This window comes from Microtus pennsylvanicus, chromosome 9, assembly GCF_037038515.1.
Source record: "Microtus pennsylvanicus isolate mMicPen1 chromosome 9, mMicPen1.hap1, whole genome shotgun sequence".
Classification (NCBI taxonomy): domain Eukaryota; kingdom Metazoa; phylum Chordata; class Mammalia; order Rodentia; family Cricetidae; genus Microtus; species Microtus pennsylvanicus.
In genome coordinates, this window is record NC_134587.1 from 39,229,640 (window position 1) to 39,299,195 (window position 69,556).

At 51.1% G+C, this 69,556-nt stretch overlaps 2 protein-coding genes and 2 pseudogenes across 5 annotated transcripts; 2 read left to right on the forward strand and 2 right to left on the reverse strand.

Moving 5' to 3' along the window:
- Positions 1-6,132: 6,132 nt before the first annotated feature.
- Positions 6,133-11,692, forward strand: Entpd8 (ectonucleoside triphosphate diphosphohydrolase 8). 2 transcript variants are annotated; one of them, XM_075985361.1, is made up of 10 exons: positions 6,133-6,412; positions 7,740-7,880; positions 7,968-8,085; positions 8,826-8,976; positions 9,103-9,262; positions 9,376-9,612; positions 9,704-9,964; positions 10,128-10,238; positions 10,660-10,794; positions 10,896-11,692. In XM_075985361.1, the coding sequence occupies exons 2-10, from the start codon at positions 7,755-7,757 to the stop codon at positions 11,085-11,087; spliced, it is 1,491 nt and encodes a 496-aa protein (XP_075841476.1). In that variant the 5' UTR covers positions 6,133-6,412; positions 7,740-7,754; the 3' UTR covers positions 11,088-11,692. The 2 variants fall into 2 exon arrangements, with proteins under 2 accessions (XP_075841476.1, XP_075841477.1); XM_075985362.1 differs by lacking the exon at positions 9,376-9,612 and having other exon boundaries at positions 9,103-9,212; positions 9,807-9,964.
- Noxa1 (NADPH oxidase activator 1) lies at positions 11,647-20,920 on the reverse strand. Of its 3 annotated transcripts, XM_075985363.1 has the most exons (14): positions 20,906-20,920; positions 20,458-20,811; positions 18,208-18,290; positions 18,004-18,112; positions 16,726-16,860; positions 16,410-16,517; positions 15,276-15,329; positions 14,819-14,899; positions 13,172-13,217; positions 12,944-13,032; positions 12,626-12,780; positions 12,222-12,333; positions 12,008-12,122; positions 11,647-11,890 (listed from the first exon to the last, which is right to left on the reverse strand). In XM_075985363.1, exons 2-14 carry the CDS (start codon positions 20,632-20,634, stop codon positions 11,760-11,762), a joined length of 1,395 nt encoding a protein of 464 aa, XP_075841478.1. In that variant the 5' UTR covers positions 20,635-20,811; positions 20,906-20,920; the 3' UTR covers positions 11,647-11,759. The 3 variants fall into 3 exon arrangements, with proteins under 3 accessions (XP_075841478.1, XP_075841480.1, XP_075841479.1); XM_075985365.1 differs by lacking the exons at positions 16,410-16,517; positions 20,906-20,920 and having other exon boundaries at positions 20,458-20,838; XM_075985364.1 differs by lacking the exons at positions 14,819-14,899; positions 20,906-20,920 and having other exon boundaries at positions 20,458-20,838.
- Positions 20,921-42,882: 21,962 nt separating this feature from the next.
- LOC142856770 (large ribosomal subunit protein eL28 pseudogene) lies at positions 42,883-43,959 on the forward strand (annotated as a pseudogene).
- Positions 43,960-61,290: 17,331 nt separating this feature from the next.
- The window catches only part of LOC142856969 (uncharacterized), an 8,813-nt pseudogene continuing 547 nt past the window's right edge, over positions 61,291-69,556 (reverse strand).

The following is a 69,556-nucleotide window of genomic DNA, read 5'->3' on the forward strand; positions in this document are numbered from 1 at the left end:
CACCACCTGGCTTCCTCCTCTTCTTTTTTTTTTTCCAACATAATTTTTTGTTGATTCTTTGGGAATTTCACATCTTGCACCTCAGCCACATTCATTTCCCAGTCCCTCTGTATCCATTCGTTACCTTGTAGTGTCCCCTACTAAAGGAAAACTTAAGAAGAAATAATAAAAAAATAAGAATATTAATTACAAAACCAAATTAAAACCCCACTTCAATCCTCCACCTTCCCACCTCCCCATTGCCTCCTCATTCATCTTGGTGGCACTGGGAACTGTGGTCATTCCTCCTCCTTCTCAGACAGGATCTCACCAGATAGAGTTAGGTGTGTAGATCGGGTCTGCCTCTGTGCCTCCCCAGTGCTGGGACTACAGAAAGGCAAGAACCACCCTGCCTGGCCCCTGCTTCTATGGCTTGACGTACGATACGTGATTAGCTGCCCCCGGTCCTGCTACCATGGCTTCTCCAACATGCACTGTCAGTCCAAAGAAGCCAGGATCAAGACTGTACAGGATCCTCTAGGCCGACTCTTAAAGTAAGGGTTGTGACAAGTACATGTAGGTAGGCCTGTGAACAAGATGGTCAACATCTCAGTCCCAAGGAAAATGCAATTAAAATCCACACCGATGCCTTATGTCGGCTTGGCCAGAAGGAAAATCTGACAGGAGTTTTGAAAACTGGGTCTCCTGGGATGAGTAACTTCATACCAGATTAAACAGATTTTTTTTTTGCCAAGCATGCCAGTATCCCTTTCCTGGGTGTTATTATTATTATTGTTATTATTATTATTACTATTGAGACAGGATCTCTCTATGTAGCCCATAGCGATCTGGGACTCAGAGATCTGCCTGCTTCTGCCTCCCGAGTGCTGGGACTAAAGGTGTGTGCCAACACGCCCAGTGTAGTAATAGGGAGCGGCGGCGGGGCTGTGTCCCCAACACCCCAGCTGCCTGCTCGGCTAGCTTATGCCCCGAAATAATTACACAGACACTGTATTCATTTAATCACTGCTTGGCTCATTTCTACCTGGCCTCTTCTAGACTAACTCTCGCACCTGGACTAGCCCATTTCTTATCATCTGTGTAGCACCGGTCTTACCGGGAAGATTCTAGCCTCTGTCCATCCTGGGTCGGAGCTTCATAGCGTGCATCTTCCCTGGAGCGGGGAGCATGGCGTCTCTCTCTGAGGCATCTGCTCCCGAGAGGAGAGCTGTCGAGTCTGACCTCACTTCCTCTTCCTCCCAGCGTTTTGTTCTGTTTACTCCTCCCACCTATCTTCTAACCAATGAAATGGGCCAAGGCAGTTCCTTTATTAGCCAATGACCTTCCTCCATCAGCCCAGCTTTGGGTGCCCTTGAATAAATGAAGCTGAAGCTTGAGAATCTTTCTGCAAGAATGTTGACGGCAGCTTCAGTCAATCAGAAAAGTAGAGACCTCCATCCTCTTCCATGGGACAGCAAACTGAACTTCCTCTTCACAGGGATCACAATGGGAGCACAAAGAAAGGGACCTTGTGCAGCAAACATGAAACAAACTGGTGGGGGAGGGCAGCGTGGGAGACCCTGGCAAAGGTGGTCACAGACTCTATACAACGTTTTTTTGTTTTTGTTTTTGTTTGTTTGTTTTTCGAGACAGGGTTTCCTGTAGTTTTAGAGCCTGTCATAGAACTAGCTCTTGTAGACCAGGCTGGCCTTGAACTCCCAGAGATCCGCCTGCCTCTGCCTCCCAAGTGCTGGGATTAAAGGTGTGCGCTACCATGGCCCGGCAATCTGTACCTTTTTAAGTTTCATTTTTACTCTATGTCTCTGTGTAGTTTGTGTTTGTATTTGTGTGTATAATGTGTGGGTATGCTTCAGTCAGAAATAGATACCAGATATCTCTTCCTCTAATGCTTTCTATCCTGTGTCTGTCTGTCTATCTATGATGGCTAGTTTTATGTCAACTTGATACAAGCTAGAGTCATTTTGGAAGAAGGAACCTCAATTGAGAAAACACCCTATTGGGGGATATTTTTGTTTGTTTCGGTCACACTGTACGACTTCAAGACTGTGTTAACAAAATTAACCTTGGATCAGGGGCAGAGCCAACAACTAGTTGACAAGAGTTAGCCATAGAGAGTATGGAGGACCTGGGAAGATGGGTAGAGAGACACACAGTAAGGACTAGGGAGGTACTCAGAGATTCTCAGGCCTTTTTTGTTTGGGACAGATGAAGAGATGCTGTCTTGCTGGGTCTCTGGCCAAAAAGGAACTTCTGCTGGTTGCTTCTTGACTTCTCTGATTTAGCAGGTTTTCACCCCAACACTTGACTCCCGAGTCTATTGGTAAATGAAAAAACTTAGATCAAAAGAAGAATGTCTCCACTAGATCGGCCTAGGACAAGCCTGTCCTTCACTTTTGTGATTGGTGATTGATGAGGGAGGGATCAATCTGTGGGCAGCACCACCCCTGGGTGGCGTGGGAGGCAGGTTGAGTAGGCCATGAGGAGCAAGCTAGTAGGCAGCACTCCTCCATGGCTTTGCAGCAGGTTTTAGTCCTGCGTGAGCTCCTGCCCTGACTTCCTTTGACGACAGACAGTAGGAAGCATAAGTGAAATCGACTCTTTTCTCCCCAGATTGCTTTTGGTCATGGTATTTTATCACAGCAATAGAAGCCCTCACTAAGCAGCCAGGTGGTGGTGGTGCACACCTTTAATCCCAGCACTTGGGAAGCAAGTGGATCCCTGTGAGTTCAAGGCCAGCCTTGTCTGCAGAGTGAGTTCCAGGACAGGCTCCAAAGCTACAGAGAAACCCTGTCTCTGAAAAAAATACAACAAGAAGGCCCTCACTAAGAGAGAAAGTAGTACTAGGAGTGAGGTATTGACAGACTTGATCATGTGTTTTTGTGAGGTTTGTGGTAGCATTTGCACTTTGGGGCGGAAAAGCTGATGCATGCTCAGGGCTCATAGTGTAGTGCTCAGGTTGTGGAGATCCCAAGAAGGCTACCAGAGACACAGACTCACCAAAATGCAGAAGCAAGGTTTAATCCTGTAGTGCAAATCGTGACTCGTCTTGCACACCAACGCAGTGGGGACCAGAGGAAGTGCCCCACCCTTCTTAGTCAGGGTTTTAAAGGCAAAAAATTACAAATCTATTGTTATGGGCATAAGGGGTACCGGTGACTCTCTGGTTGGCTCCAGTCAGGGGACACTGCTGGTATTCACCTTCAGCAGCTGGGCTGTAGTCTAGGGACCTTCCCGCTCTGCTGACAGCACCTTCAGCAGCTGGACTCCAGTCTAGGGAACGTCCCCTGAGACCTTATCAGGGTCATTCATGTGACATTTTGAATTAAGAGCCATTAAAGTTCTGGGAGATGGTGGCCTTTAATCCCAGCAAGTCAGGAGGCAGAGGCAGCAGATCTCTGTGAGTTCAAGGCCAGCTTGGTCGACAGAGTGAGTTTCACCTTAGCCGTGGCTACACAGAGAAACCTTTAAAAAAAATCAATGAAACAAACAAAAAATAAAACAAACAAAACCCTAAGAAAACAGCAGAGACCAACACCAGTGAGGTGGTATCTTAGGGAAGTGTTTCCTCAGGGTCAGCACACAGAAGTTGTGGTAGAGAGGTGGCTAGGGCTGAACCTCCTGCTGGCAGCCAAATTTAGTAACTGCAGAGCCACACAGGTGGAACTGACTTTGAAGGCAGGAAGGGGTCGGAGAGCCGCTGAGGCTTGGTGCTGAGTTTCAGGGCTGAAGTTCTGAGAGGCGCCAGAGGAGGTCACTGGTGAAGGTGTGTCCTCAGTGGCAGTCAAAGCCCCAGGACTGAAGAGACGGGGAGCAGCTGAGGCTTGTCACTATGCGGTAGTCAGAGTCCCAGACGCGAGCCTAGCAGAGGCTACTGATGAAGATGCAGCCCAGCTGCAGAGACCTCAGTGTTTTTGGAGATGCTGGGACCACGGTGACTGCCGAGGCCAGCAGTAGCCATGCACTGGGGCTGATCTGAGCCCAGCAGACAGGCTGGGTATGTTGCCGAGGGCAGGCCTGAAAACAAAGCTGGAAGCCAGATCCTGCAGAGGCTGGAGAGAGAGACCTTACGTCCTGGGCGGCAAGCACTGAAATGGGTCTCTCTGTGTAGCCCTGACTGTCCTTGAACTCGCTCTTTAGATCACACTGGCCTCGAACTCACTTAGATCTGCCTGTCTCTGCCTCTTGAGTACTGGAATTAAAGGCACACACCACCACCACCATCTGGCTAATCACTTTTTAAACTGCTGAATTTTGGTTTTGATTTCATTTGACTATGACTGTGCCCTAACTTTTCTCTCTTCAAGTAAGCAAGTATGTAGTTATTTTTTATTTTACAAGACTTCATATATTTTAGGGAGACTGCACATTTTAGGGACTGGTTATTTTAAAGAGGCTGGGACTTTAAAAGAGACTTTATATTTTTAAAGAGACTATGTGGCCGAATATTTGTGTACACTGTGAAGATGTGTCTTTGCCAAGGCACCTTGTGATTGGTTTAATAAAGAGCTGGCTGGCCAATAGCTGGGCAGAAAGAGGTTAAGGGGACGCGGAGAAGAAAGATGGAGTTGCCATTCTGATGTGGAGGAAGCAGGAGGGTAGCATAGAGATGAGGTAACCGACCTCATGGAGAACATAGATTTAAAAGTACGGGTTACTTAAAATTCTGAAAACTGGTTAGGAACAAACCTAAGCTAATGTCAAGGTTTTATAATAAATCTCCGTGTTGTCATTTGTGAACTGGTGGACCAAAGAAAATCCGACCACAAGACTGAATTTTTAAAGACTGTGGGACTTTTAAAAGTTGCAGTGTTTTATACTGTGATATTATTAATATAAAATATTGGGATGAAAAAGAAAGGAAGGTATTTAACAGTTATGTGTATCTCAAGATTGCAAGGCCAATTGTCCTGGCTAGTTTTTATGTCGATTTGACACAAGTTAGAGTCATTTTGGGAGAGGGAACCTCAACTCAGAAAGTGTCCCTAACAGATTGGCCTGTGGGAAAGCCCCTAGAGCATTTTCTTGATTAATGATTGATATGGGAGGGCCCAGCTCACTGAGGGCAGTGTTGCCCCTGGGCTGGTGATCCTGGGTTGTATAAGAAGGCAGGCTGAGCAAGCCTGGAAGAGCAAGCCAGAAAGCAGCGTTTCTCCATGGCCTCTGCATCAGGTTCCTGTTCTGCTTGAGTCCTCCCCTGACTCCCCCAGTGCTGAGCTACTCTTCCCTGGAAGTGTAAGCAAAATAAACCCTTTCCTCCCCAAGCTGCTTTTGGTCACAGCATTTTATCACAGCAATGGAAGTCCTAACTAGGACACCATCTATCTAGCTATCTGTCTGTCTGTCTACCTGTCTATCTATCTATCTATCTATCTATCTATCTATCTATCTATCTATCTATCTATCTATCTATCTACCTGTCTATCTATCTATCTATCTACCTATCTATCTATCTATCTATCTATCTACCCCCCCATTTATCTAAGACCGGGTCTCTCACTGAACCTGAAGCTAACTCATTAATTCAGCTAAACTGGTTAGCCCCTACTCCAATTTAATTCTCTAAACTGGAGATTCCCCTGCTTCTGCCCCGACCCCATCCACGGATGTGTGCCACCACACCTGGCTTTTATCTGTGTGCTGTGCCTCTGAACGCAGGTCCGCACGCTTCTACAGCAAGCCCTTTACCGACTGAGTCATCTCCCCAGCTCCAATTGGTTCTCATTATTTTTGAGACAAAGGCTCATGTTGCCCAAGCTGGCTTTGAACTCAGAGGATGACCATAAACTTCTGATCCTCCTGCCTCCTGAGGACTAGGATTGTCACCAGGCACACATGTGGCTTCGTGTGTTCTGGGGCTCAAACACAGGGCTTTGTGTCTGCTAGGTAAATAATTGGATCGACTGAGCTATATCCAGGCCCTGTACCTTATGTTTTTAAAAACTCAACAGATCTAAAGGAGAAGGGCTTCATCTGGCCCTCTTACCTTTGCAGATTTGTAGCACGCAGCCTCCAGTCCAGGATGCTCCGTCACCTGTTCCCTGACACTGCTCTGGCCTGGCCCAAGTGAGCAGGCAGAGGGCAAGGTCCACGGTAATGGGGCGGGGGGGGGGGTCCCCAGTCCTACCTTCTCCGTCATTCCCGGGACAGTTCCAAAGTTCACCCCGAGCACTAGGAGCACTGCCCTTCCTCCTCTCCAGGAGCAAAACGAAAGCTTGGAATTAATGATACAGACCAGAAAACTGTAGCGGGCAGACCCTGAGCAGCAGACAGAAAGCGGGCCAGCCCCTCCCACCACAGCCCCAGGCTCAAGTGGGCGGAGACAGGGTGTGGAGGGCAACAGGTGTGCAGGTCACTTGCACCCAGGAACACAACTTCCTCCAGAGCTACCCTTGAAGGTTGGCTTCCAGCTCAGGTGAGGGACCCAAGGGGCTGTCCTGGTCTGTGGGCTGGCTTGGTAGGAGAGGGGACTGCCCATCCTGGGCGAGGGGAACCTATCTCATCCTCCTTTTATGACTACCTAGCCTCAGGGGCTACATTCCCTGAGGTGGGGTCTGTGTCTTCTTGGTTCCTCCCTGTGCCCCATTTATCTCTGGACTTGGGTGCTGTTTGGGTCTTTTGTCCGTTCTTTCCACAATCTCCCTTCTTTCAGATGGGTCTGTGCTTCACTTAGCCTGTTCCCAGGGGTCCTCTGTCTGTCACTCACAAAACACCGGGAATGTCTTCATTCTTGGGAGATATGCCACGGGATACGAAGTCACGGACTTTCAAACTGCTGGAGGCTCAGGGAACACTCTGGCTTTGACCAGTCCAGTGAGCAACAGCATCCCTTGTGAGACTTGCCATGAAACAGGGTTGACCTTTCTTCACATTGGTGGGTTGGAGTGGGTAAGGGCTCCAAGGGAGATGAGGGTGTAGCTCTCTGGGGTACCAAGGATAATAACATTCCTTGGTCGGCTGCCCAGGTTCATCTGGGGTCAGCTAAACTCTCTCAGATCCCCATCAGAGAAACCCAAGTTTAGGATTTCCAGAAGAAGCAGATGTCTTTGTTAAGAGCACAGACTGCTAGCTGGCCTTGTGAAGGGGCCACATCTGGTCCTTGGACTCCAAGTGGCATGGGTCTGGCCTTGAGGCTTCCAGAGAGAAGACCCTGGCATGAAGGCCTGAGTTCAGTTCAGAACTGGGGCTTCTCATGGGGAGTCAAGAGAGCAGGGGCCCAGAAGGAGAGGGAAGGCAAGGCTTATTTAGGGGGTTCACCTGGCCCTCCATTAGCTCTTGATAGTGGCATCAGAAATGACTGTCCCGGGGGGCTGGAGAGATGGGTCAGCGGTTAAGAGCACTGACTATTCTTCCAGAGGACCCAGGTTCAATTCCCAGCACCTACATGGCAGTTCACATAACTCCAGTTCCAGGGAATCTGATACCCTCACACCAATGTAGATAAAATAAATTTAAAAAAAAAAGAAGAAGAAATGACTGTCCCGGCTCCACCAGGCTGTGTACTAGCCCTCAGGCTCTGTGACAATATTGGGCCTGCCCAGCTGGACTCTGGACACTGCTCTTGGCCTTTTTTTAACTGTGACTGTCCTGGCTACTAATCTGGCCAAGGGAGGCTGTCTGAATCTCAGATTTGACAACATCTAAGGAAAGTTGGGACGTGTTAAGACCCTGCCTCTAGAAGGCTGGGGCTGGGACAGCAGGTAGAGTCTGAGTGTCCACTGCTACCCACCTGACCCTTGCAGCTTGCCCCTCCTGCCATGAGACTCTCCCAGAAGGAACGGGTCTTCGTAGCCCTCTTGGGGATCGCAGCAGCCTCGGGCCTCACCATGCTCCTGCTCATCCTGGTGAAGGCCACCAACGTCTTCCTGCCTGCAGACACCAAGGTTTGGCTCAGGGACCTGCTGAGAGGGTTGGGCTGGGTGACCAGGATGTTGGCCTCCACACCTGTCTGATCCCAGTGTTGTTCTTAGTTTGGAATTGTGTTTGACGCCGGCTCCTCCCACACATCCCTGTTTGTGTACCAGTGGCCAGCAAACAAGGAGAAGGACACTGGAGTGGTCAGTCAGACCCTGGCTTGCCAGATAGAAGGTCAGTGGGTAGTCCCATAGTAGGTCATTGCTTGGACTCCCGGGCAACGACAGGAGGATCACTTGACGGTGGAAGCTACGTTTCTAGTCCTCAGGAAGGCACCTCAACCGAGCGGTGAAGTGAGAAGCAGGGTCACTCGGTTGGGCTGTGTCCGATGGGAATACACACACGGATCTCTCAGACACTGTGCCTCTCCCAGGTCCTGCGGCTCTGGTGTCCTGGGGCATCCCTTTTAGGTTCCACGCCCACATTGATGACAGAAGCCACCAAGTGCTGGGTCCTGAGTTCATTTCCTGGGCTTCCTCTCAGTTCTAGAGTCAAACGACTGAGGCCTGGGGGTGGCAGAGCCATACTCTAGAAGCCCCGAAGTGGGAGAAACTCAGGGTTTCCCACCTTTCCCTGTAGGGACAGTAGTCATGAGACTTGGAGCCCACTATACAAACACACTAGCCTTATCTGTAGGTTTCCTTTGTTGTTATTTGAGACAGAGTCTTGCTGTGTAGCCCAGACTGACTTTGAACCCTCTATCCCCCTGCCTCAGCCTCCTGAGTCTTACGATGATAGACAAGCACCATCCAGCCCCATTCAAAAATCCTTAACTAAGCCTGAGAACCCTTCCTTCTTCCATAAAAGGTCACATTCACGGGTCCCAAGCACTAGGTTGTGATGACGTCCTTGGAGGCCACCCCTGAGTCCCAACCTTCAGATCTGGAGCCTTTTCCTAGGGTACTGTGTTTCAGGACCTGGGATCTCTTCCTACGCCTCTGACCCAACACAGGCTGGGGAAAGCCTGAAGAGCTGCCTGGAGGAGGCGCTGGCACTGATCCCACAGACCCAGCATCAAGAGACACCCACATTCTTGGGGGCCACAGCAGGAATGAGGCTGCTCAGGTGAGGTAGTACCAGGTTACATCTGTTAGGGTCACTCCTGAAAGCCAGGCTTGAATACCCTGGGGTGAGATGCAGTGGAGGGAGGTTGGGGTGAGGCTTTCCTCCAGCATGGTCCCCTCTACCCAGCCAGAAGAACAGCTCTCAGGCAAGAGACATCCTAGCTGCAGTCTCCCTGACACTAAGCAAGTCTCCTGTGGATTTTTGGGGTGCCGAGATCCTGGCTGGGCAGGATGAAGGTGCCTTTGGTTGGATCACTATCAACTATGTCCTGGGGATGCTCCTCAAGGTGCAGGGGCAGCCCAAGGGGGAGGGGTGGGTCTGAGAGACCAGTGCCTGCAGCTGGCTGCCGGCAGCTGGCACCAGCGGCTGCCCACAGCTAAGCGTCTCTTCTGTGGTCAGTATTCCTCTGGACAGTGGATTCTGCCTGAAGACAGGATGCTGGTTGGTGCTCTGGACCTGGGTGGAGCCTCCACACAGATCAGCTTCGTGCCTCAGGGCCCCATCCTGAACCAGAGCAGCCAGGTTACCTTCCGTCTGTACGGGGCCAACTACAGCGTCTATACTCACAGCTACCTCTGTTTTGGGCGGGACCAGGTCCTGATAAGGCTCCTGGCTGAGCTGGCACAGGTTAGACTGGTATTTAAAGGGTGGAGAAGTGGGATGGCATGGGGGTAGAGTCGGGGAGTGTACCAGAGCCTAGAGTTCATGGCGTTTCCTCTCTCGGCAGAACAGCTCAGCATCCCGGGTCCAACACCCATGCTACCATAGCGGCTACCAGGCCACATTGTCACTGACCCCGGTGTATGAGTCGCCCTGTGTCCATACTACAGATTCCCTGAACTTCACTCAGAACCTCACAGTTGAAGGGACAGGCAACCCCAGGGACTGTGTGGCAGCCCTCCGAAATCTCTTCAATTCCTCCAGCTGTAAGGACCAAGATTGTGCTTTCAATGGAGTCTACCAGCCTCCTGTATATGGCCAGTTCTATGTAAGCGTGTTCCCCTCCCTCCCAGCCCTGGCTTCCTTCTGGGGCCCCAGGTATCCTTCTAAGGTGCCCCGGCTGGCTCTTAGGGATTCTGAAACTGGGGAAATACTTGACTGAAGTGTCCTGGGCCTCCCTCAGGCTGATACGGCCTTCTCTACACCCCCAGGCCTTTTCCAACTTCTACTATACTTTCCACTTCCTGAACCTCACCTCTAGGCAGCCGCTGAACATTGTCAATGACACTGTCTGGAAGTTCTGTCAGACACCCTGGAAACTGGTAGGTGACCTGACCCTGGATGCGGCCCTAGCACCCTCTCCATACCGCACCGTGGTCAAGCAGGGCCTCTGGGGTCTTACTGGTTTTTCCTGGACAGAGATTCATGGCAAAGCCATGTTTAGGTACCAGGATTGGGGAGGAAAATGCCGTGGTAGGGTGAGTGGCTTGTTTTGGGTAGAAACAAGTCCAGAGCCCTGATGAGATCAGCTTCTGGTTGTCATGAGGTTGGCCACCCCACCCAGTCCTAGCTGGAGGATGGTCTCCATGGGGACTTAGAGAAGGACTTTTTTAAAAAAAACATTTAACACTTTCCTGCTGTCTGGAGACTGTTTGGATGTATGGTGGTCCCACTATCGCTGGGGAGGGGAAAATCCTAGGAAGTATTGGAAACTCACTTTTACATCTGCTTTTGGAACTCAAGGTGGAAGCCAGCTACCCTGGGCAGGAGCGCTGGCTACGGGACTACTGTGCCTCAGGCCTGTACATCCTCGTATTGCTGCTGGAGGGCTACAAATTCAGCGAGGAGACCTGGCCCAACATCCAGTTCCAGAAGCAGGTGACTGGCACCCAGAGCCTCAGCATGTCTGGTTCGGGGTGAGAAGAGGATGGGGCCCAGGGCAGACACCCAGCAGCCCTGAGCAGCCGTGTGTCTCGCAGGCAGGTGGCATGGACATTGGCTGGACACTGGGCTACATGCTGAACCTCACGGGCATGATTCCAGCAGAGGCACCCACCCAGTGGCGGGCGCAGAGCTACAGCATCTGGATGGCAGGAGTGGTGTTTGCAGTGCTGACCCTCGTGGCCGTTCTAGGAGCAGTTGCCGTTCAGCTCTTCTGGACCCAGGACTAGGGGAAACCAAGCGGAAATAGATCACAGGCTGTTCCGCATCTAAAGCAGGAACAGCGTTAGGATTCAGCAGCAACGGCACAAAAGTCTGTGTTGTCTACCTTGTGAGCCACCATCCACCGTCCTCAGGAAAGAAAGCCTTTAGCACACAGGACCCACGGCGCACATCCTGGATGCCTGCCCTCATGAACCCCTGACCTTTAAGGGCTCTAGTCCTTCAAGCAGACCAAGTGGGCCAATTCCTGATAGTATTGACTCCCCCCTGCCCTCAGGCACTGGCTATGGGGTCTGTAGTCTTCCAAGGGATGGAAACAGGAGGCTCTGGGAAGGGGCAGCTGTGGGACGGGACAGGGATACCTCCCAAGGCTGTGGCTAGCCCAGCAGGACTAGGGCTACCTCTGAAGGCATGGCCAGCCCAGCAGAAACCCCTGCTTCCTCGCTATAATCAAAGTAGACCAGACAGTCAGAATCTAGGTCTGTGGGCCAGCCCAGCTTCCCTCTGCCAAGAACTTTTGGTTGGATCCTCTTTATCATCAACCCCAGAAGATAGACCACACAGGGATGAGGGGGAAAGTTTGATCATCTTTATCATCAACCCTGGAAGGCAGACCACACAGGGATGAGGGGGAAAGTTTTTTGTTTGTTTAAATTAAAACTGATCTTGTCACAATGTTGCTAGTGCCGGTCTCCTGGCTTGGGTCCTGGAACAGCTCCGGCTTCCACACAGGCACCAGCTGGGACCACAAAGCACTTGGGGAAAATGCCGATGCAGCCGTCTCGGTGTCCCTCCAACCATGCTTCGTCCACTGTGGAGACATGCCGGATGCTGTGTCTGCTTACAGCCAAACCCCAACCCTATAGAATAGAGCCCCCACCAGGCCTGGACAAGCCAGCAGCTTTGGGGAAGGCCGGTCTTGTTCTACCTTCACACAGAACATCCACTGTGTCCCCCTGGCGGAAGTCCAAATCCTCAGGCCTTCGGGCTGTGTAACTGTGCCGAGCCACTACCTGGTAGAGCACTGGTCGGCCCCAGGCCCCCTGTGGCAGAAGGATGGGCTGCAGGGGTGGCACAAGAGAGGGGCTTTCCCCTCCACCTGCTGGGGCTGGTGGGCATCACGGCCTCTTCCCCTGCCTCACCCGGCACTGGAGATGCAACCCTCGTGAGCCCACGGCCACATTCCTCCATGCACTCTGCAGTGAGTCCTCCGTGGAGATTGGGGTCCAGAACTTCTCTCGTGGGGCCTGGTAACTACGAAGGGGGTCCTGAGTGTGCGCTACAGTATGTAGGGGAGTTCCTGTGTCTCCCCGGAAAGGAAGTTAACCTCGGGGTTACTTCCAGTGACTGCCTAGGATCTTAGGCATAGAGCTAAGAAGGCCTTAGCTTTGGTCCCTTCCTGGGCCAGAAAACTGACCAGTTCAGAACAGAACAACAGCAGCAAAAACCCCCTTTGTCAGCTCTGGACAGCTCACTTCCTTGTAGCTGGGATCCACCCTTTTCTCCTGCAGCCTAGGGTCTCCTTCCCCTCAGTTTTCTGACTCACCTGAGCTGCCCCCTCTGGGCCTGGTGAAGGAGGGCTTGAGCCAGCAGTGTTCGAAGGCTGGACAGGTCAGTGCCTCTTGGGGCCTTCAGGGGCACAGTAAGGTGGCACTGCACAGTGACAGTCACCAGGGATTCAGGGTCCTCAGTAGCTGCTCCCTGAGGACAGAAACAGGGTTGCATAGCCTTTGAAGGCAGGGTGGTCCTTGTACCCAAGGGGTCAGAGTAGGGACCGGGCTACAAGGAGGAAAATAGAATCTGAGCAAGGGCTGCCCTTGCTTCAAGTAGCTGGTGAGGAGGGACTGGAGAGGATAGCTCTTACCCCAGCTTCTGAGGAGTCTTCAGGGGGGCCTGGGTCAGGCCCTCCGGATGCCAGCAAGCTGTAGCATTGAACACGGCTCATGTGACCACCTTTCCACAAAGAAGATACTTTGAAGTGATGAATGACTGGCAGGCAGCTGTCCTCTGCCCCAAACTTTAAGGGACAAGTGCCCATGTCCCAGCTCTGCTGAGGTGGCCCCCCCTCCCCTATTGCTCGGGATCCTCTTACCCATAGACGCAGAAGACTGATGGGCAACTTGCTCCATCCGGGACCCCTGCAAAAGAAGACAGGGTAGCAGGACCTCAACAGAAGGGGCAGCTCAGGTGAGTCAGAAAGCTGTAGGGGAGGGGACCCTAGGCTGCAGGAGAAAAGGGTGGATCTGAGCCACAAGGAAGTGAGCGTTGTCCTGAGCTGAGAAAGGGCTTTTTGTTGCTGCTGTTCTGTTCTGTTCTGAACTGGCCCTCACACACCCCACCTGCAGCTGTCTTGACACTGTTTAGTTGGTTTTGTTACATCTCACATTATACAGAACTGTTTTTGTATAAATTGCCTAAAATTTATTTTTGCACGATCTGAATGCCTGCCAGTGTTTTTTATTGTTTAGCTTGCCAACTTTCCTTCAGGTGGGAGGGAATTTAATCAACATGAGGAGCCTGTCTACAGATGTGCCCAGGTTGGGGTGTAGGGCTACCACCTTCCACTTAAAAGCATGTTTAACTGGATGTTGAGAGCCTACTTTGTATGTCAAGAAGTCACACAAGCATCTTAAGGCTAAGCGTAAAGTACAGTCCAGGCCAAACGTTTTGCCAAGTTTCAGTAAAGAGGTCACCTTTTCCTCAAAGTTCTACAATTCACACTTCAGTCCTCAGGAGGGTTTTGCTCCAAGCACGGGTTCTTGTTTTTTATTTACATAGATCTAATTCTGCCATGAGTCAAGGAGAATAAATATATCCACAGCCTCCCCCCCCCCCTTTGAAGTGTTCAGTTCTCACTGATGCTGGTAACCTGGCTACTTTCTAGTTATCAGCTCTGCACCCATAAGAGCCACTTTGTGGTGGCTTTTCCTAGACTTCCCCTGACGTGGCTTTACCTCTGTTGGATATTATAAACACTTGCACCCCCCCCAGAAGAGTGTGGTCCTGGGTTTGGGACCTAAAGTACAGGGGTTCTTGAGGTGATGGGTCTAGACTCAAGGGAGAAACTCCTTGGGCTTTATCCTGGCACCGCCAGCGGTTAAAGATGTGGTCTGGGAGCTTGGCCAGCAGTTGGCAGGAAGTTTGGAAGTAAATGCATGGTGGTCCCAAACTCTAGGCACATCTGGGGACAGGGTTGGGTCTCCATAGGTCTATAGAGTCCACAAACAGGTTGCCAGTGGGGGCGGGGAGTCAGCCTGCTCCCCAGGCCTTCTACTGATCCCCGACTCCAGTTTGGTGGCTTCTCCATGGACCTTGAGAAACCCAGGACAGACTCTAAGGAGGTGCCCAGCCTCGGGGATCCCGAGTTGGCGCAGAGGTGGAAACCTCTAGCCTCTGTTGGGCACTCATTGACATGGCCTGTGAACTAGGTTTAAAAGGAGACTATGGTAAAGCAACGTTTGGCCCTTGTGAGGTTTACAGCCCAGGGCAGGAGCTCGGAGATGCAGGTTTAAGGACCTGGGGATTTTGAGCACAGCTGTAAAGGACATTGAACTGCTGGACTGGGATGAACTGAATACTGGAGAGAAAAGAGGTGGAGGTGACTAAACCACTCACCAGGCTCTTAGGGCTGCACTAGGGCAGCAAGGGTTTCTGCCTAACCACTCCTCACCCAGGCACAAGGGGCTCTGACGACTTACAATGGCCAGGAAGGAGGTTGGCATTGTTTGGGCCTTCTGACCTGTCCTGCCCCAGGCTGTCTTGTGATCACTGTATGTCCAACAGAGGCTCCATCCTTCTGTTGACAATCCCCGTCAGGTCCCTGTGGTGGGTTTGAGTATGTACCAGTGAATTGGCCCTGCTAGCCCATCCCCTGGTGTCAGGCCACGATGGCTGACTGAGCATATCCCTAGCCTGGCTGTCAAGGAGCTGCCTGCCCTCCCAGAAGATTATGCTTGCTCTGGCTCATGACAGAAGAATGAACCGAAGTGACCAGCCATCCCTGCCAGGTCAGAGCAGGAAGATTGGGAATGTGGTGGATGCCAGCCCTTTGAAGGCCATAGAAGGAGGGGGCCCTCATTCTCAAGGCTTTCCCAGCAGCGACTCATGCCCTGGACCCAGCCTGCCTAAGCTTTGTTCCTTATCAGCCCACAGTTCTACAAACCAGGCAGAGATCTGCTCAACGCCTACCCACCTACCTTCTGAGGCCAGCCGTCTGAGGTGCGGTTGTCAGGGATAACAGAAGTCACCACCTGGTGGGGACAGGAATACAACTGGGTTAGGGCCCCATTGAGGCTGCTCCTCCAGGCCCCCAATTCCTGATCCCTCTGTAGCTGTAATCTGCAGGGTGTGGGCTGCCTACACCTAGCTCAAGACTGCTGGACCACTACAGCTTAAAAAAAAAAAAAGCCTGGCAGTGGTGATGGCGCACGCCTTTAACCCCAACACTCGGGAGTTCGAGGCCAGCCTGGTCTACAACAGCGAGTTCCAGGACAGGCTCTAAAGCTACAGAGAAACCCTGTCTTGAAAAACAAAACAAAACAAAACCAAAAAAAAAAAAAAGATGACCAAGAGAAACCTGTACTAATAATAGCAACTTAACTTTAGTACAACTTTTTAAATATTCTTGTTTCTTGTAACAGCCATCTAAGTGAACTCTGATGGATACACAGGTAGTGTCCTTTCCACCTGTACTCAGTCCACCTCAGGCGACAAGCACAGGCAGTGTACACCTCAGGCAGCTGCACATAGTCACACCGTGTTGGCCCAGCACAAGGACTGCTGAAATAACCATAGGCCAGCCCAGGGGTCATCCATGCAATACCAAGTTGGCCTCTCTTTGTGACATCCAAGTGACTAGTCTTTTGAGTTCCTCTCTTATATTTGAAGGTGGGATATTCCCCCATAGCCTGTGATTTAGGGGGCCTGATATGGTCCAGACGGGCCACCACATCCCTTGCAGATATGTGTACCAGAGATGCAGAAACAGAAATACATGAAGATGCACAGACAGACGCTGGGAGCATCTGGGAGAAGAATACGGGGTGGGGAGGGGCACCAATAGGGATTCCCATCAAAAGGCCTGAGCCCTCTCCTTTAAAACTGACTTACTTCTGGTAAGTTCTGCCTCCGGGGCTACAGCCTCATGTATGAACACCCAACCCCAACCCTAGGAGCCATGTGCCCACTCTCTTACCTGTCTGACTTTCAAGGGGCCTGACCTACACCCCATAAACACATTGTGGGAGCCACCACACCGTGAGTTTGACATGGGCTACAACTGCCATTTTGGCAGCTGGGTACCCAAGCTGGAAATCACCCTAGTGCTTTACCTTAGCCTTGCCGAGGAAATCCATGGGCTCCAGATGCTGTAGGTATTGCCTGGGAGGCTGGAAGACCTCACCCTTGGGGACTTGCTGCAGCTGCAGGGGTACCTGTTTCTGGGATGGAGCATGCAAACCTGGATGGCCACGGCTGCAATAACTGAGCCTCGAAGCAGAGGGGATGCTTGGGCTATCATCATGTGACTCACTACAAGAAGTATGGGGCACCCCAGCTCCCTCTCTCCATGTCCTATAAGTCTGTCTTTAGGGCATAAGCTATAGAACCTGGCTCCAAACCAGTGTGACTGTCACCTGCCCTTCTTACCCGTACTTGGTCCAGGGCAGTGTCCAGGATATCTTGGGCGCCCTCTGGCCATTTGGAGATTGCCTCCTCTAGAGTATCGGCAGCCTTGGTCCAGAGCCCTGCTTGGCACTGTGCTGATGCCGTGTTGTACAGGACCTAGGAACAGGGCAGCCGTGATAGCAGGGGCCAGGCTCCCCAGATGGTCTTCATCTGAACTCCCCAGTCATAGTAGCTGAAGGTTCTTCTGTGAGTTCAGCTGCCATAGGCGCTATGGGTAGGGACCAGGCCACCTGCTGCCTGGCTGGCTCGGTTGTAAGATGCAAGTGTTCATTCCCGGTATCCGTTGAGTCCTCGGAGGGCCATGTTTTGCTTTGAGCTTTTCTGCTTGAAACAGCAGAAGTAACTCTATCTTTTAAAGTGTCCCCTTGTGCTGGGGAGGGGTGGTAGCTGGAGAGATTGCTCAGGGGTGAGGGTACTCACTGCTCTTCCAGAGGACTTAGGTTAGACTCCCAGCTCTCACATGGTGGCTCACAAAGTATTCCCTTGGCTAACACCCTCCTAATTCTATACTCTGCCACCCCCCATTAACTGCTCTCTGTGCCCCGAAACCTAGAGTGTGTCTAAGGGTTCCCCTTGACTGTCCAGGGACATTCAGAACCCCACATTCAGAACACTCTCATGGGCAGGATGAACTGAGTTAAGGCTATTCTACAGACCCAGTGACATGTGAACTCACGATGCTGAGAGCCCATCCTCCCTTCACCAGCTTTGCTATGCGGAGAGAAACCCACCCACTCTCCCTAGGTCCTCTGTTCCTACTCTTTCCTCTGGTGCAGCTGCAGGTACTGCTGAGCCGTTCCCCTTCCCCCAAACTGGTCTGTCACCTTGTCATGATCTTCAATTCTGTCCCGCTTTTCCCCCACATGAGCCCATTCTGGCTGGCTCCCAAGTGCAAGAGTAGCCGGCTTCCACTATGGCCACTCCGGCCTCCTTGGGCAATCAAGGAGCTGGGGGATTTTAGGGCTCCAAAAGTCTTTGGCTAGACAGGGCACCTCATTCCACATGGCTGACGATGACAGTAGCACCAACATAAAGGTGACAGCCCCTTACCCTAGGACTCCAGCCAGGACTTCAGACTACAAGATAGGATGCCTAGTGCAACCCAGGACCATGGCAGAACCTTAGAACTCCCATGAACCCTATACTCCCCCCACGCAGAACCCCAGGACCACAGAGCACCTCCAAGGCCTGGCAACACTACTTGGTGTCCAACCCTGCACACATGGAATGCCCACTCACCTCCCAGGCATGCAGTTTGAAGTACAGACCCAGTTGAGTGTAGTCAATGGCAGCATTGCCTCTCAGCTGTGCCAGGGCCAGCTGGAAGTCAGACACAGCCTCCTGGAACCTGTGAGCAGCAGGGGCCTCTCAGTAACTACAAGGGAGGAGCTGAGCCTGTGAATCAGCCAATGAGGAACAGGGGACCCTGCTGCATGCACTCACCTCTCCAGCTGGAAATTGGCCACTCCCCGCTGGAAGAAGCCAACAGCCATGCAGGGGTCCTTGGACATTGCTTGGTCAAATGCCTGGGGACAAAAATGCTTGTGGAACAGAACGTTCAGTGACCCAAGAACCCAGTCCCACAAATGCATGTGGAAATGTATTAACGGACAAGAGCTGCTTGCAGTAGGTGCCTGCCAAGCTGGAGCCCGCACAAATGTGTCGCTGCATAGACTTCTCGGCTGCACCAAGCACCTCAGAAGATCATGTATCTCTATGGTACAGAAACCCATTCTGTCTACAGTGAGCGCAGAGCTAAAAGAACATGCTCCAAAATGTCAGTAACAGTTGTCTCTGGGAGACAGAACTGTGTAAGACTTTTGGCATTTTAAAATCTCTTTTCAGGGGCTGGAGAGGGCTGCTCTTCCAGAGGTCTTGAGTTCAATTCCCAGCAATCATACGGTGGCTCACAACCATCTGTAATCTGATGCCCTCTTCCGGTGTGCAGACAGACATGCAGACAGAGCACTCACATCCATAAAATAAATAAATCTTTGAACATCTCTTTTGGTAGTTCACACAAAATGGTACACTAGATATAGATTAGAATCAGAATCGCAAAGTCTTCTGTATACAGGCAGCACAGATCCTTAAACCAGACACGGAAATGTCTGTCCCCAGCAGGGAAAGCAGCCATCAGCTAAACCTGGTGTAGCTTCCTGATACCAAAACTGGTCAGGTGGACTGACTGTTGAATTCCATCTGACTTGAAGTTTTCCCACGCCACAATCGACCTGGAAACGGGGTGGCTGCTTGTAGCTGCATCCACCATTGCAGGTGTCACACTGACAGGGTGAACTGCAGTCACATCAGAGCTGCACCCTTCGTTTCCTTATTGCTGCTGCACCACCTGCTTCTTAGAGTTTCCGGGTCTAACCGATATGCCTAGGCTTATACACATTAGTTCTGTTGACTTAAGGCAGTGCCCATTCTTCTAGGGCAGAGCATTCCAAAGCCCTCTCTAGCTACAGTGTGAGGAGGTGAGCACTGGAAGGCTATGACTCACTGTTGAACACCTGGTAGCAGATCCTTACATTCCCTCTCCTGAACAATAACCTTTTCTTTGTTCTATTTTTGTTGTTGCTGTTCGTTTTTGTTGCTGTTGTTACTGTTTGTTTTTGTTTCTTGAGCCTGGGTTTCCCTGTGTAGCTTTGGAGCCTGTCCTGAATCTTGCTTTATAGACCAGGCTGGCCTCGAACTCAAGGGATCTGCCTGCCTCTGCCTCCCGAGTGCTGGGATTAGAGGCAGGCGCCACCATGACTGGCTTGAGCAATAGCCTTTTAATGAAGAAGCAGTTCTGAAGTAATCGGAGGGGCAGATGCAGATATAAGAAGTAACAGAAGAGGGCTGGCGAGATGGCTCAGCGGGTAAAGACACTTGCCACCATGCCTAAAGACCTGAGTTTGATCCCTGGGTCCCACGGGATGGAAGGAGAGAACTGACTCTCACTCTTGGGGCCTGGGTGTCTTTGCTTCTCCTCTGTGTGGTGTCCAGGTCGATCACTGCCATATGAATGACAACGTCTAGGTTAGTGGCAGGATGCTGAGGGTTTACATCACACACCCAAGAATAGCTGTCACTTTGAGGAGCACACGCAGGGGATGCCATGACTGCCTCCTCTTACAGTGTGCATTCCTGAGTTTTGCTTGAGAAACATTTGGGGAGACATGGGAGTGCTCAGGACTGGGAAGACAACTGTGTGTACCTCCATCCCCACAGGCAACGGCTAAATCACTTTCCCCACACGTGTGCCTTCACAGGACAGACAGAGCCCAGCCTGCTGACTCTGGCCCAGCTTCCAGCCTGCCTTTAGGGTGCCCCCCCCAAACTCAGTCCTGAAGACCTGGCCTGGTACAGGACTGATGCATTTGGCACATGTGGCTATGTGCCCTGTGCCCCATTCTGGCCTCAACTAAGAGAGGGCTCTCCCAACCACAAACCTCCTGCCTGCTTCAGGCAGTCACTAAGAGGAAGCATTAGTGGAACGATCTCTAGGTAAAGGACAAGGTGAAGGGGCAGGAATTCTCCCACTTCCAGGAGTCTATGAGGTGGAGAAGGGCGTCCTTTTCCAGGGCGTCCATTCCGAGATAAGGATTCATGCCCGCAGTTATGTCTTCATTTGCATTCCCCTAAAGGCCTCCACCAGGGATATGCCCCATAGGTTTCTATCACCAGTCCCAGGAAGCTTCTTACCCGCAGCGCAGCCTCGGGATCCCCCGCCATCAGTCGCACGCAGCCCATGTTGAAGTACATCTTGGCCCGCGGCTCCTGGACATCTGAGAAGAGGCACAGGGCGCGATCCCAGTCTTTGCTTGCCACGGCCAGTACGCCCTGATGCCAGTCCCGTACCTGATCCCCTAGAGAGCTCATGGAGCTGGGGACACCTGCTCTGCCGCGAAAGAAGTCAGCGATTCTAGTTGGTGAGTGCGGGGCGGGAGGAGGGTGTCCCACAGGAGTTGGGGGGCCGTGGGCCAGGGACAAGGGCTCGGGGCCAGGACAGCAGAGAAAAGCACCTGATGATACCCGAATAAAGTGCACACAAGACACCTGGAGTTGAGACACGAGGTGGTTGAGACCAACTGCCCGAAGCCACGCCCCCGACCCAGGCCCCTCCCCGAGGCCCCGCCTTGAACCACCTAACCTCAATCCTTCGCACTGAGGACCGGGTCTCCAGCCGACCACATAGCCACGCCCCTTCATCCTCCAGGCCTTTCTGTCCACGCCCTGGCCCAACTCAGCGCCAACAAGACCATGCCCATATCCGTATGGACACTCCCCCTCACATACCCAGCCTCCCGGTTCTTGCCTCTCGCCCGATGTGACCGCGCCCCTTACTCAAGCCTGGCCCACCGCATCTTTCTTACTCCAAGCTCAAAACTTCAATGGGCCCTGGGCACTCTACGTCTTTTACGCCGGTCAGCAGAGTGTTTAGGAGAAAGTCGTCCGGAAGCGCTGCAGCGATCGGGCCAAGACTCTTGGGACAAGTGTGGATGGTGCATGGCAGAGCTGCCTTTCAACAACTTCAGGCCAAGTGGGCGGCTTGAAGGATAAGCAGCCCAAGGATTTGACAGAGCTCGGCCGCTGGCCTCGCCCAGTACGTGTTCTTCGGAAGTGACCGGATGGGCTTGACGGCTCCAGGAGCTACAAGCTGTGCGGGACTGCCTGCAATGTGACTCCCCTGGTTGGAGTCTGGCATAGGCCTATTGGTAGGGCTGCCTACATACCTTTCTCAGGAAGTGGGAGCTGACCTGGCTGCTCCTCCCCTTTGCAAATATGGCCACCGGAACTGGGTCTTCTTCCACGTGCCTTTTACCCTGTGTGATCAAAGCTATCCAAAAAACTACTAGTTGGACAGGGCTTGTGCCCTTGTATAGACAGGTGGGGCGGCCCAATATGGACTGTGCAGGACACATGGAGGTTGATGTCTACCTTCAAACATTCTGCTTGGATGAGGCCCACCCACAGCATGAGTACTACGCCTTACCCAAAGCTGCTGAGATTTTCTCCGTGACCAGGTGTTGAGGTGCCATGACTTACCCAGGTTGGCTCACGAGTAAGCACCACAGCACCCAGCCCAAGCAGCTAGGATCCACTGTACTTGGGCCCATTCACCTTCCTGGCCTAGTTCTTGGTCTCCTGTGCTCGGAGTTATACAGCTGGTTCTCCTTCCTGTGTGACCCCGACAGACACTGAGCTTTTCATACCCTTCATCCTTATGTGTAGCAATAGCAGCGATCAATTCTGTCCTGGCAAGGCCTTTATGAGAACGGAATGAGATCACGCGGATGGTCTCAGCCAACTCTTGGCTCTTAGCAGAGTTTGTAAACCTGAGCTCCTGGGGTTTTGTGTACCTTGGCCTTCCTCTATGGGTGAGCGTCCCTAAACTTGCAGTCTGGAATAACTTGCCTCCTCCCCCTCCTCCTCCTCCCTCTCCTCCTTCTCCCCCTTCTCCTCTTCCTCCTCTTCCTTCTTTTTGTTTGTTTTTTTGTTTTTCAAGACAGGGTTTCTGTGTAGCCCTGACTGTCCTGGAACTCGCTCTGTAGATCAGGCTGGCCTCAGATTAACAGAGATCGGTCTGCTTCTGCCTCCTGAGTGTTGGAATTGAAGGTGTGTACCACACCACCTGGCCTGACCCGCCTTCTTTAGGTTCTGGTACAGCCATTCTGCCCAATCCCCAGGTCCTGCATTGTCCCTAAGCAGGCTGCCACACTCCCATGTGGGCTCCATTCCCTTTTGTTACTCAGTGCCCCTTCCCAGAAGGTCACCTTAACCTCTATCCCTGCCCTCCCACCTGCCCATATTCTTTCCCATGGGTCACAATTCTTCCTAGAGTGGCCATAGCCAATGTGGTGGTTTGAATGAGAATGAACCCCATAGTCTCAAATGTTTGAGGGCTTGGTCTCCAGTTGGTGGAACTGTTTGGGAAGGACCAGGAGGTGTAGCCTCATTGGAGGAGGTGTGTCACTGGGGTTTGGGTTGAGGTTTCAAAAGCCTGCAGCATTCCCAGTTAGTGCGCTCACTCTCTGCCTCACCCTTGCGGTTCAAGCGCTCAGCTACTGCTCTAGTGCCATGTCTGCCTACCTGCCACCGTCCTCCTGCCCTGGTGGTCATGGACTCACCCTTAGAACTGTGAGTAAATCCTTTCTTCTATAACTTGCCTTGTCATGATGTCTGCACAGCACTAGAAAATAACTAACACAGTCCGCTTTCTTATGTTGCATGGTTGTCCTGAGTTCTACAAGGATTTCCTCCTGAACCCCAAAGGTCAGCCACAGTGACTTCCTCCTGAGCTTGCATGATGAGTTCCTCATACAGTTCACATGGATTATGAAGGCCAGGTAGCTTGTGTTTAAGTGAGCAGGGACCCTGTGGAGTAGCTGTAGTAATGACGTCCTGTCCAGAGGCATACCAGTTGGACAGACACGTGGCCTTTGACTCTGTGTGGGTCCATAGTCTTTGTGTGGCTGCCATTTGAGCATCAGGGGTCCTCTGGGAATGATTTCAAATCCACTCATGAATCTTGAAGAAGGAGTGAGAATTGCAGAAGTCAGGTGGAAGGTAGGCCCTTGTCTCTATGCTGGGGACTGAGTTTTGCTGAAGAGTCCAAGGGACCAGCTAAAGCAGCCTCAAAAGGTCATATCTGGGGACTGGAGAGATGGCTCAGCAGTTAAGAGCACTGGCTGCTCTTCCAGAGGACCAAGGTTCAATTCCCAGCATCCATATGGCAGCTCATAGTTGTCTATAATACAACTCCTGTTCCGGGGGATTCAACACCCTCACACAGACATAGATGTAGGCAAAACACCAACGTGCATAAAATGCAAATAAATAAATTATTTTTAAAAGTCCATATCTGAGACCAAGCCTCAGTTTGTCTTTAGGACAGAATGCTCAAGGAGGTGAGGTCATTTAGCCACTCCTCTGGTCTTGTAGGGTCTAGAGATCAGATGGAAATAAGCAGTGGAAAGGTAACTCTAGTGTCTCCTCTGTGTACAGAGACACACTGAGGAAACACAGAGACAGACACACGGACCTCCAGTCACTGGTACAAAGCCCTCCTTTAATAGCACCATGGAGGCTTAAATACCCAGCAGTCAATGGCCAACAGGTGAAAATCCCATCCTCTGATTCTCTAGGGAAGGCACAGCTTTTAGTAACTCCGAAGCTCACAAACTGTCTTGTAGTGCACTTAGCTCAGATGGGGGTGCAGTGTGCTGCAGAAAGACATTAACAAGTGTGGGTGAGGCTGTGGTAAAGTATACTGCAAGTAGAAGCCTAAAATGAAATACCAGAATGAAAAATAATCTCATGATTCCTCAGGTAAATGGAAATGTATCCACACAGAACTAGTAAACACTCTGTACATGAGTGTTGTGGGACAATGGTCTTGTACCCTGTTACTTGTATTGTTTTAATAAAATGCTGGTTGGCCAGTAGTCAGGCAGGAAGTACAGGCAGGGTGACCAGGCAGAAAGTAGGGGCAGGTCAACGAGAACAGGAGAATTCTGGGAAAAGGAAAGACTCAGTCTGCAGTCATCACCCAGACGCAGAGGAAGCAAGATGAGAATGCCTTGCTGGTGAAGGGTACCAAGCCATATGGCTAACACAGACAAGAATTATGGGTTAATGTAGGATGTAAGAGTTAATAAGAAGCGTGAGCTAACAGGCCAGCCAGTTTATGATTAATGTAGGCCTTTGTGTGTTTCTTTGGGACAGAATGGCTGCAGGACCAGGCAGGACAGTAATCTCAGGCAATAATTGATGGGTGTGGGGTGGTCCCTAGCAGGCGATGAGAAGTTCTTTCATTGAATTGTATACTGAGCATGTACTTTCAGAAGGTAAGCTTTACTGTGAATTATGTTAATAAGTAATGTGGGATTACCCTCTATATGTTATGAATATGTCTTATTATCATTGGTTAATAAAGAAGCTGCTTTGGCCTATGGCAGGGCAGAACATAGCCAGGCTGGAAGAGATATATATATAGAGAGAGTAGGCGGAGTCAAGGAGACATCAGGTAGCTACTGAAAGAGACAAATGCCGGAACCTTACCAGCATGCCATAGTCTAATATATAGATTAATAGAAATGGGTTAATTTAAGATGTAAGAGTTAGTTAATAAGAAGCCTGAGCTAATAAGCCAAGCAGTGTTGTAATTAATATAGTTTCTGTGTGATTATTCAGGTCTGGGCAGGTGGGAAATATAGTTTACCTCTGTTTACAGGTAAGCTATAGGAAGTTTCTGAGATGCATGCAGAAATGGGGAGAGCTTGTGAGTAGTGCTGTTCTTAGAGGAGGTCTGAGCCAGTCTGGCTGCAGAGGCTCAGCTATGCCAGCTGGTGGTCTCAATATCTACCTTTTCCTGGCTGCCCTGGTGCCTCTGGGATCTGAGGGATGGTGGGTTCTGTTACTAGTAGGCTCTGCGTATCAGCTCTGTCCCCCTGGAACTGGAAGATACAGTGAATTTGTAAGTTTCCTCTGTATTATTGAGAGGGTTGGTGGCCACATGCATTTGATCATAAAGAAAAAACACCAGACCTTTAGTAGGAGACAGCCAATTTCAACACCATATTTCTCAGACAAACCTAGCACATCTACTAGGAACAGTTGAACTACATGTGTGATTCTGGATTTTCTAATAGTACACTGTGGTGATTTGAAATAAAATGACCAGCCAGGTGGTGGTGGCGGCGCACGCCTTTAATCCCAGCACTCAGGAGGCAGAGGTAGGCAGATCTCTGTGAGTTATAGGCCAACCTAGTCTACAAGAGCTAGTTCCAGGACAGGCTCCAAAGCTACAGAGAAACCCTGTCTCGAAAAAAAAAAAAGAAAGAAAAAAGAAAAGAAAAAAAGAAAAGAAATTTAAAAAATAATCCCCAAAGAGAGTGGACTAACAGGAGGTGTGGCCTTGTTGCACTATCTCTGCCTGCACACCCCCATGTCCCACAATGATGATAATGAACTGAACCTCTGAACTATAAGCCAGCCACCCCAACTAAATGTTTTGTTTTGTAAGAGTTGCCATGGTCACAATGTCTCCTCACAGCAATAGAAACCCTAAGACATACACCAAGGGAGAGAGAGAGAAGTGAGGTAATTTCTTTTTAATTGTTTATATACGTGTGTGTATGCACACACAGATGCAGGTACTCACAGAGGCCACAAGGGGACACCAGATTCCATGGTTGAAGTTACAGGCAGTAGTGAGCTACTCGGTGTAGGTTCTGGGAACCAAACTCAGTTCTTCTGGACAAGCAGTTAACTGAGAAATCATCTTTGTAGCTCCAAAATTTATTTTAATAGTCTGTTTTAACTCCAAATTACCCAAATTATTTCTACATGCGAACGACATAAGAATGTCGTCTGTGTGCTCTATTATCCTGTCCTCGTACAGAGAAAGCAACGTGATGAGCCTTGTGGGGCTTAGTGAGACAGGGCTTCCTGGGGGTGCTGACACCAGTGTTACCCAACCTCCCTGCCTCCTATCCCACACCAACCTCTGTGGTCTAGTTGAGAGGAGGCTAGGTAAGCAGGAAAATGGGGTAGGGACTGTTCACTGGGCCCACTTTTTGGTTATCACCCTGCTCTTACCCCAACTGAACCCAGAAGTCGGCAGGGGCCCCTGGAGCCCACCCGTCTGCCCCCTGTAGTCCTACCTACCAATCTACCAGCGCTATGTGGCCAAAGGGTGCCCTCTGGCCTTGTCATCTTGAATGAAAAACTTCAGAAGCCAACAGGAGGCCAGTTGGTTTTATTTGTTTTGTTGTTGTTTGGTTTGGTGTTCGGGGTTTTGGGACAAGGTATTATTACTGTGTAGCCTTGGCTGGCCTAGAACTTTGGCCTAGAACTTGCTATGTAGACGAGGCAGCTGACCTCTAATTCATAGAGATTTGTCTGTCTCTAACTCCTGAGTGCTGGAATTAAAGGTATATACCACCACACCTTTTTTTTTTTTTGAGGCAGTAAGGAGACACCCTGTGTTGCCCAGTGTTGCCCCGCCTTGAGAGAGGAGCACCAAGAAGTCACCCTGTATAGTCTAATGACTCCAGAAGTCCCCTGGGAAGAAACTGATCTCTCTGCCCAGGTAGAAATGAGGTCTTCTGGGTTTGGAGCCAGGTGTGTGAGGTCATTGCCTAAAACCCCATTCCTCTGAGAAGCATAGCCTGGGGCCCTGGGGACTGTGCTTTTACCTTCTCTCTGAAGAGGAGAGAGAGGTTTGCTCTGAGCCACTCTTCCTTCCCCTGGCCTCCCAGGCTATGTAGCAAGTCCAGAGTCACATGCAACCCTAGTGTTAGGGGCTGAGGGACCTGGAGACCTACTCGGAGACCACCAGTCCATACCTGCTGCAAGTCAGAATGCAGAGGGACCTGGGAACCCACTCAAAGCCAGGGCTTGAGGCTCTGACCCAGGTCATGCTCCACACCAGACCCAGCAGGAGGACAGGAGGAACTCACCTTGTCTGCCAGTGATGCCTCCTAGCCTGATGCCGCTTCCAACAGAGCCAGCCCGAGGTGGCCCTGGGGGTGGAATAGAGAAGGAACAGAGGGACTGGACAGGGCACTGTTCGCCATGGACCCCATGAGGCCAGATTCTGCTGCAGCTAGAACGGATAGATGGACCGGGCCCTAGGTGGTTGTTCTGTGCTCTGTTGTACGTTAGCACCGTAGCTAGCTGAGGACAGGAACTGCCTGGTGTAGAGAGTTGCCTGGGCGTGCAGACAGGAAGGAGCTCTGAGGCAGCGGTAACTAGGAGACTAGGAGCACACTGATCCTGCTGCTGTAGAGAGACCGGGAGGAGACGCTGGACTTGGCCAGCAGAGGGGCCCAGAGACCAGCTTCTAATGGCTGTCCGTGGCCTTTGCATAGAAAGACTTTGTGCTATTTATATGGGGCTGTACTATTAGCAGTGAGTTTTATAAGGTTTCTTTAGAGTCCCCCAAACCATAAGAGGCCAGAAGCTATGTCCCACTCCCCCTCTGCCCAACAAGATCCCTTGAGAGGACCCCAGGGGAAGTTCAGAGGATGGCCTTGGCTCTGGGATGCTCGGGAAATGTCACCACACTGGATTAGGTTCTCCTGTACATAGTCACACTGGTCCCCAGGCCCACCTGATTGCAAGAAAAGTCTGTAGTTCTCTGCTGGTTTTTTTCATCTTTTGTATGTGGGTGCATATGCGTTTTTAATGTGCAGAGCAGACCCAGGCAGTAGCTGTCCAGAGTGCAGTAGGCAGAGCCTGAGACCCTGTGGAAAAGTCGGTAAGAGGCATGCAACTGCATGGCTGTGTCAGGAGAGATGTGATGCTATCACGGTACCAAGGATGACAGGTGACAGGACCTGGCATCCGTCTTCCTCCACTCTCCCCTTAGACCTTAGGTCTGTCCCTCTGCCTTCAGATCTACTAACTCCTGCCATCTCCAACTGAATGTTGAGCTATTATGGAACTTTTCACTGATATTGCTTTTTGTTTGTTTGTTTTGAATCTTTTGTTTTTCTGTATAGCCCTGGCTGTCCTGGAACTGGCTTTCTGGACCAGAATGGCCTCGAACTCGCAGAGATCCACCTGCCTCTGCCTCCTGAGTGCAAGGCATGTGTCAACACTGTCCAGTGATAATGCACTTTTTTTAATTTGTGGGAGGGTTGGTGGAGGGGTGTGTGTGTGTGTGTGTGCCTGCATGAGCACACACATGGGTGCACGTGGATGTATATGTTCGTGTGTTTGTGTATGCCTTTGCAGGCCAGTGGTCAGCCTTGGGTGTCTTTCCTCTAGTGCTCTCTGTACCTTATTTTTAAAATGTTTTTTATTATATTTATTGTATTGTGTGTGTGTGTGTGTGTGTGTGTGAGAGAGAGAGAGAGAGAGAGAGAGAGAGAGAGAGAGAGAGAGAGAGAGAGAAAGAATGGACATCTTGTGTCTTTTTTTTTTCCTTCGAGACAGGGTTTCTCTGTGTAACAGGCCTAGATGTCCTGGAACTTGATTTGTAGATCAGCCTAGCCTCAAACTTGTGGAGATCCACCTGCTCCTGACTCCCAGTGCTGGGATTGAAGGCATATGCCACCACCATCCAGCTTAAATAAATTAGTTAATCTTAAAAAAAAAAAGAGTTGCTGTGGTCATTGTGTCTCTTCACAGCAATAGAGACACTAATTAAGGCACAAGGTATGAGCCAGGCAGGACTGCTGTGTAGAAAAACCCTGCCTTGAAAAACCAAACAAGATATACAAACAAACAACAAATAAAATTATTTATTTTTATGTATATAGTGTTCTGCCTGTACGCAAGAAGTCAACACCAGATCTCATTATAGATGGTGTGAGCCACCATGTGGTTGCTGGGAATTGAACTCAGGTCCTCTGGAAGAGCAACCAGTGCTCTTAACCTCTGAGCCATCTCTCCAGCCCCACAACAACTCTTATAAAGAAAACATTTAATTGGGTTGGCTCGCTTACAGTTTCAGAGGGTCAGTTTATTATCATGTCAGGGAACATGGCAGCAGGCAGGCAGACATTGTGCTGGAGAAGTAACTGAAAGTCCTACATCTTGTGGGCAATAGGAAGCCAACTGAGACACTGGGCGATATTCTGAGCGTAGCAAGCCAACTGAGACACTGGGCGATATTCTGAGCGTAGCAAACCTCAAAGCCTCCCCGACAGTGACACACTTCCTTCAGCAAGGCCACACCCACTCCAACAAAGCCACACCCCCTAACAGGGTCACTCCCTATGAGTTTATGGGGGCCAATTACACTCAGACTACCACACCTTGTATTAGCTGTCCTGCGTACCTGGAGTATGGTTTGCGGCTGAGCTGCTAACGTGCAGGAAGCTTCTCCATGTCTCTGCTCTGGCCATGGGAATGACTACCAATGCCAGACTGGCTCTCCCACACTCAACACCAGACCTTGTATTTTAGGTCATTAGTTTCTGAGTAAGAGGCAGTGCCCTGCTGAGGCTCCTCTTTGTCCACCCTGGGGGTCCCACAGACCAAGCTCAGGTTGACGGCCTTGTCGGCAAGAGCTTTATTGGCAAGCGGGGCTGGCTCATGACCCTCCAGCTTATGTTTTGAGATCGGGTCTTCACTGAACCTGGAGTCTCTGATTGGCCAGACTTGTTGGCTAGCTGGTTCTGGTTCTGCCTGTGTTGGCCCCTTCAGCCCTAAGGCTACAGGAACACGACATCACACATGACTTCTGGGGACCTAAACCCGAGTCCTCGTGATCGTACAGCAGGCTTTGTTCTCACCTAGGCATCGCCCCAGGCCCTGGGAAGACTTTTGGGGGGGGGTGTTATGGTTTTGGTCCCTTTAAGAGACAAGCCACACCCACTCCCCTCTCCATCCACTGAGGCAGGCTGATCTTCAGCTTCCGGACTGAGCTCGCTCTCTTTTCCATCTTCCTCGGAGAGGCAGCTTTGCTTCTGCTTCTCTCCCCACTTCTCTGCTTCCCCCCTTCTCTGTCTTTTTCTCCTCTTCTCTCTCTCTCTCTCTCTCTCTCTCTCTCTCTCTCTCTCTCTCTCTCCTTCTCTCTCTCTCCCCCCCTTCACCCTTCCTCCTCCATAACCCCTTGAATAAACATTCAACCTCACCCTGCATGTCGTGTCTATCCATGTTTCTGTCTTCTGCCTGCCCGCCATGTGTCTCCCTGCCTGGGACCAGCCATTGCTCAGGGACCAGCAGCCGACTCTGCCTGGGGCCCACTGCCTGCTGCCACATGGCCCGCCACCACTGCTCTGAGACCAGCCTCTGTCTCTGCCTGGGACTGGCTGCTCCCAGGGCCCACTGTCTGCCGCCACATGACCTGCTGCCACCATTTGGGACCTACAGCATTTCTGCTGTCTACTGCCACCGGGGATCTTGCAGCATTTTTAAAAAAAGAATAACGGGGGGATTCCCATACAATTTCTATTTCTTCTTTGCTCATTGAGACCATATTTTCCTTTGACTTCTCGAGTGTGTTTTCTGCTCATCTTTAAACATGTGTCCAGCTGTGCTTAGATCTTTGCTAATTCCTGTCAGAGCTTCATTCTGTGATCTCTCTGGCCTGTGATAAGACAAATCTTCCTTCTTCTTTCTGGATTTCTGTTTTTTTTATTTTGAGCTGATCCTTTTTTGTTTGTTTTCTTTTTCAAGGCAGGGTTTTTGTTTGTTTTGTTTTGTTTTTGTTTTTTTGTAGCCCTGACTATCCTCTGTAGACTAAGCTGGCCTCGAACTCTGGGTTAAAAGTGTTTGACACCATGCCAGACTGCGGCAAACCTCTCCTCCCCTCACCGTGTAATCCTGGCTGGCCTGGAACTCACTCTGTAGATCTGGCTCGCATTAAACTCACAGAGATTCTCCCGTCTCTACCTCCCAAGTGTTGGGGTTAAAGGCATGCACCACCACACCTGGCTGAATTGATCATCTTTAATTAAACCTTATAGACTGCTGAATTCTACTGTTGTCCTGTGGAAGGCACTGACTTACTCTAGAAGACTCGTCTAGGGGTATATTGAACATTCACTTAGTCCTCTATCATCACGGTACAACATGGTGGTGTGCAGGCAGACATGGTGCTAGAGCTGAGAATGCTACATCTTGATAGGCAGGGAACAGGAAATGGTCTGTCTCACTGGGCGTGGCTTGAGCCAATATGGCACCTCCAACCCGCCTCCATGGTGACACACTTCCTCCAACAAGGCCACACCTCCAAATAGTGCCACTCTCTTTGGGGGCCATTTTCTTTCAAATCACCTTGACATGGCTTCTCAGGACTTGACATTTTTCTTCATTACCTTCATTCTGGAGGGGACCATGCCCTGTAGCAGCCTTCTGAGAATTTGGTGGGGGGGAAGCTTAATTTTGGACTGGACAGCTTCATAAGTAGGCCTTGACGGAGCCGGACTCTAGGCTGTCCTATATGCATAGCTTCTCCTGGGAGAGTTGGAAGTTTTGTCCTATGCCCATGAGGGCTCCCTGTTGGCTCTTCCTACAGAGCACCTCCTTGACTTCTGCTCAGGGACTCAGCGTGGGAGGTGCCTCACGCGTGGACAGTATCTAAGACCTCCCTGAGAGTAGCCTGTCAGGATACATGGTCCTGCACTGCTTCTTCTCCAGAAACTGGTGGCCCAAAGCGCCGTGTTCAGCAGTAAGGTGTGGAGACCACCCTGACCAGAGCAGAGATATGGAGAGACCCTGCTGCATGGGCAGCCCAGCTGAGATTCAAGCTCCAGGATGTGCTGTGTCACAGAGAGTGCTGAGCGGCAGCAGGTCTTCATTGAGCCCTTCCAGGCTGTGACTTCCAGTCAGCCAATACAATGACAAGTGAATTCTCGCCGTGTACAGGAAGCAGTCAATAACACGTAAACTAGAAACCCAAGAAATAACCATGCGTTTGGCTAATTTAGATGCCTGAGTGTAAATCCAGAACCCTTTTACGTCCAGCTCTGCTTCCTGCAGTCTTGGCGGTCCCCTTGACCAAAACATGTGAAACGAGGAAGTCCACAAATCAGCGGTTATCACAGCTTTTAAGTCAGGTGCCATCTGAGTTAGCTGAAGGAATCCACGTCTCCATTCTGTTCCACTGGGGGACAGATCACCTTTTTGCGCAGTGTGTCCACGCTGGCCGTGCTCCCTGCTTGTTGGCTCTCACCAGTCAGCGAACTTTCCACACTGCCCTATTCACATTTCAGAGTACAAGGATAGACGTGATCTTTCCAAACTGCAGAGAAGCAGAAAGTGCTTCCTTTAAGGGAAAAGATAGGAGATTTCATTTTTTTCGAGACAGGGTTTCTCCTGTAACTTTGGAGCCTGTCCCGGAACCCACTCTGTAGATTAGGCTGGCCTCGAACTCACAGAGATCTGCTTGTCTCTGCCACGCAAGTGTTGGGATTGAAGGAGTGTGCCACCACCACCCAGCTAATAAAAGTCTTAATGCTGAGGTAGCCAAGAGCAACGCTAAGAACTCACTTTCCTTAAGATGGTGAAAGAAATCTGTGCTAGTTCTGCCCGACAGACTTCACACTGCAAATGTTACAGCCACAGGGCACACACGCTAAGACGGAAAAGGAGCTAGCTTTGTGCACTCCGTACTGACTGCTGTTTCAGACCACCGTGAGAGTCTTGGGGCACGCCCCTCCTGATAAAGCATCACAGTGTCTGACGTCATGCCTGTGGCAGGGCTTGCCTCACGTGGGGACCAGGAGAAGAGCTCCTTGCTACACACTTTAGTCAGGATCCAGAACGCTGCAATCAACTTTGTGGAAGGCAGACTGAAGGCGTGGTTAGCGAGAGCATCATTTTACAGTCCTGAGGAACGGATGGAAAAGGGTCTTAAGTAAAACCCTTACAGCGATCCTCCATCCCTTACCCTGCCTGGGTTTAGAGTGGGCCCTTCAGGTGTCCCTAAGTCCCAAGGGAAACCAAGGCCCTCAAAGTCAGCAGTCCAGGGTGACAGCTTGTGACAGTAGTGGCTTAGCATCTAATGGAGGGGCTTCCTCCCCGAGCAGCAGCATTGCTACAGCTGCTGGAGGCAGAAGGTCAGAATGGTTGCTGGTCAGCTGCAGTAACTGCTTCTCTCAGCCCCTGGACCCTCCCTGGGCTCGAGACACTGTGGCAGGAGCAGTCCCTTGGTCTCTCCTGTCACCGCCCTGGTCACCTGTGCTCATGGCTAGGTCCCTGCGCATTTGTGTGCTGTGAAGTTCCAGAACCCTTCTGCCTCCTCTCAGGGCTGCCTTGGGAGAAAATGGATGCTATTGCCCATTTTTCTCCTAGTTCCTCCTTTCTCCAGCTGAGTGCCTCCAACCTCAACCCTGCCAAGGCGAGCCCAGGAGACCCCACTGCTAGAGACACCACTTCTGAAGACCTCACTGCGCGAGAGCCCACTCCTGAGAGGCTCATTGCTGCTGGAGACTCTGCTGCTAATATCCCCTTGGTGTTCTCTCTGCAGGCACACGCTACTAAGATGTCTGAGTCCAGTCGAGTGCGCTTAGGAAAGGTATGTGGGGGTCAGTATGGTAACGACTTGTTTCTGCACACAGAGGTCTCCCTGGGACCATGCAGGCTCCTCCCTGAGGACCTCTCCTTAGTGGTGTTAGCCTAGGCTCTTGTGAGCCTAGGAGGCACAGGACTCATAATTGGGGTCATCTCGGGCCTCAGACACACTGTATGTAGACAGGCCTACTCAGGGACAATTTTGGCAACAAGTTTCAGCTTCTTCTAGATGGGATGTGAGCTCTCACTGTGCTACTGCCCGGGGCATTCCAAGGAGGCACTGGTGCCTGTCTCGGGGGTGGGGCAATGCCCACCTCCAGCAGATTCAAGGAGCTCACTGGTTTCTTTGGTCTACCATGGTATTCTTTCAAGTTCCCTGCCATTTGATAAAGGGCCATCCTTTCAATCCCTCTAAGCTAAGATTCATACCTATCACCTGCAGTCGGACTTTTTTGGAAGGCCACCAGCTCATAAAACAACACAGAGACTTCTTATTAATTATGAAAGCTCGGTCTTAGCTTAGGCTTGTTCCTAACTAGTTCTCAAAGCTTAAATTAACCCATATTTTTAATCTGTGTTCTCTCACGGGGCTCAGTTACCTTTACTCCGCATTCCCCCTCCAGCTTCCTCAACCGACTCAGCCTTTCTTCCTCCCAGAACTCTCTCAGTCCAGAAGTCCCCGCTAGACCTCCTGCTTAGCAACTGGCCATTTAGCTTCTTATTAAACCAATCGGTCACAGTGACACATCCTCACACAGCGTAAAGGAATATTCCACAACAGCCACCTCACAGTTTGGAGGCTGAAATGACAGAAAGACAGTTAGCATGTGGGCAAAGCCTTGGGAGCCAGGAGCTCTCAGCAGCTGAGGGGCGGGCTCTCCACAGCACCAGCTGTCCTGGGGCCTCCTGCTGCCTCCTGAAGAGTCACCACTTCAGTTCTAGAAAGAGAACCACCACGTCTAGGACAGTCGCGGCTGGGACGTGAAGGGCATTTGCACCTTGGCTTCATGTTCATGAGAGTCCCGTCCTCCAGGCAGAGACCTTCGTCAGTTCCTCTGGATCCCCCACTTTCCCATCTCCAGACCGTGCAAGATAAAGTCTGAGCAAGACCAGAGGAACTGAGGATGGGGGAGCCAGGGAACCCTCCCTGTGCCTGGTACTGCTCTCCGCGTGAGCCCTTATCTGTATGGCTCTGACGTGACATAAAGGCATTTATCCATCCTGCCAAGAGGGATGAGGAGAAGGGACTTGGAGACATGCCTGAAAAACAAGACATGCCTGGCCAAGATCTGAGTATGGGAACCTAAAACTGGTTTGTCTCCTTGTTCCCACTCTGCCTTGACACCAACGCTCTTCCTGCAGGGTTCTGTGCCCTGTTCTCCCCTGGTGGGTGGCCTAGGTCCCGGAAGGCCAGAGGCCTGTGCTGGGGCTGTGCTTCTGGTCTGGACATGGAGATGATCAAGCCAGGAGCTGCTATCTGCTGTCATCTCCCATAGTGACTATAGGATTCCCAGAATGCCTCGTTCATCCTGGCGACCACCTGATCCTAATTTTCTTCACGGCAGACTCTAAACTAGGTCACTGTCTCTTGGGAGTTGGCTCTGGCCAGGAGGCTAGGTCAAAACAAGTAGAGGAGTCCCAGGGTCTTGAGCAGCGAAGAGGTGAGACAATGTCTCCGGAGGGACAAGACATCACCATCCCAGACTCCTAACCTGTCCATCTGCCACCCTTCCATCCCTCTTGTGGACTCCAGCCAGGGCCTGAGAATGGCAGGCACAGGGCCTCCCTGACCTTTCTGCTCACCTATCCTGAGGTCATCTTCAGGTAGACAAGGACCTCAGGCTATGTGCTTGTACAGGACACGAACTTAACCTGCCTGATCTACCCGTGTGTCTAGTTCAGCTGAGAGGCCTCTGGCTAGGATGGCCTCCGGCAGACACGTATCAGGGCCTGGCCAGCCCCTTTCCCTCCATGCTTTCACCAGTAGCTCCTCCTGCTTCTTGCTGAGCTCAATCTTGTTTCCTCCCCACACCTGAGTTCCCTTGGTGCCAACTGCCCCTAAGCCAGTGTTGGAGCTGCCCTCCCTCTCTCAAATGTACTCTAACCCAGCTCCTGCCCAAGCCTAGCTGCCGGATGACGATAGCTTTTCTGTCTTCAAGCTGGCTTCTTAAAACCATGAGAACAGGCTACAGAACCCCCTGCTGGTGGAGAGCGCTGGATTATGGTCTTTGCTGTGTGGCCAAGGGTAAGTTACCTGACCTCTCTGGCTTTGGTTTTGAACAATCGTGATGTTATCAATATGTTGCTCCATTGCTTTGTGAACACCAAGCAAGTTAGTTTATGTAAAATCACCCAGCATCCTACCGCTCACATATCCCAATGAGAGCCGATGATCCATGAGATACCTCCTTCCCAGGCCAACCCCACTGTCAGGTTTTTCCTCGGCTCTGCTCTGCCCCCTTGTTGGTGTGTTCTCCTGCCCTTAACAGGCTGCTCTGAGGGATAAAGACTGGTAAAACTGAAAACACTTCTCTGCTCTTTGCTCCTCTGTCTCCCTTTCCCTGTTAAGCATCCGAATGAGCCTGTTCGGGTTCACGAAGATCCTCTTGTCGTCTTGACAGAGTACTGTGTTGTCTGGGTGCCCTGGTGCTCTCCTGTACCCAGCATCCTGCCTAGGGTGCTATGAAACCTGATTGGAGGTTCCCAGATGTCCTTCTGCTGGCAGGATCTGACTTCTTCATGTATTGGTCTCATGGCTGTCCTAACTGGCAGAGGTCCATGGGATGCTACAGGTGCTGGACGAGCCAGGGTGGGGACATGGCTCCCACCTGCCTGTCTCAGGCCTCTCACCTGGGGATGCAGGCACTGTGTGTGAAGGATGCAGCCTTCCTGAGACCTTGGGCCCTGGTGGAGGGGGACGTGACAAGTCTGTGGTCTGAAGATGACAGGTGGCTGGTGTGTTCTTGGCGCAGCTATGAAAGGGACCCTTGAAGAGTCACCTTTGTCTCTGGTCCTTAGGTGCTCTGTAGCTTTTTCTTTTTCTTTCTTTTTTTTTAAATATTTATTTATTCATTTATTATGTATACAGTGTTCTGTCTGCATGTGCACCTGCAGGCCAGAAGAGGGCACCAGATCTCATTACAGATGGTTGTGAGCCACCATGTGGTTGCTGGGAATTGAACTCAGGACCTCTGGAAGAACAGCCAGTGCTCTTGACCTGTGAGCCATCTCTCTAACATGGAACTTGGGTCTTTTTTTTTTTTTTTTTTTTTTGATTTTCGAGACAGGGTTTCTCTGTAGCTTTGGAGCCTGTCCTGGAACTAACTCTTGTAGACCAGGCTGGCCTCGAACTCACAAAGATCCTCCTGCCTCTGCCTCCCAAGTGCTGGGATTAAAGGCGTGCGCCACCACCGCCCAGCTTGGAACTTGGGTCTTTATGTCTGGGTGTCTCCCTGAATTCTGGCACTCCCACTTTCGCTCTGCTGAATCTAGCCCCATCCTGGCAATTAAGGGTTTTCTATTGCATCTTTTGTCTTTTTCTGGCCTTTCAGCCTCCTTTTCCTCTCCACCTCTGAGCGAATGGGCACAGCAGCCTTGTGGATGTGCTGCCGGCAGCGGGTCTCAGGCCCACGCCGGCTCTGTTGCAGGCTTCTGGCTCCATGGACATAGCCGGGCAACAGGTATCAACAAGCGTTCTGACTTCAGCCGGTGGTGTCCAGCGAGTGTTATCTGACTGCAGCCGATGGTTTTGCAGCCAGCTGTGTGTGACTGTGGCTCTGGAGAGACCATGTGTCACGGGACCCTTTGAGGGGGTCAGGTATCCAGTACAGCGCAGCCATCCTCAGCCACGACGGTGCCTGGACAATCACTGCCCAACCTCCCAGACACCAGGTTCCACGGTCCCTACCACCTACCCTGACTGTATGATGGTACTGGAGCTGCCTTTGGGTGGTGACTTGGCGGCAGGAGTCCCTACCTGGGTTTGTGAAGTCCTCAAAGTGTAGGTGACTGAGTTGCCTCAGCGGTTGATGGATAAAGTAGCAACCGCTGTGCTGCCACCAGTGTGCCCATGCCTCGGCCCTGTCCTCCCGTGGACCATCTCAGAGCCTCTCCTGCAGCCCTTAGAGCCTTGTTAGTATAAACATGAAGACAGCTGGGAGACGTCAGTGGTTTGAATGGCTCCCAGGACCCCTCCTAAACATGTAGAGAGTGTCCCTGGGCACTTGTGCTAGACGGTCCCTGCACTAGACATGGCATTTCTGAAGAATCTGTGATTTGTCCGTTCGGAACTTTGGTAAGTCTGCTTCCCAAGGTTGTAGCTTCCCCTCCCCCTCCACGTGTTCCTGTGAAGCAGGGCCTGGGGTCAGGGGTCAGGCTCTGGCCACAGGCCATCTGTCTTGCTGTCCCAGACTTGCCAGTGAGACCTTCTGCCGGCAGGCTCAGGATGTTCTCATAGCAACAGCTGTGAACTTGGGCATGGCCTGGTCCCAGGTCTGGTATGGGGAGGGGTGGGGCTGGAGACCATCACGGGCCCTCCGAGCAGGCGAGCAGGCCGCAGCAGAGATAGAAGGTCCCAGAAGTCAGCGCTGTGCTCACCTGGCTTCTCAGCCCAGGAGTGTGTAAGTGGTGTCCGCCGCGGGGTGGGGGCGGACGGAGGGACGGCGGGGTGCTTGCCATAGCCGCTCCCCGGAGCCTCCCCTCTGTGGCTTTGCGGAATGTCACAGAACTCGCTTATCTCATTCATTCAGATGAGCGCCTCTCTGCATCCTGTTTTTTTTTTATGTCTTAAGAACAGGAAGCAGCAATTGTTTGCAATGTGCGTCAGCACGCCCCTCGCCCTGGCCGTGTCTTGGTGGTGCACGACCTGGTAAAGACCCGTTCCTGCCCACAGGCATGACCCCCTCCTGGCCTGAGACACTTGGAGCAGCGGGGCTCTCTCCACCGTCATGTGACTGCCCAGAGTGTGTACGTGGGAGACTGATCGTGAGGGAGGTTACCGTGAGGGCTTTTGTAGTACACCGGACCACATCCTCCAGAGAGACAAGGCTGTTAGTGCCGCTGGGGTTCGGCATCGGAAAGGACTCACCAGGCGCATAGTGGACCATGGGAAGGAAGCTGCTCTGATGGACTGGGAGGTCGTATGGGAGGAGTGCCTTCAGGCAGTAGCCCAGAGGGTCTGGCGACAGAAAGGAGTTAAGAGGATGGAAGGGGCTTTAGCTTTGATGCCAGGGCCTCTAGGGAGTTAACAGGCACAGCCAGTTCTGTCTTGTCTCTGTAGCGTTTGCCAAGGCCTCCTCCGGCAGATGTTGGACTGGCCATGGTTGGCAGGGTACAAAGGGAAGTGGCAAGACCCCTTAGAAAGGTAAGGAGCTGGGTGATGGTGGCACACACCTTTAATCTCAGCACTGGGGAGGCAGAGGTAGGTGGATCTCCGTGAGTTCAAGATGAGCCTGGTCCACATAGTCAAACCCTGTCTCAAAACAAAACCAAAAAGGGAAAAGACACACTTAACAACATACATAAGTACAAGAACACACACATGTCCACATGCACACATGGATGCTCACACCTGCATACATTCAAATGTGTATATGTAGACCAAGTGTATGTCTTGTTGTTTTCATGGAAATGGTGTATGCTCTATCAATTTCAAAATTAGGAACTTTTTTAGATAATATGGTGTGGCCTTTACTTTCTAATTTTTCAATTTTTAAATATTTCTTTATTCATTTGTGTGTGCATATATGTGGGCATGCATGCCATGGCACACATGTAGAGGTCAGAGGACAGCTTGTGGGAGTCGGGTCTCTTCTACTGTGTGGGTGCCAGGGATCAAACTCAGGTAGTCAGTCCCAGTGGCAACTGCCTTCACCTGCTGAGTCCTCTTGCTGGTTTAGGTCACTTAACATTTTAATAATGTTTTATGATTTTGTACATAAACTTCTTATACCAGGTCACCACCAGGGAATCGTATGTTTTCATACCATTAAGTGAGGTAGCAATTGGTTTTCAATAGTGGCCTTGGGTAAAACATGTGTGTCAAACTTATTAGTTCTAATTTACCTTTAGATTCTTCGTGGCTTTCTGCATAAAATTAATCTGTTGTCAGTAACTCAAATGGAATCCATGTGTAGGGTGTATTTTTGCATTCTACAGCCCAGCTTAGGTCAGGGCCCTGTTCTGGTTTCAGTTATTTCCTAGCTCATGGGAAAGTGGATTTCATTTGTTTGGTTGGTTTGGTTTTTGAGACAGGGCTTCTCTGTGTAACAGCCCTAGCTGTCCTGGAACTAGCTCTTGTAGACCAGGCTGGCCTTGAACTCACAGAGATCTGCCTGCCTCTGCCTCCCCAGTGCTGGGATCAAAGGCATGCGCCACAACCACCCAACTTGCAGAAGTGGATTTTTAAAACTATATTACACTTTATTAAGTTATGGTGTGTGTGTGTGTGTGTGTGTGTGTGAGAGAGAGAGAGAGAGAGAGAGAGAGAGAGAGAGAGAGAGAGAGGAGAACCACTTTTAGGAGTTGGTTCTATTATCATAACGTAATTCTCAGGTTGGGCAGCTAGTGCCTTTACCATCTTGCCTGCACCAGAAGTGGATTTTACGAATTGCTTTTCTGCATCTGATGAGCATCCCGTGGTTTTGCTCCTTTACTGCATTGTGGGCTAAAGTCACTGAGGACTTCACATCATTGAATTGGCCTGGCTTTCTGGCACAGATCCCATGCATTGTATCTTTACTGGTGCCTGTGTGAGGTCTAGAATGGGAGAGAGCAGAGGGGAGCGGGAGTGTTGTGCTACAGTGCTTTCATCAGGAGGGTGGGCCCCGCCCGCCACCCCGCAGCACCCTGCCCAGAGCACCCTGACCTGCAGCACCCTGCCTTGAAGCACCCTCCGCAGAAACACCCTCCACAGAAGCACCCTGCCCAGAAGCACCCTGCCCAGAAGCACCCTCCACAGAAGCACCCTCCCCAGAAGCACCCTGCCCTGAAGCACCCTCCCCAGAAGCACCCTTCCCAGAAGCACCCTCCCCAGAAGCACCCTGCCCCGAAGCAAGCCATAGCTCAGTGGTCTCTGCTGGGTTGGTTGGAGTAGAAGATCTATCCCTACTGGTAGCCAGTCACAAGTCCTGAGAGCATCAACCTGGACCGAACAACAGAGTAGATTGGCGCCTTCAGAGGTGGATAACAGTTCTGTGGTCAGTTGTCCAAGCGCTGGAAGGACTTAGTTCCTTGTCATTGGCACAGATCTCCTACTCATGTTTAATGCAACGTAATAGCTTCCTGCAGGTAAGTAGAACAGTAGCTGCCTACTGTCCGGAGCAGTGATGCGTGCTAGCAGGCTCTTCAGTGACCATAGAGCAACATATGCTACTAACTGAAGGTGGCGCGTGGAGAAGCCAGACAACAGAGGTGCCTGACAGGAAGCAGACTGCCTTGCAGATGCCAGTCAGGTGAGACAGGCCCTGTGGTACACAGACGATTCTGGCAGTTGATGGAGCATTGGGGTTTGCGAGGTGTGGTGCCTTGAGCACTTACAAAGCGGAAGTGAACATAGAGTGACCAGGCCTCTGGGTGGGTTCAGACCCTTGAGAAGGAGCACCCTAAGAGCAGAGGCCTTACTCAGCCTGCTGCAGATGGGGTTCCAGAACCCCAATATAAGAGAGATGGAAAGCTGGACTTTGGAGAGTTCCTAAGAGACATTGCCATGTAGGGAAAGAACAGCCTGGGCTCAGAGAACCCCTTGGCTTTCCTCTCTGAGATGGAGGGCGCTGGGGTGAAGGTCAGGGTGTTTTGAATGCTGATGGCAATGAGTGAAGGATTGGTTCAGGGTTATGGTCAGGGTCATCTTTAGGAAGAGTGTCAGGGCATGTTAGGATATTCTGATGGAAGTCAAGAGGAAGAGGAACTGGAATTTGGGGAGAAGCTGGGCAGAAGCAGTGAAACTTGGAAACATGGGGGTCTGGTTAGGTGTGGTGTGTTCCTCAGGGTTGGGGACAGCAGTAGAAACTGGGGTTCACGGTGGTGTTCCAACTATAGAATTCCTGGTGTGGTGTCCTCGCCTAAGAACATCCTAGCCCTGAATGTTGGCTGCTGCCGTCAGGAAAGGAAGGGTTTTACTTGTTTTGTTTTGTTGGTTGGTTGGTTGGTTTGGTTTGGTTTGGTTTGGTTTGGTTTGGGTTTTTTTTTTTTGGTGGGTTTTTTTTGGGGAGGGGGTGTTTGGTTGTTTTGTTGTTGTTGTTGTTTGAGACAGAGTTCCTCTGTGTAACAGCCTGGCTGTCCTGGAACTCGCTTTGTAGACTAAGCTGGCCTCAAACTCACAGAGATCTGACTGCCTCTGCCTCCCGAGTGCTGGGATTAAAGGAGCGCACCACCACTTTCCAGCAAGGGTCTTAGTTTTTAACAGATCCCTAGGGTGTCTGACATCAGCCAACCTCAGGGCCCAGGTCCTCTTAGCAGCATATGAACAAAGATTTAGGCCACACAAAGCTGGCCAGCTGTTCAGCTTCCTGGGGAGAGGTGTCCAGGATCCATGGTGTCACCGTTGAAGAGCAGGCATAGAGTGAGGAGGATCATTTGAGGATGGGTGACCACTAGCGGTCTAGAAGCAAGGAGAGCAGGAATAGCTGGTTGGGCAAGGTCACTAAGCCAGAGCTCAAAAGCACTTTTAGCAAGGCACTAGGGCAGTCATGATAAGGACGGAAGCTGAACTGCTCCAGAATGTGCAGGCTCTAGTGTGTGAGGTCCAGGCCAGCACCAGCATGCTGGTGGAGAAAGGCCAGGAAGGTCTGTGGAGGCCAGACTTGGGGAGGGGCCTGCTGCCCAGCTGGGGGGGGGGGGGGGCGGGACTGGGAGAGATAGCCTGAGGGCAGACTAGATAAGGCACATCACACAGGTTTATTCAAAACAAGGTTAGTTTAGTGTAAGAAACTAAAAGCTGTAACTACCAAAAGAAAGCATTCAAGGCAGCATCATAAGAAAGGACGTTTGCAAAGGACTTTAACTACCTGGGAAATAATACCAAGAATAGACAAACAGGTCGCATGAGATTAAAAAGCTTCCTCACAGCAGAGGAAACAAGAAGAGTAAAGCCTCTTTCCATCTCCAGGCGCCATAGGGAGAGACCTAGGCCACGTCTGAGGGAGAGGGGCCTCGACCATGTGGGCATGTCTGCAATGGGCCGTCATTCCGAACAGCTCCAGTTTCCTGACCCAGAGGAATAAGCAGACTTACAGCACCGCCAGTCCAGTTACCTGAAGGGCCACAACTCCTTCCGCTACAATGGACTGATTCACCGGAAGACCGTGGGAGAGGAGCCCACAGCCAAGGGCATGCGGTGGTCATGAGGTCAGCGAAAACCAGTCTCTTCTTATATGAGGCCCACCATCAACAAAAATGCACGGGCCACTCTCAGCAAGATCAGGCACGTGATCTACAAGAACCAGAACCGCCCTGATCTGTGCATGGCATTTGTCTGCAAGGACAGTGCCGTCCTGCCAAGCCGGAAGCCTGTGTTGGTGAAGAGGAAATGGACTCGCCTGACCAAGAGCTCCTGGGTCCCACACCCAGAAGCAATAAGGGTCCACTGACTTTTTCAACCACCACTACCAAAAAAAGAAGAGGAGGAAACAGGGGGCTGGAGAGATGCCTCAGCAGTTAAGAAAGCGTACTGCTCTTGCAGAGGACCAGGGTTCAGTTCCTAGCACCCAAGGCAGGTGGCCCACAATCTCCTTTAACTCTGGATCCAGAGAATTGAATATCCTTTTCTGGTCTCCACAGGTCCTACACACATACTCAAACCACAGACACACGCATACATAGACACATAACTAAAAGAAAAAATAAAGAGTAAAGGATAGAAAAATAATCTTTGGCAACTAAACACCTGATAGGAAAGGAGTGAAAAATTAAACAAAAAAAATCAATAAATGACCAAATTTATTGAAAACCGTTCTCAAAAGAAGAGATAAAATGGCTAATAAATACATGAAAAATATTCAACGTCCTTAGCCATTGGAAAATACAAACCTGGCCTGCATTGAGAGTCACCCCACCCCAGTCCTAATGTTATCATCAGTAAAATGAACAGTAACAAACAGCAGCTAGGATGAGGGAGGAAGAATCCATCATACACTGTTCATAGAAATGTCAACTAGGGCTGGAGAGATGGCTCAAATGGTTAAGGGTACTGGCTGTTCTTCCAAAGGACCAGGGTTCAATTCCCAGGACCACAGGCAGCTCACAACTGTCTGTAACTCCAGTTCCAGGGGATTTGACACCCTTAGACAGATAGACATGCAAGCAAAACCCCAAAGCTTATAAAGTAAATAAATCTTTTTAAAAAAAATGTTAGCTAAATGCCACTATAGAGATTAATTTAGAGTGTTGACACAGAGAACAATTAGAAGGGACAGAAGGGATTTTGGTTTGTTTATTTTTTGTTTGGTTTGGTTTTGGCTTTTGGTTTTTCAAGTCAGGGTTTCTCTGTGGTGATGTGGGATTCCCCTCTGTATGCTGTGAATACCATTGGTTAATAAAGAAGCTGCTTTGGGCCTACTGCAGCACAGAATAGGGCAGGGTGGGAATTCCAAGCCGAGATAGAGGAGAAAAGAAGGCAGAGTCTGGGAGAAGCCATGTAACTGTCACAGGAGACAGATGCCGGATGGAACCTTACCGGTAAGCCTCAACCACGTGGTGAAACACATCTTAATAAAAATGGATTAATTTAAGATACAAGAGTTAGCCAGGAATAAGCCTAAGCTATTGACAGTGTTGTAATTAATGCATTCTGTGTGATTATTTCGGGTCTGGGTGGCAGGGAATGAACTAGCAGTCTCTGCCTACAGATGGGTTTTTGGTTTGTTTGTTTTTTTGTTTGGTTTGGTTTTTTTGTTTTTCAAGACAGGATTTCTCTGTGTAACAGCCCTGGCTGTCCTGGAACGTGCTCTGTAGACCAGGCTGGCCTCAAACTCAGGAGTTCCTCCTGCCTCTGCCTCCCGAGTGCTGGGATTAAAGACATGCACCACCACTGCCCAGCTTTACTTTAGTGATTTTAGGCATTTGTTTCCTGCGCACATTCTCCGTTGACATCCTGTAGTCCCATATTCTCTGAACACTTCTTGGTCTGTTTTTTAATTGACATGTTCACTGGTGGCATAGGCCAGGGTGTCCTTGTCAGTGGTTTAAGGACGTTTTTGTGCTTTGCTTCTACAAATAATTAGCACTAGAGACTGTACAGCTGGAGCCTCCTGCTCACTCATGTTGGATCCAGAAAGCCCCACTCCTCTCTCCAAACCCCACCCTCTCAGAGAATCTCCAACAAAGGTGCCAAACAGCCCAGTTCTGCATCCTTAGTGGCTAGAGCAGCTCCTCCTTTGCAGTTGCCAGCCATACAAGACTCTGCCTAAAGTGGTCAGCTTTTTACCATACTTGGGCACAAACCCAGCTTGTGGAGGACACATCACCACCCCTCACCTGCATAATATATAAGCTCCCAGCTTTAGTTCGGTCACGTGACTTCTCCAGCTCTGATATCTGGGACTGGAGGACTCACCTAGGAGTTGCTTTGTTCAAATATATCTGTTCTCTTGCTTTTTCAATTTGGTTTGATCTGACTTATTGCATCAGCAGAGATACCTATTATTGTGCTATAGAAAACTGATGTGGGATTCCCCTCTGTATGCTGTGAATACGTTTTATTACCATTGGTTAATAAAGAAGCCTATGACAGGGCAGGATAGAGCAAGGGGGGAATCCAAGCAGAGATAGAGGAGGAAAGAATATGGAGCCAGGCAGATGCCATGTAGCCTCCCAAGAAGCAAGAGGTAACAAATCACGAGCCTCATGGTAAAATATAAAATAATAGAAATGGGTTCATTTAAGATGTAAGAGTTAGTTAATAAGAAGCCTGAGCAAAAGAAGCCAAAGAGTAACTTATATTAGATCTCAGAGTGGTCATTTCATAAGTGGCTGCAGAAACTAGTGAGTGAGACCCAGTGGGTGGAGAGAAACCAGTCCGGGGGACCAGAAGAACAGAGAATATTCTCAGATACATCATTAGAGATGATTTCCGAGACCCCATGTGCAAATGGTATTTCGTGTCCCGCAGTGACATGAATCCATGCTTAGTGTGGTTTCCTTTGATTCCCGGAGTACAGATAGACAGACAAGCTTCCCTTCTGCCCTCCTGGGTATCCTCTGAAGGGTCCTAGGTGCTCCTCCGTGTGTACTACCCATGAGTCAGCCCCTCCAGACAGCCTTGGAGTCTCGGCCACGCTCGTGTTGTCTTGTCTAGGTTCCTTTCCTGACATGCGGCAGCTATGCTAAGCACTGTTGGGTGGTTCCTGAAGTCTGTTTTGCAGTCAAGATTGCAGTAGTTTTAAAGTAACCTTAAAGCCTCTTGGAGTGTCCTTTGAAAGCACTGTCCCCACTGTGGGCCCTGGGGACTACCTTCCCAGTAGTGAATGTGTGACATCTGTGCCAAGGACAGCCTAGCTGACGTGGGTAGGGCAGGTCTTCTTGCCCCTGAGCAGCCAGATCCTGCTTGCATGCAAAGCATGCTTAGAGAAGGTCTTTGGTGAAGGTAGGCGACATCAGAAATCCAGATGAAGAAATTCATTCCCAGGCAAGAGTTTCAGGCCTTGCCAAGTCCTAAGAGGCAACTAGAGATCAGAAACGAGAGAGGCAAGGAGTGGCCCTGAAGCCTGGGAGTCTGAGCAGTCAAGATGCCTCTTTGATAGTCACATCCAACCTGGAGCCCCGTCCTGCAACCATTGGCTCAGGGGCAAGTTTGTGGCCTAGGTTTGACTGCCAGTGGGACTCTGGGGAAACCACCAGGGACTCTGTGGTACCTCATTAGACCAGAGTAAGGGGACATCCGAGCTGGGAGGAGGCATGTCCCCTCCACAGTGGTCTCAGGAACCGTGCTAAGCTGTTTCTGTCCCAGGACTAGAGTGGCCTTCTTCCAGCTGGTTCCCTCCTTTGTGTGCTGAGTGACTTACCAATGGGCCACTAGCTCTCTGTAATAGGGACATGGCTCGGCTTGCGGTAGGGATACAAAAACCCTGAGAGCTCAGCAGTCCAGGGCCCTGAGTGCTGCTAGATGCCAGAACTATCTCGCCATCTTCTGGGAGGTTCAGTTCCTTCTTTAGTGTGTGGTATAAAAGTAAATAAATAAATGCCTAGAGTAAGCGGAAGGAACAGTTTACACCTATAATAGGTAAGACCACAAAGCTTGTGTCTCCTAGGAAGTATCCCCTAGGTGTAGCTGGGGTGTGAAAATTTTACCAGATGTGTTCCCAGTGCCTAGGCATGGACTTTGTTCTTTAGACACTCAGCACCAATTTGTTGAGGTGCAGAGAGGATTAAACATGTATAGTTGCAAGGACAATCTGACAGGCCAGCACAGCACAAAATCTTCCTAGACTTTTCCTTATCCATGAGTAAAAGGTGCCCGTTGTTGCTCACCTTGCCACCTTGTTCCTATATCCTGGAAGGTGGAGCCATACCTGCTCTGGAAGGGCTGGGCTGCAGCATGCAGGTCCCTGCTGCTGGTCTCAGAGCTGGGCTGCAGCATGCAGATCCATACTGCTGGTCTTAGAGCTGGGCTGCAGCATGCAGGTCCCAGCTGCTGGTCGCAGAGCTGGGCTGCAGCATGCAGGTCCATACTGCTGGTCTCAGAGCTAGGCTGCAGCATGCAGGTCCCTGCTGCTGGTCTCAGAGCTGGGCTGCAGCATGCAGGTCCATACTGCTGGTCTCAGAGCTGGGCTGCAGCATGCAGGTCCATACTGCTGGTCTCAGAGCTGGGCTGCAGCATGCAGGTCCATACTGCTGGTCTCAGAGCTGGGCTGCAGCATGCAGGTCCATACTGCTGGTCTCAGAGCTGGGCTGCAGCATGCAGGTCCATACTGCTGGTCTCAGAGCTGGGCTGCAGCATGCAGGTCCATACTGCTGGTCTCAGAGCTGGGCTATAGCATGCAGGTCCCTGCTGCTGGTCTCAGAGCTGAGCTGCAGCATGCAGGTCCATACTGCTGGTCTCAGAGCTGGGCTGCAGCATGCAGGTCCATACTGCTGGTCTCAGAGCTGGGCTGCAGCATGCAGGTCCCTGCTGCTGGTCTCAGAGCTGGACTGCAGCATGCAGGTCCATACTGCTGGTCTCAGAGCTGGGCTGCAGCATGCAGGTCCATACTGCTGGTCTCAGAGCTGGGCTATAGCATGCAGGTCCCTGCTGCTGGTCTCAGAGCTGGGCTATAGCATGCAGGTCCCTGCTGCTGGTCTCAGAGCTGAGCTGCAGCATGCAGGTCCATACTGCTGGTCTCAGAGCTGGGCTGCAGCATGCAGGTCCCTGCTGCTGGTCTCAGAGCTGGGCTGCAGCATGCAGGTCCCTGCTGCTGGTCTCAGAGCTGGACTGCAGCATGCAGGTCCATACTGCTGGTCTCAGAGCTGGGCTGCAGCATGCAGGTCCATACTGCTGGTCTCAGAGCTAGGCTGCAGCATGCAGGTCCATACTGCTGGTCTCAGAGCTGGGCTGCAGCATGCAGGTCCATACTGCTGGTCTCAGAGCTGGGCTGCAGCATGCAGGTCCATACTGCTGGTCTCAGAGCTGGGCTGCAGCATGCAGGTCCATACTGCTGGTCTCAGAGCTGGGCTATAGCATGCAGGTCCATACTGCTGGTCTCAGAGCTGGGCTGCAGCATGCAGGTCCATATTGCTGGTCTCAGAGCTGGGCTGCAGCATGCAGGTCCATACTGCTGGTCTCAGAGCTGGGCTGCAGCATGCAGGTCCATACTGCTGGTCTCAGAGCTGGGCTGCAGCATGCAGGTCCATACTGCTGGTCTCAGAGCTGGGCTGCAGCATGCAGGTCCCTGCTGCTGGTCTCAGAGCTGGGCTGCAGCATGCAGGTCCATACTGCTGGTCTCAGAGCTGGGCTGCAGCATGCAGGTCCCTGCTGCTGGTCTCAGAGCTGGGCTGCAGCATGCAGGTCCATATTGCTGGTCTCAGAGCTGGGCTGCAGCATGCAGGTCCCTGCAGTTGCCCTCAGAGCTGGGCTGCAGTATGCCCTCTGCTGCTGCTCCAAGAGGAACAAACAACCGCTGCTCCTATCTTGGAAGCATTGACATCCTCCCTGGGCCTGACAAGCAAGTTCCCATGCACTGTAGAAACACCCCCGCTTACATCCTGTGGCGCTGCCTTGAGTTTCTGGTGGGGCATAGAACAGCGCTGTGTCTGTGAATATGTCTACATCCACATAGCTTGCAGTTCTGAGAAATGATCCACCAGAAGCTGTCATGGCTTAGAATAATCTTGGCAGTGGACGTCCACAGCGATAAGGTACAGCCAAGATGTCTGTACAATGCCAGCTGGCTGCATAGACCCTGCTGCAGAGGACCACACCGGCAGCCGCTTTAAGCCCTTGTTAGTCCTTATATGCAAATGGAAGCCAGGGGCCCTGGGGATACCTAGTCACTCTTGTTTCAGCTCCTGAGTCTGTTCCTGAATCGGCAGTGAAGCCGTTAGGTCAATGACAGGCAGCGTCAACTCCGGTTCTGGTGTTTCCTTTGCTCTCTCCTGATCCAGGTATGGCCGGCCGGCGCATGGTGATTTATGAGTCTGTGACCATCCCTGTCCCTTAGACAAGTGCAGTCCTTTGTCTGGCCTAGAACAAGCTCCTGCCTTTATGGGATAATTAGTGTGGACAATGACCAGGGCCCACGGCCTTGGGACTCAGCGGAGCAGAATGGAATCTCAGCGGCATAAAAAGTCACGGGGAGGCATGGATGGTGGCTGAATAGCGACAGTTACCTTCTGAATAGATTAATTTTTAAAACCTCTGTGCAAGTGGGGAAGGCTGCAAGGGGCCTCTGGGGAGTGGACGACGTGATAATGAGGTTTTGTGATTCTGCAGCTCCGGGAGGAAGCCCAGCAGGAGTTAGCTGCCCTGGATGACCCTCCAGCCAGGCCGCTGGACATGCTCTCCCTGGAGGCCTGAGTGGCCCATGAGCTGCAGCGCCGGCTGCAGACACAGCCACACCCACAGCCGCACAGGGGAGAAAGGGAGTCAGTGCCCCCTGCCATTTCCCCCCCCCCCCCCGTGTTCTGAGCTCCTTGCCCAGACCAAAAGACCTATGTAGTCCACCAGACCTCTGTAGTGCACCATGATTGCTCAGAGCGGATGGGAGCTTGACCTCAGCCTCCTGGGAGCTGTGTAGACAGGTCTCAAACCTCTCACTTTCCCATCACCTTCTCCCTATTGGTTCAGGCCAGAGGTTCTGATCTCTCAGCCAAGGCCTGCCCCAATCTCCAAGCCTTTCCCCAGCTAAGTTCCACGTCCTGATGGCCTCCAGACCGTGGGTTTTGGGTATCCCCGCACAGCTCAGCGCTGACCCAATTGCAGTCAAGGTCTTCAACCAGAGTCCCCCCGCCCTTGCGCCTCCCCGCGGGCTGGTGGAGTCGTTGGCCAGTATCTCATGGCTGCAGGACACAGACAGGCTCTCTCATATCCCACCATCTCCACCATGAGGGCAAATTCAAAGAGGTGAATGGCAGACGTGAGTGACCCTTCTACCTCCCGTGGCCTTCAGAGAAACGGGCTGGGACTCTCTTCTACCTCTTGGGGCACGTGTTCACGAGGCGGCAGAAGCCAGATGGAGGCTGTTTGTAGCCCCACTATAGCGCTGAATGGAGCTATGGGCCTCCAACGATGGAGGTTTCAGGGACTGGGCCCCAGCAGCCTCTTATACTACTTCATCCGAGAGAAGGCATCAAGGTGTAGATCCCTCACTGGCGTTACCACCCAGACCCCTGCTCCTTGCTGACCCAGGGATGAGCCTTCTGAGGCCGCCTCCTAGCACTCCCCCACACGCTCTGACGGTCCAGCCTTGCCAGTCAGTCCCGTCAGGAGCACGTGTGACATGGGGCAAACCTACCTGCCTGAGCTGGCTGGCATGCCGCTCTCCTCTCCTTTGCCCTTTGGTCAATTGATTAGTCCATCTGTTTGTGTGTGCGAGGCAGAGCCTGAGCGAGCATGGCAGCCCAGACAGAAACACTTGAAGGGCCGAGACTACCCAGTGTGTTCCGTCCTGTCATCCCTGGGGCAGCAGTTTCTGGGGGAGAACTTGTGGACTGTGGGCATTGTGGGTTCTGGGTCACCTTTGTCAGTGCTGCTGTCTCTGGTGTGAGCCCAGGAGGTTCTGAGAGGGACACCCAGTCCTAAAGTTCCACATTCAGAGGCCCAGGCCCAGGAGGTCCAGGCTGTGACCAGGTTTTATGAGGCTCATGGAAACAGAGAGAGGCTTCTGGTTGATGCTACGGCTCTGGTAGCATCACGGAGCCCGAGATATACAGATCCCAGCTTACGGGTGGCTCGAGGGGCCTCCAGCGGGGTCTGGCCCAGGTGTGCCTGCTGTTCTGAGTGAGGCCATCATTTTAGGAGGCCACCATTGCAGGCATCATCACTTCCAACCTGTCGCTGTGGAGACTCAAAGATGGGCACACTTCAGGGACCGCGCTCTGGGGTCACCACTCCTACAGCTGTGATTTAGATGTTAGGCACCAGGAGCCACCTGGGCCTTGGAGACCTTGGTTGGCTCTGGGAGGTGGTCCGTGTGTCAGCAGCACCACGGCCCACAATGGCTTCATTTCCTGTCACACCTGCCTCTCACAAGAAGTGGAGGGCGCTGAGGAACCAAGATGGCCACACACCCAGGAACAATGTGGGGTTGGGGGCCCCCTGAGGCCATTCTTGAGGCTGAATGGCGGCTGTGCCTGGGGAGAGTGCAGGGAGGCAGAAGGCAAGCTAGTGTTTCGGGTGTCTTCTGTTACACTCCAGCTTTTCAAAGACTGTCTGGGGCTGCTGAATGTGCTGCTCTGGCTCTCCAAGACAGGCATCCGACACAAAGGGGGCTCTTGTCCCGCACAGGCCCCTTCGGGGAAGAAAAGCCATTGTCCAGGAGCAGGGCCGCCCAGCAGGCGGTGCATGCTCCACTGCCCACCGCCGCGCCCGTCCAAAGGGGCCCCATTCAGGCCTGTCTGCCCGGATTAGCGGGGACTCACGACTCAATGTGCTGCGATATTTCATGTCGAGGGCAGCGGCTGGCTCTGGGCAGAATCAATGCCTGCTTTTGTCCGCTGAGTTATTTTATTTACATTTTTAAAACAGCTTATCAAGGTAAAAAGATAGCTTTGCAAAAAAAAAAAAAAAAGCGTTTGGCTTGGGGCCGGCATAGAGGTGGGAGGCTGGGCTGGCACTGGGGTCCTAGGCCATGCAGTCTGGGCCTCAGCCAGCCTGGGCACCTGCCCAGCCCTCCTGCCGTTCAGAGTGGGGGGCGGGGGCAGGGGAGCCAGGATACTTCCAGAAGCTACCATCCTGGCCCCTCTGGGTTTTCTTGACTAAGTGTCCCTCTGGGTAGCAGAGGTAAGGGTCCTGTTACCTCCATCTGTCCCCAGCCTAGTCCCAGCCTCTTCCTCCTGTGGAACTAGCATCAAGCCCTTGACGGTTTCTACCGTGCCTTCTCACTGGACAGGCAGGCGATCTTCCTGCCTGCCCGGGCCTGCCCAGTCACCCACATGACCAAGAGCCATTCGTTCTAGCATGACTTGAGAGAGGATTCAGCACAAATGGCCACAGACCCATGCTAGCCTGGTCTAGCCACAACAATAGGCCACAAAGAACCCTGGTGCTCAAGTTAGGCCAAAGCCAGGGGGCTTCCTGGAGGAGGTGGCTCTGGGTTCTGCTGCGTCCAACCACTCCCAGTCAGCAAGGGCACCTGTCAGTAGCTGGATAGGACTGGAAAGGCTCCTCCCTTGTCTTAGTCTCTGCCCAGGTAGGCTATAAAAAATAAAAATTAATTTTAAAAACCCTCCTCCCAAATGCCCCACTACCACCACAGATATACACTATGGATGGACAAGGAGGCCTGAGGCATGCCGGCCACACACCAGGGCCACCTGGCCACCAGGGGGCAGCCTAGGTGCATGCAGAGATATCGCCTGGCTGTCCTCCCGCTCTCAGTGACCCCATATAGGAAGAATAACGGGGCACCTCAAACAACCCCCCTGGGTGCTGCTGGCCAATCATGTCCCAGTCTACGTGACAAATGAGGCTTGAGCCTACACACCTAAGACGCAGAGCCCACCCTGGGGCCAACCTCCCAGTCAGGGGTTTTGGGTCCCATTAAGGGCCGTGCCTGGAGAAGACAGATCATCCTGAATGTTGCTAGGACAGTAACAGTGCAGTAGATGTTGTGGGCACCCCCAGACCCTTCACCCACTGTCCCTCTCTTTCACGTCCAGAACCCCCTCTCCCCAAGTCACTGGCAGAGAGCCTGAACCCACAAGCGGAAGAGAACAGCCTAATCCTTGGCTTCCCCTGTCCTTCATGGAGATAGGGAAAGGGGTTTTAGGGGATTCTGAGAGGTCATGATGGGAACATGATGGGGCATCTCTGATTTCCTTGGGATCCTACAGTTTCTGGAGGATCTGTGGTCCAGATGATACGGAGGCCCTCACGTGGAGCTGTAGGTGTAGTGACCCCTTAACTCCTCCCCTAGCCTCTCCAGGTCCTGAAGATCATCCTCATGTCCTGAATTCTTCCTTCAACCATGCATACCTTCCCCCTGCCCTGAGACCATCCCACGCCCTGTGGCCCCTGGGGCCTGGTGAGGCCGAGCCCCCTGGACAAGAGCCAGCCGTGGAGGCACTGGGTCAGAGCACAGGGAAAGCCCAGCCCGAACCCCTTGGGCTACATGCCGCCAAGCCTTTCCCAGGACGCTATTTTGGGCTCTCTGAGCCTTGGGGGTGGGGTGCCAGATAGCTTTGCCGCTGCTCTTGCTGGTTATTTTTTGCTCATAATGGGAGCTCGATATATGGAAATTATTAATAGCATCCCAGGCTACGGTACGTGCTGGTACTCAGGGCCAACGTGTGCTCTGGCCAGTGGTGGGAAGGTCTCAGCAACACAGCAGGTTTGGGGAAATCGCCTCACAGCTACACCCACTCCCCTCCAGATGCTTCCCAGGCTGTGACAGCCCACTATCTCCAAAGCAGTTGGTTTGGTTATCCCAGGTACCCATGACAGCCTGGGGCAGATCTGACCACAGCCTTTGTGTTTTACCTCTCTCACTCCCCAACAGGGACTGGTCTTGGTGTGTGTGTGTGTGTGTGTGTGTGTGTGTGTGTAGGGGACACTGAGTCTCTTTAGACTAAGACTAAGAGGGACTAAGACCCCAAGAAGCTGATGTGCACCTACACCCCTGAACCTCCAAGGAATGTGGTACACCCTGGCCCCTCTGTGGCATGTACCCAGGACTGCCTATGCTGCTCTTCTGGGCCTGTGGGTGCTCCTGGGAGAGATGACGCAACTGTGCATAGGTCACTGTGGGGCTCTTGCTCCAACTGCCTGACCTTTGCAAGCCCCAAGTAGAAGTCTGGGGAATCAGATAGATGGGTGAGTTCTCCCTGTTGTCTGTTCCACCCCAAGGGACTGGGTTGGTGTCATGAGCTTCCTGCTTTGAAACACAAGGTTCCCAGTGCCTCAGCCAGCAGCAACTGCTGGACATAAGAAGACCCTTGACTATGTCTGTGGTGGCCAGTGTCAGCACATAGGGTAAGACCCCCTCTGAGGCACTGTGCCCCCCTCCAGACACATGTAATCACTCTCTCGGTGTTGCCAGGCAATTGTGCTAGGCAAGAAGTTGAAGCCGCAGCCTGAGCTGGATGCTGAAAAGGTAAACGTCTTTCTCATGCAAATCATTTAGGTTTAGACTTGGAGAAAGCCCAGGTCTCCAGAAACAGGGCTTGGTGGGGGCTGGGGAGACTCTGTCAGCACCAAACTCTGAAGACCCAGCACCGGAGCGCCTTGAGGGCAGGGCCTAAGAGGAGGTCATGGAGTTCCTGCTCACTGGGTGAGCAGGAGGCTTTCGCATAATGTGCAGAGGCCACTGAGCTGCCTCCCTGTTGTAGGGAAAGCCCAACCAGCCACAGCAGAGCTGGTGCTTTGTTCCACATCACCTAGAGCCTGAACCTTAGCCGGGCAGTGGTGGCACAACGCTTTAGTCCCAGCACTCAGGAGGCAGAGGCAGGCAGATCTCTGAGTTCGAGGCCAGCCTGGTCTACAGCTCCAGTTCCAGGACAGTCAGAGCTATACAGAGGAACCTTGTGGGGAAACGGGGTGTTGCTGCTGAAACTCTAAGGTGGGCTGGGCCAAGGGCTGCTCAGTCCAGAGCTGCAGCCACTCCTGCCCTTGGGACAAATGACATTGTCTTCAAAGTCATTGTACACACATTGTACACACCAGCACAAATCCACAGTAGCTCTGAGGACACTGCGGGGCTATGGTGGGGTTATGGGAGGGCTATGGCGGGGCTATGGCAGGGCTATGGGAGGGCTATGGGAGGGCTATGGCAGGGCTATGGGAGGGCTATGGGAGGGCTATGGCGGGGCTATGGCAGGGCTATGGGAGGGCTATGGGAGGGCTATGGCAGGGCTATGGGAGGGCTATGGGAGGGCTATGGCGGGGCTATGGCAGGGCTATGGGAGGGCTATGGCAGGGCTATGGGAGGGCTATGGCGGGGCTATGGCAGGGCTATGGGAGGGCTATGGGAGGGCTATGGCGGGGCTATGGCAGGGCTATGGCAGGGCTATGGGAGGGCTATGGAGGGGCTATGGCAGGGCTATGGCAGGGCTATGGGAGGGCTATGGGAGGGCTATGGCGGGGCTATGGCAGGGCTATGGGAGGGCTATGGGAGGGCTATGGTGGGGCTATGGCAGGGCTATGGCGGGGCTATGGCAGGGCTATGGCAGGGCTATGGGAGGGCTATGGCAGGGCTATGGGAGGGCTATGGCAGGGCTATGGTGGGGCTATGGTGGGGCTATGGCAGGGCTATGGCAGGGCTATGGGAGGGCTATGGCAGGGCTATGGCAGGGCTATGGGAGGGCTATGGTGGGGCTATGGCAGGGCTATGGTGGGGCTATGGCGGGGCTATGGTGGGGCTATGGCAGGGCTATGGGAGGGCTATGGCGGGGCTATGGGAGGGCTATGGGAGGGCTATGGTGGGGCTATGGCAGGGCTATGGGAGGGCTATGGCGGGGCTATGGCAGGGCTATGGGAGGGCTATGGGAGGGCTATGGTGGGGCTATGGTGGGGCTATGGCAGGGCTATGGCAGGGCTATGGGAGGGCTATGGCAGGGCTATGGCAGGGCTATGGGAGGGCTATGGTGGGGCTATGGCAGGGCTATGGTGGGGCTATGGCAGGGCTATGGTGGGGCTATGGCAGGGCTATGGGAGGGCTATGGCGGGGCTACGGCGGGGCTATGGTGGGGCTATGGCAGGGCTATGGCGGGGCTATGGTGGGGCTATGGCAGGGCTATGGCAGGGCTATGGGAGGGCTATGGCAGGGCTATGGCGGGGCTATGGCGGGGCTACGGCGGGGCTATGGTGGGGCTATGGCAAGGCTATGGTGGGGCTATGGCAGGGCTATGGCAGGGCTATGGGAGGGCTATGGCAGGGCTATGGCAGGGCTATGGCAGGGCTATGGCAGGGCTATGGCAGGGCTTAGTGCCCCCAGCAGGATGTACCCAGTCTGTGGGATCTACGGCCAAAGACTGGGGCTCAGTCTGAGCACTGGTCCTCTGTTCTGCCCCATCTGAACTGAGTAAGTAGCCCAGCAAACGTGTCTATGGGCTGGAGGGAGCAATCAGGACTCTTCCGCAGAGCCCATGGAGGGGTTTGTTGAGGGCTCATTCTTGGGCAGTGGTTGGTGTGTTCCAAGGCTTCTTCAGGGCTTCTCCAGCAGCCTATAGGTGCCCTTCATGCTCTGCGGACCTTAAGACAAGTCTCTTTGTTGCCAGAACAACAGCTGTCTTGTTCCTGCCTCTGCCCAGCTTGGGGAGCACGGTTGGTGGCACCCAAAGTCTCTAACCTTGGCTATGGAATGAGGAGTCTCTTAGGGGCCACCAGGGACAAGGCCACATGTACAGATGTGCGCATGCAGGATCACAGACTCTGAGTATGGGCTGGAAAGGGTGGACTACCGACCTCTGTACATTGTCTAAGACGCTGCTTGGCTTCTGCTTGAGGGCTGCTTGTGACGGCCATGGTCAGGCTCCTTCAGTTTCTATGCTCAGGGTGGGAGGCAGGTATGTGGTACTGGCTGTGCTCTTGACTTTGGTTCCTTGCAGGTGAGCACCCTGTCTGTTGCTCCAGAGGAAGCTGAACACTATTAAGCACCAGGTAGCTGTCTTTCCAGAGCTCCAGAGGAAGCTGCTTGCCCTTATAGATTCCTGGTTTCCACATCTTGTATATTGCCAAGTAAATCCCATAAAGTCCTAGTAGCTGATGCTGAGTGGTCTCTTAGGAGCTCAAGATGAGGGCAGCAGACACCTGGAAGCTGTCATCGTGAGCTCCTCGTCACTGTCAGGGCCGCCACAGATAATGTAGACAGGTAGCTTCCTCAAGGAATGCGTGTGAGTCAGAACACAGTCCCCCAACTGTACAGAGAGCACTGCTAGAGGAAGCTGGCCTGCTGGTAACCCTAGCACTACCCAGCAGCTTATTCCTTCCTTCATTCCTCTGATTAAAATCCCAGTATTTGAATTCTGTCTAGTTGTTCAACAAACTGACAGGGTCCCCACAGGGTGTGGATTTCCTGGAGTCGTGTGTGTGTGTGTGTTAGAGAGAATGTGAAATATCTTGTGTATGTGTGCATATATGAGTGTGAGCATGTATCTGTGTGTTATGAGAGCATGCGTGCCTCTGTGTGTGCTAGTGTGTGTTAATATTTGAGTGTCTAGTGTAAATGTGTGCATTTGTGTCTCTGTGGCTTGTGGACCTGTGTAAATATGTTCATATGTGTGAATATGTACATGTGTCAATGTGGTGTGAGTGTGTGCACTTATGTGCATGTATGCACATGCATTTGTGTCTCTGTGGCTTGTGGACCTGTGTAAATATGTTCATATGTGTGAATATGTACATGTGTCAATGTGGTGTGAGTGTGTGCACTTATGTGCACGTATGCACATGCCATTTGTGGTGTGCACATTCCTTTGTGTATGTGTGCACCTGTGTATGTCTCTGCATGTGCACATGTTTAGTATGCACATATGTCAGTGTGGTGTGAGTGTGTGCACTTATGTGAGCACATGCACATGCCATCTGTGGTGTGCACATTCCTTTGTGTATGTATATGCCTACCTATGTCTCTGCATGTGCACATGTTTGGTATGCATGTGTGTCTGTGTGATTCAGGGGAGTACCTGTGTGAGGGTGTGTGTGGGAGAGGGAGCTGAGGTGCCCCCTGAGGGTTGTGGCATCTGGAGAATAACCCACTGTGCTCTGATTGCTGGCCTGGGTGAGTAGCATGTAGATCTGAAGTGTCATGGCTGTCCTTCATCAGGCAGCAGTGGTGAGACACCTGCCTCCACCGATGAAGCATCCCACTTGAAAGGCAGGAAGCTGGACCACCCTTCCTGCCCTTCCTCCCTAGGACTCGTGTGTGGCCACTGTCATTACTGAGTTTCTGCATCCTAAGAATGGGGCACTACACCTGACCGACGGAGCGGTTATGATCCGCGTGAAGCAAACAGCATTTGGAGCCAGTCTGAGGTGGGCAGAAAATTAGCTGCTCCTGCAAACTTACCATATTTAACAAGCCAACAGAAAGCACAAAGCCAGTGAAGGAGCCTGCAGATCAGCTGGACCCAGAGCTTCCTTGGAGAGAGGGGATGCATCTCTGGAAAGTGGGTGAATGCGGAGACACTGTGGGATTAGATTTAATTGCTCATATTGGTTTAAGTTAATAGTTTAACATTTTTCCTTAGCTTTGTTCCCTGGAAGCCTAGATGTAAGGACATCCCATGGTGACGAGCATGCCTAGCAACCAGATCTGGGTTTCTAAATGCTATTCACTAGTAAAAGAAACAGAGGCTCTGTGGAATAGATGAAATATCAAAGCGATGGTTCTTTGAATGTTTAAAATACCTGAATCTGGGACAGGAGAGATGGTTCAGCAGTTGAGAGTACTGGCTGTTCTCGCAGAGGACCTGGGTTCAATTTCCAGCACCCACATGGCAGTTCACAATTGTCTATAACTCCAGTTCTAGGGGGATCTGACACCCTGACAGAGACATGAAGGCAAAACACTAACACACATGAAATAAAAAGAAATAAATGAATTAAAATAAATTAAAAAAATACACGAAGCCATGGGGGTGCTCAAAAAAAAAAGGAAAGTTCTTTCTTGTGTGTCCCAGATGAATGAAAAAGGATGACCAGACACCTTTGCCCTCCGTGACTTCCAAAGAAGTAATTGATTCAGGTACAGATCGTTAAGAAAGAAAAAGTAAAAACCAAAATTACCAACACGGGGTTAGAAAAGGAACAACAGGGGTTGAAATGGTGGTGTGGGCATCCTTTGCAGCTTTATTAAAATGTATTTGACAGTTTAGACATAAGAGACCAAATACTTAAAAGACAGTTTGTGGGGGGAGGATAGTTGTTGAACAGTCCTATTTGTTTAAAAAAAAAAAAGAGTGTGTATTTTAAAATTTTGTCACAGATAAAGAACACTCTAGACTAAGATGGCATGAATTCTTTCTAATATTTGGAAAGAGAAATCACAACAATTTTATGTAAATTTTAAGAGTATTGAAAGGACACAATTGTAAGTTGCTTTATTCAGCCAGCTTAAACTCAGCCATCAACACTCAGAGAAAGTCAGTGGATTTAATGAACATGGATGCAAAAATACTAAACAAAAGAGCTGTACCTGGAGATCGGTGGGATAGCTCGTGCCGAGCTTTCATGAGGCCCTAGGTTCCACCCACAGTGATGCTAGGGGAAAAAAACTGAACAAAAAATAAGTAACCAGGTCAACTAACATGTTAAAGAAATCACCCAAAGAACAAGAAGACAAATTCACATCGAAATGTTTGCCAAAGACAGTTGATACAGAGCCATTGCTCAAAATACACAAAGACCTCTTACAACACAAGAAAGCAACTTGACTTAAAGTTGGACCAAAGACTTGAACAGTTACCTCACCAAAGATGAAAAACAGAAACAAGCATTGCAGAACTACAGATTACGACAAGACACGACCACACACAACTGGACGACAGAGGCCATAGGTATTAAGTGTATGTAAAATAGTCAGGGTTCCCTAAAATAACGAAGATTACAGAATGAGTCTCTCCACATACAGAAAGGGGATTTGTTAGAATGACCTATAGGCTGTGGCCTAGTTAATCCGACAATGGCTGCCTATGAATGGAAGGTCCAAGAATCAGGCATTGTCCAGTCCACAAGCTTGAATGTCTCAGCTGGTCTTCAGTACAGGCCAGTATCTCAGTGAAATGTCAGTGAAGAGATGGACTGGGTAGCAAGGTGAGAGCAAGCAGGGAGACTGAAGCTTCCTTCCCAACAGCCTTATATAGCTTCCCGCAGGAGGTGTGGCCCAGATTAGAGGTGAGTCTTCCAGGCCAGGCTGTGGTGGCACACAACTTTAATCCCAGCACTCGGGAGGCAGAGGCAGGCAGATCTCCGTGAATTCGAGACCAGTCTGGTCTACAGAGTGAGTTCCAGAACAGCCAGGGCTGTTACACAGAGAAACCCTGTCTCGAAAACAAACAGACAAACAACAGCAAAGGTGTCTTCCCACCTAAAACATCTGGATCATCCGTGGATCTTCCCACTTAAAACTAAGCAAAAATCCCTCACGGGTGTGTCCATCCATGGGAGGACTAGTTAATGCCAGATTAGTCAAGCTAGACTAGAATAGCCATCACAAGTCCATCCTTTGCCAACTTGCTACACAATCAATGTCATGGCTATTCTCCAAATGGAGACAATAAACCGGTCACAATCACACCTAACATGATAGAACTATCCTTTGTACAGCTGCAAACACATTATAAATTTAGAATATGTGAAAACATCCCTTGAAAGACATTCTTTTAATATCTCAAACTTAAGTGTGAGAACCATTGGTATTCTCTTAATTGATGCTACATCACATGATAAAGAATCAAAAGCTGGGCATGGTGGCGCACACCTTTAATCCCAGCACTTGGGAGGCAGAGGCAGGTGGATCTGAGTTTGAGGCCACCCTGGTCCACAGAGCAAGTTTCAGGGCAGCTGTAATTTTAAAAAAGCTGCTGGTGAGAGAAAAACACTATGAGACAGAGTTCTTGTTGGAGGGGTTTTTATCAGGGGAAACGGAACATAAAAAGAGGGAAGGGGAGTGGGGAGATGGGCCTCTGGGGACAGGAGCAGCAGAAGAGAAGAGAGAGGCAGTGAGAGACAGAGACACAGGCAGAGAAGCAGAGAGAAAGGAACAGAGAAAGAAAGATTGGAGGTGGGCAGGGCCCTTTTAAAAGGGAAAGTAGTGAATGCGTATGGTGGTGTTCTTAGTGGCTACAGCTGAGGACAGAGCCCGTCAGGACCCCAAGGGCAGGCCAGTACAGATGCCTGAATACTAACGAAGACTACACAGAGAAACCCTGTCTCACAAACAAACACAAACAAACCAGAAACTGAAGAAAGCAAGCACAAATATCAGTACAAACACATTCTTAACAAAATACGACAGACACACTCAGGTCGGCTATAGCCATTGTTTCTGTGACGGTCACGTGGCCTTCAGTGGTACTTAGAACCACCTTCCTCCGCTGCCCATTCTGTGTTCCCTGCACCCTCTGCAGGTCTTGGCTCTCTTCCTGGAAAAGCGACCCACACCTTCATCTCTCAGGGGTCTGTGCCCTCTGTCACCCAGCCCAGATTGGGTTATTGTAGTTTCCCATTGACTGTCATCACAGGGCATAGTAGCACCAAGAGATGCCCTAAAGCAGTGGTCATCAACCTTCCTAATACTGCAACACTTGAATATAATTCCTCATGTTGTAGTCACTACCCCAACCATAAAATTATTTTCATTGCTACTTCATAGTTGTAATTTTGCTACTGTTATGAATCATAGTGTAAATATCTGTGTTTTCTGAAGGTCTTAGGCGACCCCTGTGAAAGGGCCATTCGACCCCCCTTCAGGCTGAGAACCACATGTACTTTCTTACCTCCTCTGTGGAGAAGCAATCCAGTCACTTCAAGGTAACCTGGCTCAATCACCCCTCCTAAAACTATTATTCCTTCCTCAGCACGTGGGTTGAAGGATGTCAGAAGCCCGAAGTGTCTGGGGAGCACTCTGAGCTTCTGGTTCAATGGAACACTTGTTGTGGCTCCTAACAGGAGCACTAACCGCTCTAGAGCCAAAACTTCTAGGACAACAGATTTTCAAGGTCTTGGGAACAAGAAGCAAAACCTTTCCTATTGGTCACTGGGGGTGGTAACAAGTAGATCTAACCGTTCCCTTTTCCACCCCATGGATCCTAAACCACACCATATACTGGGCGCTGATTCAAATCCCCACCCCAGTCCTCCAGGCCTCGTCACCGAATTGGCGGTGCTGTCACTGTCTCTTCAAAGGGCCATTCCATCTTCCTATCAGGTCAGCAGCTTCAGGATGCGGAGGAACATGGTCACAGCAGTGACTTCCACGATCGTGGGCTCACTGTCATAGTTCTCTGGCCAAGAGCTGTCTTTCAAAGGGAGAATAGTTGTCTGTCGATGAAGGTAGAGCCTTGCTCCAAAATCCCAAAAACCTCTACTATGATTCACCCATAGGCTCCAAACAGCATCCCTATCTGCCACTGGCACCTCAAGTACCATCAGCTCTTTATGATCATATGGTTCAGGGGGAAGAGCAGCCTGCACAGCAGCCTGGACCTGCTGAAGGGCCTTCTCCTGTTCCAGGCCCCACACAAAGCTAGCAGCTTTCCCAGTCACTTGGTAGATGGGTCGGAGTAACACACCCAAGCGGGGAATGTGCTGTCTCCAGAATCCAAATGGGCCCACAAAACACTGCTTCTTTCTGGGTGGTGGGATGGGGCTGGGCGCAAGCATGCCCCACACCACTGGACTCCTAAGTAGAATTTCACTGAGGTAGAAGGCCTTTGAATTTTGGTTGAATTTATTTCCCATTGTTTGATATGCATATGTGTTACCAAGAAGTTCAAAATGGTTGCTACCTCCTACTCACTTGGTCCAATCAGCATAATGTCATCAATATAGTGCACCAGTCTAATATTTTGTGGAAGACATAGATGATTGAGATCCCTTCTAACTAAGTTATGACACATGCTGGGAAATTAATTTTTCCTTGAGGTAAAACTGTAAAGGTATACTGCTGGCCTTGCTAACTGAAAGCAAATTGCTTCTAGTGGTCCTTATGGATGGGTACTGAGAAAAAGTAGGCATTTATCATGTTTTGGGTCAGCAGATGCATACCATGTACCATATATGAATTAATCTGCTCAACTAAGGATACCACATCTGGTACAGCAGCTGCAATTGGAGTCACTCACTACTTGATTGAGTTTTCAATAGTCAACTGTAATATCAATTATAATACTGTTTGACCAATAGCAGCTTAGCTGTATTCCTTGCTAGCTCTTACATCTTGAATTAACCCACTTCTATTCATCTGTGTATTGCTATGAGGCTGTGGCCTATGGGTAAGGTTCCGTCTGGCGTCTGTCTCCTTTGGCAGCTACATGGCATCTCTCTGACACTACCTACTTATTCTATCTCTGTTCTGATCCTGACTGGCTTTATTCTGCTAAGCCATTGGCACAAATACCTTTATTCATCAATCAATAAAAGCAACACATATACAGAAGGACATCCCACATCGTTCCCACCCTCCGGCCAGCACGAGGTTTTTCACATCTGACATTGAAGAACAAAAGGACAAAAATACAGTTCCTACGGACTTATATCGTCCTCAGATGGAAACAGACTGAATAGTATTTCTGTGTGGTCTTATGGTGGCTTTGATTGTACCATTTCTAGCCCAGTTCCCAAGGACTAAGTTTCCCCCTTCTTCACTACTGGACGGTCGATGCCATATATTTTGCCTTTATGGCACTTGATATTTTTTAAGTGTTTATTTATTAAACTTTATATGTATGTGCCTGAATGTACATATGCACACGTGTGTGTTCAGTGTCCTCGGAAGGCAGAAGGCTGTGATCCACTGTGTAGGTGATGGAAATTGAGCCCCAGTCCTTCAGCTGCAGCTTGATAATTTTATTTCCCTAGACACTACCTTTATATCCCTCCTTTCTTTCCTCCCTCCCTCCCTCTGTTTTTAAAGACAGAGTCTCACTGTGTAGCCCTGGCTGGCCTGGAACACACAGAGATCTGCTGCCTCCTAAGTGCTGGGATTAAAGGCTTACACTACCACGTCCAGTTAGAAACATTCTTGAACTTTGTTCCTGTGTGTAAGTTGCTTGAAAAAGTTTATCATTCCTTGTCTTCCTTTAAGCATTATTGTCTGTGGGCAGAGCACCACTGAAGAGACCATTTCGGAGTCAAGAGCCTTTAATCCCAGGACTCAAGAGACAGAGGCAGACAGATCTCTTTTAGTTCAAGCCATCCTGGGCTACACAAAATTGATCCAATCTAAAAGAAACAGAGCTCACACAAAGGTGATTTCAGCACTAGGGAGGTGGAGACAGGAATGATACGGCAGAGTGGAGAGAGGAAGATAAGGCAGGAGGAGACAGGAGTTCAGAAGCAGTCTGAGGATGCAGTCTGAGGATGCAGTCTAAAGACAGGATGGTCCCTTTGGTCTGAGCGTTGGCAGAGGTAAGAACTCTAGTTCTGCCGCTAGTGGCAGAGAGATCTGCTTCTCTGATCCTTCCGCTTTCACCCCCCTGATAGCTGATGCTGGGCTTTTATTATTAAGACCAATTAGAATTTGTATTACAGAAACATTGTCTCAAAAAGACAAATAAATAACTAGGTGGTGATGGCACACACCTTTAATCACAGCATTTGGGAGGAGGCAGAGGCAGGCAGATCTCTGAGTTTGAGGCCAGCCTAGTCTACAAAGCAAGTTCCAGGACAATCAGAACTGTTACACAAAGAAACCCTGTCTTGAAAAACTTAAATAAATAAATAGATAACTAGTTGGAAAACAGCATTTATTGCCTCTCTGCTCTAACGTGGAGAAAAACTCTGAGAGGACGGGAATGACAGTGACTGACTTTAGAGGGCTGGAGACTCCAAAGCAGGAGAACAGCAAGAACTGCAAATGCAGGAACATGCCAGGACAGCCATGGAGCCCAGGATGACTCAGGAGCCAGAAGCCAGGTTCCTTTGAACAGCCAAGCTGAAAGCAAGATCCCAGGAGCCTTCTCGGGGACAGAGCGAGCTGGCAAAGCTAAGGACAGGATGATGCTGGGGACTTAGAAAAAAAGGTGTTAAGGGGCTGGAGAGATGGCTCAGAGGTTAAGAGTATTGCCTGCTCTTCCAAAGGTCCTGAGTTCAATTCCCAGCAACTACATCGTGGCTCACAACCATCTGTAATGAGGTCTGGTGCCCTCTTCTGCCCTGCAGGCATATACACAGACAGAACATTGTATACATAATAAATAAATCAATAAATACTTAAAGGAAAAGAAAGGAAAAAAGGTGTTAAGTTCGTTGTGAAGGCTGAGGGTGCACGCTCCATCAGCAGCCGACCTCTCTGAGGCTCCCTGTAGTCCACACCACCACACAGCAGAGAAGCAGAAAGGGGGCCACATGTAGAGGAGCCACAAACACATTGTAGCCTCACATCACAGCTAACACAGTCCTAGGGACCAAGCCCCACCTGAGGCCAAGACTCCAGCACACAAACTCACTATCCAAACCATAGCAGGCTCCAGGCTGACCCTGAGAAACTCTTGGTAATAAACCCACCCCGACCCCGTCTTCCACACCAGCAGGAAACTGGCAGGGGCTGTTGCTGCTGCTGCTGCTGCTGCTTCATGCACTGCCGTGCAGAGCTCCAGCTGCTCTGCCTGGAGGTCATAGGTCAGCCTTGGACATGCTAACACAGACCACCGAACTGGAGCCTGGAGAAGCAGAAGGAAACAGAGATACAGGAAATCTCTGAATGATGCTGTCTTTCTCGTTGGTGTAAAACAAAACAAAAGACTCAATGAAACACTTAAAAATCAACTTTACCATACCTTCTAAAAAGTAGTACAAAAGAAGGTCAGCAGAAAGAAAGAAAGTAAAGATTTCCTAATTATGAATTTTTTTTCAAGAAAGCCAAATGTCTCAATAATGAGAGCCTTGGGGAAAATGAGTAGAGAAAGGCCATGGGAGAAGGGTGGGAGTCATCAGATAGGCCCTGAGGAGAGGATCAGTAGCCTGACAAACAGGTAGTATAGGCATGATATCACAAACCGACTTGACATGATGTGGAGGACTTCCAAACTTCCAAAAGAGCAGGGCACACCTGAGGGGTCACGAATAAGAATGGCTCACTCCCTGATGCACACCTGGAGCCGGTGTCCAGGAGCCACCCCATCTTCTGGATCAGCAGCCACCCTACTTCTGGATCAGCAGCCACCCCACTTCTGGATCAGCAGCCACCCCACTTTTGGATCAGGAGCCACCCCACTTCTGGATCAGGAGCCACCCCACTTCTGGATCAGCAGCCACCCCACTTCTGGATCAGCAGCCACCCCACTTCTGGATCAGGAGCCACCCCACTTCTGGTCAGGAGCCACCCCACTTCTGGATCAGCAGCCACCCCACTTCTAGTCAGGAGCCACCCCACTTCTGGATCAGCAGCCACCCCACTTCTGGTCAGGAACCACCCCACTACTGGATCAGTAGCCACCCCACTTTTGGAATTTGATTTAAGAAGGATTTACATCTGTTTGGACAGACACCACCCCTTTACATCTTAGGCATCATAGGTAGGACACTTCTAGAAGCTTTGTTTTATCATAACCTGAAAAGGTGGAGCCTCACCTGTAAGAGGAAGAGCCATTCTTGATGGACTGGGAAAGCTTCAGGTCAGAAAGAATTGGTGCTGAGAATCGTGGGAACGCGTGGCTGGGCTGTGAGTCAGATTTTCATGCGCACAGCGTTGGAGATGCAGAATACTTTACCTTGAGATGCTCGAGCTAGTACTTTTGGGCCATCCAAACATCCTGAAAGTGAACAAGTAATTGTGTTACGCGTATGCAAGCGTGAGGCTATCTCCAAGGCGACCTTCGGGAGACTGGGCCTTGGGGATGGGTGCACAAGATTTCTCCTAGAGCTCTGTGAACTCCTGATCATGCGAGTGACTTCAATGAAAATAAAAACCTTAAAGCATAGAAACTTGGTATCAGCAATGGGCAGGCTCTCTCCCTGCAGGCAGTACCCCAGGATGACCTCCAGGAAACTGCAAAGACTAACCCCCCAAGTCCTCATCCAGCAGGTCCTGCAGCAGCAACCATATCGCATGGCCCCCAGTGTTTCCAGGTTTGGAGGGACACTCTCACACCTGACTCCCTGAGAGTCCAGGGCACGAGGGAGTGTCCTGTATGCCCTTTGCTCCCAAGCCCAGACCTCACTGTCCACTTCCGGGGGGCTGAGCTTCTTGAGCCAGGCCAGCCTCTCCCCACCCACAGAGCAGACTGAATCAGAGCTAGAGATGTCTACTCCCTGTGAGCGTTTCTTCTTCCTTTGTCTTCCCCCCTCCAGAAGCTGACACCAGCTTTTGTTGAGCACCAACTAGGAGTTTGTACCTGACCCAAAGGAATAAAAGTCTTTGCATTCCCAAACACTGGGAATACTCTGGGAAGCTGGCACAGTTGAGGAGTTGGGGGGAGGAGGAGACAGCAACTCCTGAGGTCTCTCTGAGGAAATCTAGGCAAATCCTTGCAGGGAACTACCATCCTGGTAATCACACAAGCCCTCCCTAACAGCCTTGCCTCTGGCCTCCTCTCTGAGTAGCAGAGATCCCTACCACACCTTCAGGTGACCTCCTGCAGTCTGGGGTGGAGGTCAGACTGCTCTTGTTCAAGGCTGGGAGCAAGGGCAGATGCTTGAGGAGGGCCTCTGAGTAAGTTGGGTTCTCTGAAGACCAACCACGCTGACAGGACAGGGGCCATCGCACCCAAGGAGTAAAATGGGTGAGTGGTGGCTCAATGCCTCAGGTGCTCTCCCTGAAGACAGAGACTGGGTGAAGCAAGTGTCACTATGTAAACAGCAGGGTTGGTGTTTGCTCCCAGGCCTGATCCACACACAGTGAAAGCACTCAATCCCCGCCTTGAGGAATCCCAGTTTTAGTGGGAGAAGGCAGGAAGCAGAAGTCACGCCACAATGTCAGGAAGGCCCTGCCCTGAAGAGACATGAAAGCCCTTAGAGGGGCTGCTGCTCCCAGATCCCCTGCTTATGGTCTAGAGGAAGGGCCCAGCTGCACACATAACACGCGACCTGACTGAAGGAAAGGCTGGGGTAGGCTTGGGGGAGGTGGGGTCAGGGCAGAGGACTCTGGGCCTGGAATTGGTGGGATTGGCCCAGGACACAGCGGAAACCTTGGGGAGAGACCAAAGTAGAAGCTGGAAAATGTATAGCCTTGCTGCCCCCAGGAACATAGGGCCCTGTCCTGGGTGTCCCTAAGTCCCCAGCTATAATTGAACCCTGCCTCACTTTCTGCGCTGTGTCCCAGTGTCATTGCCTAGGTTTGCGGAAGTACATGTGTAAGTGACCGGGCTAATCTGTAATCTCTAAGTGATGACCTCCACGGGCAGCCGAGTCCTGCCACCACTGAGTGCCACCAAAAGCCAGTACCTCACCACAACCACACCAGGTTCTGGAGCTGCCTGTCTGAGAAGAGGCTGCCCCTTACCTAAACCATAGCCACCAATCACAGCAGCCCTGGGTACAGGCTTGACCTCGGCACCCCTGCCATCTGCTGGGCTGAGCCTGACCTCCACTTTGACTTTGGGCTAGAGGGATCACACCAGGCAGGATGACCTCTAAGGTCAACATGTTAGCTGCCTACCAAGGTGGGCCTGATGAGTGTGTGTCAGGGACATGGTTCTATGCAGGAGACCACAACGCAGGCCTGTGACAAGGACAGCTTTGTTCTGGTCCCTCCGAAAGCTAGCTTCTAAGGCTGTTGCTGGTAATAGTCTTCTCTTTGCTCCTGCAGAAAAGCATGTCTCAGGAGATCTGGGCTAACCCCATGCAGGTGAGCTGACACAGGATGTCATGCGTGTACATATTACATACGTGAGAGACTCGAAGCAGTTCCTGTGAGGCCAAGAGTCATCCTGGGGGAGGTGGTAAACTGTTTGTTAGCATGTGTGCTGGATGTTAGTTGGTTAGCATGTTAGCACATGTGTGCTGTATGTTAGTTTGTTGGTATGTTAGCACATGTGTGCTGTATGTTAGTTTGTTGGTATGTTAGCACATGTGTGCTGTATGTTAGTTTGTTGGTATGTTAGCACATGTGTGCTGTATGTTAGTTTGTTGGTATGTTAGCACATGTGTGCTGTATATTAGTTGGTTAGCATGTTAGCACATGTGTGCTGTATGTTAGTTGGTTAGCATGTTAGCACATGTGTGCTGTATGTTAGTTTGTTGGTATGTTAGCACATGTGTGCTGTATGTTAGTTGGTTAGCATGTTAGCACATGTGTGCTGTATGTTAGTTGGTTAGTATGTTAGCACATGTGTGCTGTATGTTAGTTGGTTAGCATGTTAGCACATGTGTGCTGTATGTTAGTTTGTTGGTATGTTAGCACATGTGTGCTGTATGTTAGTTTGTTGGTATGTTAGCACATGTGTGCTGTATGTTAGTTTGTTGGTATGTTAGCACATGTGTGCTGTATGTTAGTTGGTTAGTATGTTAGCACATGTGTGCTGTATGTTAGTTTGTTGGTATGTTAGCACATGTGTGCTGTATGTTAGTTGGTTAGTATGCATATGTATGTTATGTGGCTTCCAT

Bases quoted from the DNA above. Each gene is read 5' to 3' on its own strand.
- Noxa1 (XM_075985363.1), bottom strand. From the start codon at position 20,634: ATGAGCTCTCTAGGGGATCAGGTACGGGACTGGCATCAGGGCGTACTG. The intron at 18,291-20,457 runs GTAAGAAGCTTC...TTTTGTCCCCAG, and splicing joins ATCCCGAGGCTGCGCTGCGG to GCATTTGACCAAGCAATGTC. The intron at 14,900-15,275 runs GTAGGTGGGTAG...AACCCACCACAG, and splicing joins CAGACGGCTGGCCTCAGAAG to GGACCTGACGGGGATTGTCA.
- Entpd8 (XM_075985361.1), top strand. From the start codon at position 7,755: ATGAGACTCTCCCAGAAGGAACGGGTCTTCGTAGCCCTCTTGGGGATC. The intron at 9,263-9,375 runs GTGCAGGGGCAG...TTCTGTGGTCAG, and splicing joins TCCTGGGGATGCTCCTCAAG to TATTCCTCTGGACAGTGGAT. The intron at 9,613-9,703 runs GTATTTAAAGGG...CTCTCTCGGCAG, and splicing joins AGCTGGCACAGGTTAGACTG to AACAGCTCAGCATCCCGGGT.